Source organism: Urtica dioica, chromosome 12 (assembly GCF_054948205.1).
Source record: "Urtica dioica subsp. dioica isolate 48M chromosome 12, U.dioica_male_clone48M_v1_H2, whole genome shotgun sequence".
Taxonomy (NCBI): Eukaryota; Viridiplantae; Streptophyta; class Magnoliopsida; order Rosales; family Urticaceae; genus Urtica; species Urtica dioica.
The window spans coordinates 15607828-15678627 of NC_142767.1; the positions used below are offsets into that span (position 1 = coordinate 15607828).

The window sequence follows — 70800 nt, forward strand, 5'->3', positions numbered from 1 at the left end:
TTAACTAAACGATATTTTGTCGATATATCATCGATATTTTACCGATATTTATAAAACGATAACGATTACAACGGATATTTTACCGAGACCCTTCAAAAAACGATATATCGGCGATATATCACCGATATATCCCGATATTTTGAACATTGGGTGTACGTGTACGAGTTCAGAAACACTTAAACAAACAAAGTCCTTTTTGCTTTCTCTCAAATCCACTTTTTACTTTAGTTTGTTTTATTTTAATTAATACATATAATGTGAAATCAAATTAATAGGTGGTTATTCATAACTTATTTGACCAGACCCAATAGACTACTAGTAAGTTGATTCGGGTTTGACATTGACCAAGTACCTCTATTTTATTTTATTGATCACTTGAACGCCGAATTTTTTAATACTGAATTAAAATTTTGCGTAAATGTGATATTCTACTCGTCTAGGTATTTTGAAAACATCATGGAACAGAAATTTCGACTCGGAAGATTGAGTAAGAGATTCAAGAGCCTTATCCGCATCACGTAATTCTGAGAATGAAATTTCTTAAGGGAGATAGTATTGTAAAATCTTTTTTTTTTCTTTCTTTCTGAATAAATTTTCCTCTTGACTTTGACAGTGTGATGTGGAATTAATAATTACTAGTATTTTGGGCTCTATTTTATCATTTAATTCTTTTATTAAATATTATATTAAATGACCAAAAAAAAGTACAGATATTAAAAGATGAAAAATATAATAGATCATGTCACTTGAATCATTGATATTATTGTTATTTAGTCAACGTTTCAAATATAGTCACAAAATATCTGATGTGGTAAAATTAGTTTTTGTTAATTTATGTTATATTTTGAATATCTATATTATTAATTTTTGTTAGTTACTATTTTATAAAATTAACAAAATATTAATTATTTTTTAAAATTCAAGTTTGTACGTGACTAATTATCTATATAATCCTTAAAATACTATTCGATTTATCAAAGAAAAAAATAACTGTATCAACAGCCCAAATGAAAAAGGGGTACTAGACGACGTACGGGGGGGAATATATTCTCAATGGTTTGAATTTAGTAGGCCCTAGAATTTAGTGCTTACGTATGTACGTGAAAAAGTCGTCCAGTTCAAGTGTACGAGTGTTTGACTAAGAGTTTGTAACCTTATTTATAAGTCTACTGTATAAGCGTGTCCTTGTTCAGACTCAGAGTAAGAACTATTGGTCCCAAATACATATGCGACCTCTTCTTTAAAGGCCATGTGAGGTACGAGTTCAGAAACACTCCAACACAGACTTCTTTTCGCTCTCTCTCAATTCCACTTTTTCTCAAAAGAATAAGATAAAATCAGAGAGCTCAAAAGCGAGAGGTTATAGAAAAACATGTCGTCGATAGCATTCCTTCACTTGAACAAAATAGAGAGAAGCGATCTCAAAATGGGAGATCACATTTACAGCTACAGAAACCTCCATTTCTATTCCCACCATGGAATCTACGTCGGAGGTGAGAGAGTGATCCACTTCAACAGAACACACGACGAGAGTATATTACTTCTGAAACAAGAACGGGCTTGTAAAGAGTGTGGTTACGACGAAAGAAGAGACAAAGGAGCGATCAAGACGTGCCTTGAGTGCTTCAGCCGCGGCCACGGGCTGTACCTCTTCAAGTACGACGTTTCTTCGTCGCGTTTCTTCTTCGACGCTGCCGGGGCTTGCAGTACAATCGAGTGCGACGATCCCAACACGGTGGTTCAGCGAGCGGAGTCGATGCTCGCCGGAGACAATGGCGGGTTCGGAGAGTTTAGCCTTACTGAGAACAACTGCGAGTGCTTTGCGTTCCACTGCAAGACCGGCAAGCGGTTGGCTCACCAAATCATGTCCGGACTAGCCATCTTAGACGTTGCTTTCCATGAGCTCAGGCTGGGGAACATTGTGAATCCTTTCAGAGTTGTAAAATCAGTCGCCAAAATCCTCGTTGTGCCGAAGATGGAAGTTCTAGAGAGGGACAAAATGGCTCGTCACCAGCCGGAACGTACGCACTTAGGGCTTTGATATTTCCACAATTCGCAGTAATTACATCACATCTCATCTTCAATAATGTGCTTACAAACCCAAGTACTATAATTTGCTATTATACCGTGTGTTTTTATAATTTTTAGTTCTTTATGTAGTAGTGTGATAAATTGTGTAATCTGTACGTTATGTAATTCACCAGTTCATATTTTTTTAATTTACTAATTAATTTTAGTTACTGTTATGTAATATAAATTTTCCTTTTACGATACGTAAATTATATATATATAGTTGTTAAATATAAAATATACATTTAACAAAGCTATTTAGACTGTTATAGAAAATATAAATATTGTCAAAATAATTATGAACTAGAATGGTTGAAGACGAGAGGTCTTGAAACGAGTTCTAGCTTTTTAAGCTCGACTTATTACTTTTATAATATCTCACCTAATAAATACCGCGAGATTTCATAAAACGAAAATATATATTAATTAGGAAATCATATCGAGACAATTAAAGATCTAGATCTAGATCTAGCTATCCAAGCTAACTCCGACTATATTGTCCAAATAACACACCATTTTGGGCATTGTGGTAACATTACGGATTATTAACTCGCTGATTATCACGTTTTAGGAATTAATCTTGTTTTTTGAAACATCAGGCATTACTATTAGAATGTAAATGTTTAGACTGTTGAAGCATCGTACAAATTCGGAAGTCTCATATAAATTTGATATCTTTAAATTCACTGTATGTAATAGTTTATTGCAGGCATTATAACAGCTACCGATACATACCAAATATTGTAATTTTATGATCATAGGATCTAGCTAATGTATAGGAAGTAACACAAGTACCTTACTCTCTTATTCTCATACGTATTACATGGTATTTATTCATTAGTTTAGTTTAGTTTATTTTACCAAGAAAATCGGCATCAAGAGATCCAATTAGTACTGCAAGCCACGCTCTTGGAAGCTACCGACTGTGGTATTGTAGTAAAACCTACTAAGATCTACTGTATACAAAATTCGTCCATTTGCGTTGATTCGTATCGCTTTCGGGAGATTAATGCCATTAGGACTCATTTCGGTCACTGCCACCCAAAAATCTCCAATAACAGTCCTCTTAATTTTTTCAGGCCTACCTTGAAACGTAGTAATCACTTGTGATGTGGAAGCTCTCGGACCATTCAACCAATATTTTGTGATTCTCTTAGATACGAACTCGGTCACAAGAACATAAGAGCGGTCTGAACTCAATGCAATCCCAGCTGCGCCTCCAAGATTGTCTAGAAGTAGTGTCACTAGATTACTATTAGGATTTTATTTTAGTAACTGTCCTGTTGCGTCGTTGGACTGGACTATTGTCTGGACTTCGCAGGCTACAAAAACATATTAAAGGTACTTAATTACTTATAAATTAACCAAAGATATATTATTAGGCACGAAAATAATTATTAATTGACTTGTAAAATAATCTTATGGATGGATTCTTAATATTTTATAATTTCAATTCAATTTAAAAAAAGAGATTTGTAACTAATTAGACCACTTTAAACATGTGATTTTGGATCTAACTTACGTTTGACAATTTTTAGGGATATAACCAAATGACTTATGTGGAAATAAATAAGGTCTGATTTGTCCTTATTTATTAACAAATTCGTCACTTTCTCACTCCTATTTTTTCAAATAATTTTTTTTGCATCAAAACTTCAAAAATTCGTATCTTTCTCGTACGAACTCGAAATTGAGTAATTTCAGATTCTACAAATTCGTGGCGTCGAGATCTTCAAAAATAGACCCATTGTGTTTGATGAAAAAATTGTGTTTAATGCATCATATTTATGTTTTCATTTATTTTTTTGATAATTTCAAAAAATTTAAGTTATTTCCATATTTAAGGCAGTAACGTGATTTTTCTACATCTGTGATATTAAACATGATTTTTCATCAAACAAAATGGATCTATTTTTGAAGATTTCGGCGTCATGAATCCGTAGGATTTGGAATCACTCAATTTCGAGTTCATGTGATATAGATATAGTTTTTTGAAGTTTTTATGTAAAAAAGTGTAGGAAAAAAATAGGAGAGAGAAATTGCGAATTTGTTAATAAATAAGAAAAAATCAGACCTTAATTAAACGTAGACTAAAAACAAATTTCATAGTTTCATTTTGGTTATTTTGCTACACTGCCCTTAAAAGAATTGATCCTTTTATTTAAATTTTGTTAGAAAGCCTGATCAATAGCCTATTAGTTTAGTTTTACAACTATTAATGATAATGTAATTATTTACGTATATATGGTTAATAATTATTGTAGAGCCCATTATTGTATACTATTTTCAAGAGCAATATGCAAAGTTGTTTATTATGATTTCATTTCTTGAGTGTGTATCTTTGGCCCACTTAGCCTCTAAGCTTATGGGCTAGTTTATTTTTTAGTCATTATATCGTAGGGCGGTGCAAAAAAACCGTAAACCGGACCGGATCGGTGATTTTTAGACCGCCGGTCCGATTTAAAACGTTTTTTTTTCTTTTGGTCCGATCCGGTTTGATCTACTCATTACAAACGGTTCGGTCCGGTTTTTTTTTAAACCGTTAAACCCGACCGGACCGGTTTATTTATATATAAAAAAAAATTAATGTCCAATTAGTCAAATTAGGCATTTATGCATGTATTTACCTCCCGTACATGACTATATTTTTTTGGTAGAAAATTAATGGTTTTTTTTTTACTTATTTAAACGGTCTAACACTAGTACAAAAAACAGCATTGGGTGCGACTTTTTTCGCACCCAAAGGTCGAAAGTCGCACCCATTGATACCTTTAGGTGCGACTTTAGGTGCGACAAAGTCGCACCCGAAAGTTCGCACCTAAAGGTCATGGGTGCGACTAGTCGCACCCGAAGGTCATGATTTTTAGGTGCGACTTTTAGGTGCGGATATTCGCACCCATATTCGCACCCATAAGTCAGAAAAAATGTGCGAAAAAGTCCGCGCGAAAGCCATTGGGTGCGACTAGTCGCACCCATAAATTTGGCGGGTAGGCCAACGGGTGCGACTAGTCGCACCCAAATTCATTCGCGCCAAGTCTTTGGGTGCGACTAGTCGCACCCAAATTCATTCGCGCCAAGTCTTTGGGTGCGACTAGTCGCACCCGTTGGCCTACCCGCCAAATTTATGGGTGCGACTAGTCGCACCCGATAGCTATTTTTAAGTTTTTTTATTTATTATTTAATATTTATTAATTAGAAATTCATTAATTACGAATTCTATAATTGTAATCAAATAACTAAATAGTTTATTAATTAGAAAATTCATTAATTAATATTTATAATCATAATAAAAACTAACCATTTGTTGTTCGATTACAATAATTATATAATGTACGACAAATAATTAAAATAAATGTTCATTCTTTTCCCTTTCCTTTTCCTCGGTTTGTAAACCAATCCTTGAACATTTTACTCCCTCTTCCGCCAAATCTTCCTCCAGAACTGCTGTTACCTCCTCGTCCACTTCCGCTCGTACGCTCACTGCCGCTCGTACGCTCTCGCTGGTAATCTGCTGAACCTGGCGGCGTCGTCTGAGCATCTGCCATTGAAACTGATGGCGGCGTTGTCTGATGCATAGGATGCATCTGAGGCGGCGGCGTCGTCTGAGGCATCTGTGGCATCATGCCGGGCGACATCTGCGGCATCTGTGGCATCGTGCCGGACGACATCTGAGGCAAGGGCGAAAACTGCTGCGTGAACGCGAACATTTGTCGCTGCATCTCCTCCATCTGCTGTTGTTGTGCCGCCATAGCGAGTTGTTGTGCCGCCACCTGAGCTTGGAGCTCGCCAACCACTGGATCTGGAACGCGGCGCCGCGACGAGCCTGAGCCTGACGACGAGCTTTCGTCCTGAGCCTGAGCAATAGCCCAAGATGTTCTCGGGACCGTTGGACCTATTCCAACGTACCAATCTTGACGGTTCCCGAGAATTTCTAGCATCGCGTGCTCCTCTGCGGCGTCCTGGTCAAAGACTACGCCTTGCTCTTCTGCTTGTCGCTGAAGATCCGCCAGTAGAGTAACTATCCGCGCCTTTACACATAAAAAAATTATTAAAAATTAATTATTATGTAAGTAACGTACTCTTAATTATAACATATGACTTACATGTGCTCGTCTCGCCCAATCTGTCGTCCATTCACCTTTTCTATTATGGTGTTTTTGCTCCCACGTCGTTAACGCGGAGCCCAAAGTCCCATCATCCTTACTCTGTAATTGTTATGAAAATATAAGTACTGAATTTATTTCAACTTAAGTATTTCAAAATTAGAATAACTTACGTTCAAATGACGATGAGCCAAGAAAGAAAGAGATCCTTGAGTCGACCTCGTCTTCTTCTTCTTCGAATTCTCCTTGTTGCGAGTAGATTTTTTCTGCAAATAATTAATTTTGTCATTATTCAATCTGATAAAGATATTGTGATTTATTACAATCATACATTACGTACCTTCCAATCGTCAGTCGCGAACTCGTCTACCACCGCCTCCCAATCCTCTTTCTTATATCCCGGTGGTGTTTCCGCCTTAGCGTTTTCAGTGCTCCCACAAAACTCCAATCTGAACTTCTCTGATAGCTTGGACTTCTGGTTGCGTCGCCTGATCTTGGCATTCCGAATGATAGCCTGATCAATCGTATTCTGAAAGCAATCCGCAGGCAGATCCTCGCCGGTGTCAAGATCCGTGTACACAAATCTGAACTCGGAATGAAGTGCGCTCAAAATAGCAGCCAACATCTGTGGCGTCACTTCACTCCAATCACGAGTCGTAGGCGGGATATGTGCTTTCACCAAAGCACCGAGGCGGTTGTTAAATAGTCCAACTTTTTTATTTTCTTTCCTTATCTCTTGATAGAATGTTTGGTTTATTGGGTCCCACTTGACCACCTTCGCACCCGGTACCCCCTGTGTTGCTCGCGCCGACGTCGAGCCGGTTGTTGGTCCCCTTGATTTCTTAGGACCTTGGGACTCAGGTTCCTGTGGCGGACCTTGAGAATCCGGTCTCTGTGGCGAATCTCCACCAGAACCTGAAGCGGTCGACATCCTATAAAATGAAAACAACATTTGTAAATTGACATCGTATAAAATAAAACAACATTTGTGAACATACATCACAAAACAAAAGGAAACAACATCATACAAAAACGTGGGTGACACCACGGATATATTTTATTATAAAACCTCACATATGGCGGAGGAAAACCGTGGTTACATAGATAGTTCTCATTCATCGTCATCACTACCTATATCAACATCAACATCTTCTCCCTCAAAAACGATGCATTCCTCATGATCATCATCGTCTTCCTCACCATCGTCAACGATATTTACTAGCTCAGCATCTTCGATTTCATGTCGATGATTCAGACGATCGATGTTTGACAATTCTATTGTCAACGGAATCGAGGCTGAGGTGGTGGGGTCGACTTCAGGAACGTCCCAAATCCCTCGATGATTGCATTCCTGAACGATTTCCCAGTTACCACCTAAAACAAGATCTTTGATGTAAAAGACTTGTTTCGCTTGAATTGCGAGTATGTACGGCTCCTCTGTAAACCACTGTTTCGCGGTAAAAGCACTCGTTTCTCCAGTAGTCTTATCGTTGTGAACTAGTCGCCGAGCATCGTGCTTGTCACCGTACCATATACATTTGAATAATACAACACGACAGTCGTACCTATAATTCAGCACTATGACGTCTTCCATACGACCGTAGTAAGTGAAATCATCCACAGGCACACATACACCGCTATTTTGAGTGACTCGTTGATTATCGCGACGATGAGTAATGAACTTCACGCCGTTAACAAAGCAGCATGGATATTGATAAGCGACTTGAAGGGAACCGATAGAAAGCGAGTAGATCTCGTCAGACACGTCAGACCCACTAGCTTTCATTTCAAAAATCTGGTTATTACGAAACAAAGTATTGGTTAGCACTTATGTGTTTATAAAAAACCGGGTTATTGTGTTATTACCTTGTTCGCAAACCAATCTTTGAATCCCTTTCTATGCTCCGCTTCAATATCGCGAACTCCAGATTCGTTCAGGAAATCCAAATGCTCGCTGTTGCATGTTTAAAACATTGCGTAAAGAAAATACAACAATGAAATAAGTTAGAGAAGCAAGTGGATCGATTACTTACACCAAATACGGATCCACTTCAGGACAGTTGGTATAGATGTACCACTCCGCTTTTTCTCTTTGCTCATCGTCTAATACTATCGCGTTCATCATCCCATAAGGCACACACATCTCGGATCGAAAAACGGAGAGCTCTCGCACTTGAACTTCTTCAACTACCTTCTTATCTTCAATATACCTTGCATTGAACGTTAGAGCTTCTTCTACAACATAAGCTTCAGCAATAGAGCCTTCTGGTCTAGCTCTATTTTTGACAAAATGTTTTAACGTCCCAAGGTATCTCTCAAAAGGGTACATCCACCGCATATGCACCGGGCCGCCGTGCAACGCTTCCTCTGGTAGATGGATCGCCACGTGAACCATGATCGTGAAAAAAGCAGGTGGAAATATCATCTCAAGCTTACATAAGATCTCGACGATAGACTCTTGCGCTCTTTCGAGATCTTCAGCTCTTAATGTTCTCGAACTTATCAACTTGAAAAAGTTGCAAAGCTCAGTGATCGTATCATGTATTGGTTGTGGCACAAAAGGACGAATACCAACAGCCAACAATCTTTGCAAGATCACGTGGCAATCATGCGACTTCAAACCTGTGAGCTTTCCATCAGTTGTCACATTTTTTTTAAATTCCCAGCGAGACCATCGGGAAATTTGACAGATTTTAAGTACTCTGTAAATCGCTGTCTCTGCTCAAGGGTCAAAACGTACGACGCTCGCAGTTTGTAATACCCACTCCCATTTGGTTCCAAGTGCAAAGCGGTCTTGATGCCCAAGTCCATCAAGTCAAGCCTCGCCTTCTCGGTGTCATAGTTCTTCTTTTCCAAGCTGAGCATCGTCCCGAGAAGATTCTCACACACGTTCTTCTCTACGTGCATCACGTCCATGTTGTGTTTCAACTGCGACTCAGACCAGTACGGCAACTCGTCAAAGATGCTTTTCTTGGTCCAATTCAGTTCGCTCTCAGCTCGCTTTCGTTTTTTGCCTACAGAGGCAGCGTGTTTGCCAGTAGTCGTGCAAGAAACACCAGCCAACTGAGCGAGTATGTCTTGCGAAGTCAACTTCTCGGGTTTATTTCGTTTCTCGTGCTTATCTTTGTAGTGATCGTTGCTTTTCCTCAATCGGTGACGCCTTTTTAAGAACCGACGATGGTCGTAGTAGACGATCCTGTTTCTGATTTTTAGGGACGGCGTGTCAAAGTTGCACGTAGGGCAAGCGAGATACCCCTGGCCGCTCCATCCCGATAAATACGATCTAGCCGGAAAATCGTTTATCGTCCAAAGTAACGCGGCACGCAACCGAAACACTTCATCTCTGGCTCCATCACGAACGCGGACTCCATTCTCCCACAGTTCTTTCAACTCTTCAACCACAGGCTGCAAAAAAACGTCCATGTCTTTTCCTGGTGAATGGGGCCCCGGGATCAGAAACGTTAGCATCACGTACTCTTTCTTCATGCACAACCAAGGCGGCAAGTTGTACGTCGTAAATACTACAGGCCACATGCTGTATGATAGGCTCATATCCCCAAACGGGTTGAATCCATCCGTAGCTAGCCCAAGCCGCACGTTCCGAGGCTCTGCAGCAAAACCTGGGTATCTCTCGTCCAAATTCTTCCACGCGGTACCATCAGCAGGATGTCGTAGAACGCCAGCTTCCCTGACGCGATCTCTTTCGTGCCACTCCATATGAAGCGCCGTGTGTCGAGATGCGTACAGTCGCTTCAATCGATCTTTCAAGGGAAAATATCGCAATATCTTCTGCGGTATCTTCTTACCAGTTGGCTTCCATCTACTCTCGTTACATATCGGACACACGTCGACGTTCGCGAGATGTTTTCGGAATAGGACACAGTCATTAATGCACGCGTCGATCATCTCGTATCCCATGCCAAAACGCTTCAGCTTCGCTTTTGCCTCGTAGTGCTTCTCCGGTATTCGATTACCGGCTGGATGAGACTTCCTCAAAAGCTGCAACAGTTCTGTGAACGACTTGTTCGTCCAATGGTTCGTGACTTTAAGGTGCATCAACTGAACCAAGAATGACAACGACGAAAACTCCTTGCATCCTGGGTACAATTCCGCTTCCAACTCAGCGAACAAGTCTTCCACTTGCTCCTCCGCACGCACATCGCTCGGAGCCGGCTCCGTAACACCATCGAAATCCTCGTGATCTCTTATATCCTCCACAGCAGCATGTATTCCTCCTACTCCTCTCTGGGTTGTTTCTCCGATGGGGACTTCTTCAAGATGACCGACGGAACGCACGACCTCGCCATGATGATACCATTCTGTGTAACCCGGGGTAAACCCTTTGTTTAGCAGATGATGCCTTACAACCCCAATGTCGTGCCATCTCACGTTGTTGCAAGGCTTGCATGGACATCGATATTCGTAATTATCGTTCGGAAATCTTCTTGCAGCGCGGATAAATTCATTAACTCCGAGTTTATACTGCAAGGACAACCGATTGTTCTCGGTGATCCAATCTCTACTTGGATTGGACATTGATTTCGCTAAACGAAATGAAAAAAAGAATAATTATTAAGAGTTGTTGCTAAGTGACGAAGACGAATGAAGTCGATTACTTATTGCTACGGGACGAAGATCAATGAATGAAGATGAGATTATGAATTTTATGTTATCTAAGAATAATATGCTAGAAACTCAATCTAAAATTCGGCAGAGTTTCCCCTATAATACTAACAAACCAAAAACCTGCAAACTCATTTAAAAGCATATACAAATCATCTAAAACTATCATAATAATCAACTAAACCCTAAACAGAACCTCCGTGGCTCGTTTACAACAAACTAACTAATTATATCAACTTAAATTAATTCAAACATAACATATGTTAATTCAATCCAAACATATCATTTACTAAATCACAAACCTAAGCATGTTACTATACAATCTAAACATGTTATTAAATTAATTCAAATTATAACATTACTAAAATTAACATAACATTTGTTAATTCAATCCAAACATATCATTTACTAAATCACAAACCTAAGCATTTTATTATACAATCTATACATGTTATTAAATTAATTCAAATTAACATAACATTTGTTAATTCAATCCAAACATATAATTTACTAAATCACAAACCTAAGCATTTTACTATAAAATTTAAACATGTTATCAAATTAATTCAAATTAACATTACTAAAATTAACATAACATTTACAATATAACATTACTAACTAAACTAAAATGTCTAATTAACATTTCAAATTAAGTAAACTAATGATATCATTTACAATTTACTAATGTTATATATTAAGTAATAATTTCAAATTACAATTAACATATAAAACTAACCTAACTAAACTAAACTTGCTATCTAATTAACTTTCTAATTAATAAATGAACTAAACTTTAGTAAATTATTACTAAACTAAATGAACTAAACTAAACTTTCTAATTAATTAGAGTACATATAAGAATATAAATAAATGAACTAACCTCTTGAAGAGCCGACGAGCAAGGACGGTGGCTTGAGGTTGCGGTGAGGCGTGCTCGGACGAAGCGAAAGAGGCTGTCGGAGTGGGACTGTCTCGCAGCGAGAGGCACCGAGAGCCTGTTTTGGGCAGCGAGGCTCGGCAGCGGGACTAGGCTGAGACAACAAGAGACGGGACAAAGAGTTAAATTGAGAGGAAGAGAGAGAGAGAGAGATTGAGAGGTACACTAAGAGAGAGAGATTACCGGCTGGAACTGAGAGCAGCGTCGACGGAGAGAAGCGCGGAGCTGGGGTTCGAAGCTGTTACGATGAGGGTGGGTGCGCTCGAGACGGGGCTGGTCTGTTTGACACAAAATTAGTAACGCAATCGAAATTACGGATCATTCAGCACAAAAAGCAAAGGTTTTTTTTTAAAACGAATCCGATTCCAAACCGACTAAAACGGTTAATGTGATCCATGAATGCTGTAAATGCTCAGTTGCTATTATAGATTAAGAGAGACACAGAGATATAGATTGAGAGAGCTTACCCGAGCGAGAGAAGGCACAACCGAGCACGAGATAGCTCGGTGGTCGGAGTTCACGGTGGAGGCACGGCGGTGTGTAGCGGCTGAGAGAGAGAAATAACGTGAGACCGAGAAAGCTCTGCACCACACCGGAGCTGGTGGCTGCGACGGGGTGGCCGGAGAGAGAGAGGGCAGTGGCGGCGGTCCTCGTGACGGAGGCTGAGAGAGAGAGGGTCGTGCCGGTCGGAGGAGCGTAGTGGTGGCGGCGGCGACGGGGTGGCCGGAGAGAGAGAGGGCAGTGGCGGCGAGAGGTTGGAGGTTGAGAGAGAGAGGGTCGTGGCGGCGGTCGGAGGAGCGTCGTGGTGGCGGCGGCGACGGGGTGGTGGCGGCGACGGTGTGGGAGAGAAGGAGAGAGTCGGAGACAGATCGAGATAGAGGCGTTTGTTTTTTTGGGCGAATTTGGGTTTTCGAATGAAAACCCTTCGAGCATGCTTTATATATAAAGACTTTTAAATTTGGGTGCGACAAAGTCGCACCCAATGAAACCTTTGGGTGCGACATAGTCGCACCCAATGACCTGTGTCAGTGGTTTCGGGTGCGACTTTGTCGCACCCAATGACATTTTGTAAAAAAGGGGGAAGTTTTGGCCGCCGAAATTTTTTGGACATTTAGGTGCGACTTAGTCGCACCTATAACTTTGGGGACAGTATTGGGTGCGACTTAGTCGCACCCAATAGTAGTACCACACTATTAGGTGCGACTACTCGCACCCAAATTCAAAAATTTCCCGAAAAATTTTCAGCGCTTAATTGATTTTTGGGTCCGACTATTCGCACCTGAAAGTCTTTTTGGTGCGACTTTTAGGTGCGAATAGTCGCACCCAAAAGTCAACCGCACCGGAAAACTGTATTTGTAGTAGTGTAAAACGGTCTAGAACGGTCCGGTCAAACGGTTCAAAATGGTCCGGTCCGATTTAAAAGATTCAAAACGGTCCGGTCCGATCCGGTTTTTACAGTTTTTTGGTCCGGTCCGATTTGAATTTTTTTGGACCGTTTTAAACGGTCCAATCTGGTTTTTTGGCCGGTTTTGGACCGGATCCGACCGGACCGTACACAGACCTACACTTTAATAAAAAAAAATTTACTCAAAAGACACTCCAATACATGCCTTATATTAAGTAAAAAGCTCTTATTATAGTGTAAATACTACGTACAATTATTTATTACTATAACATTCAACTTTTTTTAATTACTATAAGCTTAATTATTATAATTGATTAACTTACGAATAAGTAATTACATATTAAAAACAGCTTGCAAATAAATAATAGCTAATATATATATATATATATATATATATATATATATATATATATAAATCACGTAATTCAAAGTTTTTTTGTTTATAAAAAAAGTATTATTTCAAAGTATTTTTTTTTATATAAAAAAAGTAGGTACAATTGTAACAGTTTGTTCATTTATTTGGTAATAAGTAGTTATTATTATTTGCTATTAATTTTTCTCTATGATAAAATATCGGTTTAACTGTTTCATTTATTCTTTATTTATATATATATTTTTAACTAATTTATGTATAATAAAAAAAATTAGTTTAACTGTTTAAATAAACAATGGAGTAATGGACTAACATTCTATTTTTTTTAATCTTTTTTTTAGTGATTTTATGGTCAAAATATATATATATATATATATATATATATATATATATATATATAGTTTTTCTCTATGAAATCATAAGATGTTTTAGTTTGAAAATATGTTTGAACTGTTTAGGTATTAAATAATGGCATATATAATAATTAAAAGGAGTAAATGCTATGAAATTAATAGATTATAGACCAAAATTATCATATATATATATAGATATATCGTTACCCAAATGCTACAATGATAGAAGGTTATGAACTATTTGCATTAAAACAAATTAAGGCTTACTTATTGATTTTCGCTTAAGGCCTCATTATGTCTAGGACCGGCCCTGGCAGCTACAGGAAGATCCATGCTTATTCCCACCATGGTTAGTGCGATAATTAACGTGTATCCTCTCTTAATCGTCAAAATCGAGCAAAAATATTACGTGAGAACATGGCCGGTCTAATACATTATATAGCCTTTGGCGAAAACAAAAAATTAGGTCTTTTAAACTATCCCGAAGCATATTTTCAAATTAGGAAATTAACACCAAAAAAAGGAAAAAAAAAAAAGAGAAAAGAATCAATCTAACTAAATCACGTGTCTAAAAAAAACCTTGAAAAATCAAACCATCTAACAAAAAATAAGGAAAGAAAGAATCTATTTTTTTTCTTCCAAATTTGTGATAGTCTAATAAATTACGCCGCTTATTTTATCTAACCAGCAAGCTTTTTTCTATTCAAATCATATGCTCTTTCTTTATATTTCTTCAGTTGCATTCACACGCAGAACAAGTCTAAAACAATTGGGTTAAATTGGCATGAAACGATGCTTTTTTCTTTCTAAATTTTGACTTTTCAACGTCAAATTTTGGCCTTTTTTTCCCCAAATATTATGAGGCCCAATGCAATTGCCCAAGTGGCCTAATGGTTGGACCGAGCCTGCCTGAGAATCTCACACTGACACGTGCGTTTGTTTATTTTTCCTTCTAAACACAACCATGCAGGAATTTACGTAGGGAACGATAGATGATCTACTTCGACAATTTACACGACAAAAAATTGTCATTTTTTTCGAAATCGAGATCGAAATCGATATGTGAAAACTGTGGTTTTGGCGGGACAAGAGAGCACGAGCTGATCAAGACGTGCGTGGATTGCTTCCTCCGTGGCCACTCGCTAAACCTGTTCAAGTACGACAAATCTATGTTGTGCTGCTTGTTTGACAGGGTCGGGGCTTGCAGCTACTTCCGCTGTGACGATCCCGACACGGTTGTCCAGCGAGCAGAGTCGCGTTCGCCAACAGAGACAAAGACAAAGCCAATGGAGGGTTCGGAAAGTACAATCTGCATCGGCTCCATCAGATCCATGTGTAAAAGTTCAAGAACACGAGAGGTAGTAAGATGTTGCACCATCTTGTGAGACGTCTTGACCTGTTTTCCTACTTGACAATCACCACAGATTTTTCCTTCAACAATCTTAAGATCAGGGAGCTCGACAATAGTCTTTTCAGAGATAATCTTGTGCATGATTCTGAGGTTTAGATGACCGAGTTTTTGGTGCCATAGCTTTGCTTCATCAGCTTTAGAGAGGAGACATTTGGTGAGCTGGGAATCTATGACAGGAGACCACATGTAGCAGTTGTCTTGGGATCTGGTTCCTTTCATAAGCTCATCATGTTTCTTGTTTATCATAACACACTCATCACGAGTAAAGTTAACACGTAAGTTTAAGTCACATAGTTGGCTAATACTAATGAGATTAGGAGTGAGACCTTCAACCAGCAGTGCTTCAGTGAAACAAGATAATCCAAGATAGTTAAGCTGACTTTTACCAATAATCTTGGCCTTGACTCCATTACCAAAAGTGACGGGTAAGAAAGCCTTGACACGTCATGTGACGAGAACAACCATTGTCAAAATACCAGTCATTACCACTGGAGGCACGATGGGAGGTATACGCAATGTTGGCGCGATAGGTCGTATTTTTCACTCTCCACTCCATACGAGGTGGGGTGGTGCATTGAGGTCGAGGTTGCCTGTGACAGGATTGATGCCGATGAAGATTCATCCCATACAGATGATAACAGAATGGCCGGATGTGACCCCTACGCCCATAGTGATGGCAGATCCACTGAGGTCTGTTGGTAAGAGACGTGGTTGGTCTATTGAATTGTCGTTGATGGTGATTCTGGAACTTGTCATGGACAGATGTCTGAGACATGTTGCGAGGCATCTGGGAAGTAGACTTCTGGGGAACGAAAGTAGTCATAGATGTGGAAGCACCATGAGTATAACCAAGCCCCTTCATATTCTTTGCAGGCTTTCCAGCAGTAAGAATTTTTTCATGACTGTCGGTGCTAGAGTTCAGCATTCTGACGGATTTAATCATCTGGTCAAGTTCGCCATTTAGGCGGCTCATTTCCCGCTTTAGTTCAACAATGGTTTCCAAGAGCCTCTCCTTGTCTTCAGTGAGCCAGGATAAGATCATTTTGCTTGTCCAAAACCTGAGACTCTTCAACCAATTTAGTATGCAATACACTATAAGCATCCTTAAGAGTATCATCAGACAGTTCATCCTCATCAACAGAGATATCATTAATATTTGAGGAACTAGCAGCATTAGTATGAGTTTCAGTGATCTGATTAGGAATAGTAGCAGTAAAAGCAACAAAATTCCTTATCTGGTCAGAATCACTCTCTTCCTCTTCTTCATCAGAAAGAGTGACATTGTAACCCCTCTTTTTGTTTTTTTCAGGAAGTTCGGGCATTATTTCTGAATGTGTCCATACCTTTCACATTCATGACATTGAATACCTTTCCCTTGTCCAGCAATGTTGTGAATGCGATCTCCACCTTTGCCATTTCTGTGAAAGTTCACACCCTCCTGGAATTTTTGCTGAAAGTTGTCTTTGACATCTTGAGGAGCATTCTTCCCGGTCATCTGATTAAATCTCTTCATAACCCTACTACAATTCTTGGCAAGCATGGCAATGGTTTCATCAATTTCATTATCCGAGTCAGAGTTTACGTGCTCTTTCTGATTAAGGATAGAGCTTTTAAGAGCCATTCATTTATGCTTCTTCTCAATCTTGGGGAGAGATAGCTCGAATGTCATGAGGGATCCCATGAGTTCATCAAACTTCAATGTCTTCAGGTCATGGACCTTCTCAATGGTGGTGATCTTCATCTTGAATCTTGGGCTTAGAGCCCTACGAGTTTTCTAGACCAAATCTTCATCCGTCATGGGTTTTCCGAGAGAGTAGGACTCATTAGCAAGATCCCGAATACGCACGTTGAAGTCGGAAACAGATTTATCTTCGAACATAGTGAGAGCTTCAAAGTTTGTGGTAATGTATTGAAGCTTCTGCTTATGCACTTTGGTGGTCCCTTCATAGGCCACAACAAGAATCTCCCATGCTTCTTTAGCGCTCATGCAGGTATTTATAATCCTGAAAACATTTTTTCCAACCCCATTAAAGATAGCATTGAGAGTATGAGAATTACCCAATGCTGCTTCATCTTCTGTAGGACTCCAGTCTTTCTCAGGTTTAAGGCCAGTTTCTGCGCCTTTATCGTCAATAGTGACAGGGGCTTCCCAACCGTGAATCACAGCTTTCCTAGTCTTGCTGTCGAGGGACTTCATAAAGGCACCCATACGAGATTTCCAGTAATCATAGTTGGTCCCATCAAGTACCGGAGGACGATTTACGGATCCTCCTTCTCTGAAACTATCCATCACAGACAAACAGAATAAAATAGCCAGGAAACCACCCTAAGATTTGGATGCCCGCTCTGATACCAATTGAAATTCTGTTTAACAAGGAAGACACGATGTCGTTCACAATGTTGAGTCAATGTGTCCGACAACTTGCTTCAACACAAATAATAATGAATTTATAACAAAGAGTACGAAAGAGTAAGAGATGCACAAATTGGTTACCCATTTCAGTGCAACGTCACCTACGTCTGGGGGCTCACAACCAGTGGAAATGATTTCATTATAATGTAGTCAATAGTACAAATAGGACTTATATGAATACAACAAATATCAATGTCCTAGAAACTATTACCACGAGTGATTACCAAGACCAGGGACTCCCCCTGAATTTTGAGACCCCTCACAATTCCACTCTTCAAGCACTCGTCTATGCTTGGTTGACTTCAATCTCAACGTACGTGAAAATTTCAATCACGTAAACACAAAACTCAAATCTCACAAACACTCAGTCTTCTGGATAGTGTTTGAAGAATAACACCGCTCTTAACCAAAAACAATTAGTTTCCCAATCTGCCGATCATGCACGTCTAGGAACCCTAACATTCTGCGCACGAGAAGAATGATGTCTCGACAAAAGCTGAAGCATGAAGACCGATATCTTTCCTCAATAACTTGCACTAAAAAATAATGCCAACTAGAACGTACAACAAACGGTAACCCCCACCAAGAACCATAATTTTTTAACAAAAAATTAGAAAAATAGCCAACTTAAACGTTTGATATTGCTAAATAATCAAGGTTTGGTAAATGTTAGGTAAATAATCATAAATGATGACGTGACTTAATATGGCAGTGGTTATTTACCTAATACTTACCAAACCTTGGCTATTTAACAATTCTCAACGTTTAAATTGGCTATTTTACTAAATTACCCAATTTTTAATAAATGCTCCTAATTAGCATTTTTCAGGCTCGTCCACAAAGAGTCACTATTAGTACAGATTCAAAAGCACATAAAGCATGTTCAGAAATCCGAAAGGCCTTGTAATAAAACTCTTTAATATAAATAAATAATGATAATAAACATGCCCGGTTATAGGGTGGGGCGAGTGGGGCAGTCGCCCCAGGCCCCCTTCAGAGCAAGGCCCGTATTTTGTTCTTCTATATATATAATAGGCCCATATTTTATGTACAACGGATATTTGTTTTAGGAGGCACATTTTTTCAAGTTGACTTGAAATAAAGCAACAGGTCTTCTTCAGAAATAAAGCCCATATTCAATAGTAAAAAAATAGGAGCTCACATACTTCAATAAAAAAAAATATAAAGAAAAAAGGCCCTCGGACTTTATATATAAATCGAAAAAGTAGAGTTAGGAAAATCTCACGTACTGCACTCATATAAAACTGAAATAGATGTGTGAAAATATACATAAACATACATTTATACATGCTATTATGAATTAATTCTTTTGAAAAAGTAATAAAAAATAAAACAAAAGCTTGCACTACTACAAATTCACATTTCTGGTGCGGAAGGGTATTAGGTGCGACATGTCGCACCTAAATGTCGCACCTAAGCCCATATTCGGTGCGACATGTCGCACCGGATACTCATCCGGATGACTAAAAATTTCGCTAATGTTTAGTGTTATTCGGTGCGACATTGTCGCACCTAATATGAAATTGTCGCACCTAATACCTTTAGGTGCGACAAATGTCGCACCTAATACCGTTAGGTGCGACAAATGTCGCACCCAATGGGTTTTAAATTTAAAGTTGTCCGCCAAATCCCTCCGAAATTTTTTGGATCTGGGATTTCATATTGGGTGCGACAATGTCGCACCTAATATGATTATTAGGTGCGACAATGTCGCACCCAATAGTCTTAGGGTTTTTAAACCCGAGCCTCTTCTTCTCTTTCACTCATTCACTCTTCTCTCAACCCGAGCTTCTCTGCAACTCGACCTCGACTCGTCTCTCTCAACCCCACGCCTCGTCTCTCGCGATCCGATTCTCTCTCTGGTACGTTCCCCTCTCTCTCTCTCACCGTCTCTCAATCTCACTCTGTCGCTCTCTCTCTCTCTCTCAGCCAGCCCCCCGCCCCGCCCGCGCCCCGCCGGCCGTGACCAGCCTGCCCCGTCCCGCCGCCTGGACCAGCCCCCCGCTCGCTCCGGTACGTCCCCCTCTCTCTCTCTGTCTCACCGTCTCTCAATCTCACTCTCTCTCTCTCTGTCTCTCTCTCTCTCTCTCTCTCTCTCTCTCTCTCTCTCTCTCTCTCTCTCAGCCAGCCCCGCGCCCCGCTGACCGTGACCAGCCTCCCCCGCCCCGCCGCCTGCACCAGCCCCCCGCCCCAACCGGCGCATACCCGACCCGAGCCGCGCGCCTCAGCTGAGCCCGACCCCCGCGACGAGGTATGGGTTCCCCTCGTTGATGTTTTGGTCTCGGAATTTGTTTTGTTGGCCATGTGGTTTAGGAATTTATTTTGGATTTGATTTTTTTTTTTTTGAAACGTGAGGTTCTTAATGCTTGGGTAAGGATTAAAAATCATGTTTTGATTAGATTGGTTAGAGATTTTGGATTGGTGAGATTTTGGATTGGTGAGGTTAATTCGTTAAGTTTATGTGAAGTTGAATTGGAATGTTTAATTTAGTTTAGTTTTAGATTATCGTAATTATTTGAATTGAAATATTTATGTGATTGTTACTTAGTAATTACGTTAGTTAAGTTGAATTGAAATGTTTAATTTAGTTTAGTTTTAGATTATCGTAATTATTTGAATTGAAATTGAAATTGAAATGTTTATGTGATTTAATTAGTTAACTTAATTGAAATTGAAATTTTTTAAATTGCACATCGAACACGCTTTGACATTTTGGAACGATTTGAGAAACGGTCCAAGCACGCGCGACTTTGAGGGGGCGCACCGGTTGACTCGAGCATTAGTTTTGCTATTGGCGCCATTCGTTTCGAAGCTACGGACGTTATCTACATGGAACGCTTTTCGAGTCTGTCGGCAACAATTTTTCGGCTCCTTAAAATGTCATTTACTGCACTTAATTCGCGTTTAATGTTTTGTGTTAATTATGTGCTTAATTTCGGTTGTTGTCTTTTGGTTTTCCCCAACTGTTGGCTTTCTTTTGTTGTGTATTTCAGGCTGCGTTTCAGACTTTGTAAGGCAAACTTGATTAAGAAATATTTCCAGAAATCCAATCTTCGTTATCCCTGTTTGGAATCGGATTTGTATTTTTAATAAAGAATTTTATTTTCATTTCTAATTTACACATGTTGTTAATTAATTTTTATTTAATTATAGATGAATTTTGATTTTATTTTCTAATTTATAATTTTGTGAATTTTTTTTAATTAAAATAACCTATTTGGTGCGACATGTCGCACCGAATATAATGACGGGAAGGGTATTAGGTGCGACATTGTCGCACCTGATATAAATATACCCGCCAATTTTAATAAATTTGGCAGGAAAATAGCTTAGGCATTAGGTGCGACATTGTCGCACCTGAAAGTGTCGCACCTAAAGGTGTACTTATTAGGTGCGACATGTCGCACCCAATGCCTTTTGCTACGGGTTATCCGGTGCGACGCCGTCGCACCTAATAAACTTTTAGGTGCGACATATGAAGTATTCGGTGCGACAATCGTCGCACCGGATGACGATTTTTGTCCTAGTGTTGTTCCAAGAAAATATAGAATCATGCCTTTTACAATTTTACAAATGACAAGCATCATTCCATATTTTTTAGGCCTAAGACGCTTATGTATATAAACTTTAAATTATGAATTTGTGTTTACAAAAAAAACATATTATATGTAAAAAATATATTACAATGATATAATTAAATTTAATTCTAGTATAGTTTGGTAATTACATTTTTAACTTTTAATAATTATAAATTGAAGTTTTCAATTTTATATTAACATAAATATTTTGATAAAAAAAGGGTATTTTTTTTATCCATCGCCCAAGGCCCTCTAAAAAAGGTTGAGCCGCCTCCGATAATAAAGTTAAGACATGAGTTTTCTGTGCCCATTTATGCTAGGAATTTTCCAAGCATGTTCAGACTTCCGAAAGGCCTTGCATAGAAAATTCCAAGCATAAATAAGTGGATATAACTTCTTAGGAAGGGCCGCAGAGATAATGTGAACTGAGTCGAACAAAAAAAAAAAAAGAAAGAAAAAAAGAAAAGAAAAGAAAATATAGCAAGTAGCATGGCCAGTGACCATAAAGACTTACGCGAAGACGAAGAAAAATACCATACTTGCAAAGAAGACCTAGATTTGATAATAATAAATATAATTAAAAAGAAGACCTAGCGACTTCTTATATATATCCAGGCGACTACTTACAATATCGCAAATCCAGAAAAGTATAATAAATAATAATTAAAAAGAAGACCTAGCGACTTCTTATATATATCCAGGCGACTACTTACAATATCGCAAATCCAGAAAAGTGAAATAGAAAAATATGTCGTCGATATTTTTCATTGGCGCTAACAAAATCAAGAAAAGGGAGCTCAAAGCCGGAGACCACATTTACAGCTACAGGAAGATCCATGTTTATTCCCACCATGGTTAGTGCGATAATTAACGTGTATCCTCTCTTAATCGTTAAAATCGAGCAAAAATATTCTTCAATCGTAATACCGGCCTGCCTAATACATTATAGACTTTGTGCGAAAATAAAAAATTAGGCCTTTTAAACTATCCCAAAGCATATTTTCAAATTATACTATGTGATTAGAAGGAAATTAACACAAAAAAAGGGGAAAAAAAAAAAGAATCAATCTAACTAAATCACAAGTGTCTAAAAAAAAACCTTGAAAAATCAAACCATCTAACAAAAAATAAGGAAAGAAAGAATCTATTTTTTTTTCTTCCAAATTTGTGATAGTCTAATAAATTACGCCGCTTATTTTATCTCACCAGCAAGCTTTTTTCAATTCAAATCATATGCTCTTTCTTTCTATTTCTTCAGTTGCATTCAGACGCAGAACAAGTCTAAAAGAATTAGGTTAAATTGGCATGAAATGATGCTTCTTTCTTTCTAAATTTTGACTTTTCAACGTCAAATTTTGGCCTTTTTTTCCCCAAATATTATGAGGCCCAAGCAATTGCCTAAGTGGCCTAATGGTTGGACCGGGCCTGCTTGAGAATCTCACACTGACACGTGCGTCTGTTTATTTTTCCTTCTAAACACAACCATGCAGGAATTTACGTAGGGAACGACAGAGTGATCCACTTCGACAGTTTACTCGACAAAAAACTGTCATTTTTTCCGAAATCGAGATCGAAATCGATATGTGAAAACTGTGGTTTTGGCGGGACAAGAGAGCACGAGCTGATCAAGACGTGCGTGGATTGCTTCCTCCGTGGCCACTCGCTAAACCTCTTCAAGTACGACAAATCTATGATGCGCTGCTTGTTTGACAGGGCCGGGGCTTGCAGCTACTTCCCCTGCGACGATCCCGACAAGGTCGTCCAGCGAGCAGAGTCGCTGTTCGCCAACAGAGACAAAGACGAAGCCAATGGAGGGTTCGGAAAGTACAATCTCAAAACCAACAACTGCGAGTGCTTCGCCATCTTCTGCAAGACTGGCAGGAAGTATTCCATCCAGATCAAGTACTTGGAATACCTAATGAAACCCCATAAGCTCATCTCACGAGTCGGCCACCTGCTGTTGGGGGCCAAGTATAAAGCGTTGACCGATGTGGCTCGTTACTGAACCAACAGTGGCTAGGTTTTTTTTATTTATTTATCATGATTTTCTCATAATTTTATAAATGTTTTTAGTTTCTACGTTTACGTTTATAATTATGTCGCAATATATGTCTTGTTAATGTTATTGCTGTTGTTGTTTTTATCCATATTTATATTGTTATTACTGTTCTTCATGTTTTTTTTTTTAAATCAGTTTTTTCATCTGTACCACCCCACCAAACCAAGTGTTACGAGCGTTGACTAAGAGTTTGTAAGCTGTATTTATGAGTGTACGCGTGTGCTTGTTCAGAGTAGAATTGTATTCCCAAATACGTATGTGACCTCGTATTTATTGACCATGTGAGGTACGAGTTCAGAAACACTCCAACACAGACTCCTTTTTGCTTTCTCTCATATCCACTCTCTATCTCTCTCTAAAAAAACAAAAACAAAAAATCAAATCAAATCGCTAAAAAGCGAGAGCTTAGAAAAACATGTCGTCGATAGTATTCCTTTACTTCAACAAAATAGAGAGACACGATCTCAAAATGGGAGATCACATTTACAGCTACAGAAACCACCATTTCTATTCCCACCATGGAATCTACGTAGGAGAGGAGAGAGTGATCCACTTCAACAGAACACACGACGAGAGTCTATTATTACCGAAACAAGAGCGGGCTTGTAAAGAGTGTGGTTACGACGAGAAAAGAGACAAAGGAGCGACCAAGACGTGCCAAGGGCTGTATTGTTTCAAGTACGGCGTTTCTTCGTCGCGTTTCTTCTTCGACGCCGGCGGGGCTTGCAGTACAAACGAGTGCGACGATCCAAGCTCGGTGGTCCAACGAGCGGAGTCGATGCTTGCCAGAGAGAATGGCGGGTTCGGAGAGTTCAGCGTTACTGAAAACAATTGCGAGTGCTTTGCGTTCTACTGCAAGACCGGGAAGCGGTTGGCACACCAAATGGTGTATGGGCTAGCCTTCTTAGACGTTGCTTTCCATGAGCTCAGGCTGAGGAACATTGTGAATCCATTTAGGTTTGTAAAATCAGTCTCCAAAATCCTCGTCGTGCCGAAGATGAACATTGTGAACATTGTGATCTATCTACTGTTAGAAAAGCCATATAATTAAAAGATTTTTCTTTTAATAAATGGTGGTTATTTATTTTTATTTATTGTTCACTAAAAGACAAAATAGTGTGTTGTGGACGAGAGAATGTGTGTGTGTGAGAAAGAGTCACATGGAACAAATATTAAGGATTTGAGCTCCTTATATATGTTGTAATCAATAACTATTATTAAATGCTATGGAGCCTATAGAGTGCCACTTGTCACTCTCTCGCACGTTGCTTGCACAAGCGCGGCGTCGGGCTCGGACTCATTCGTTTGCGACCATAACTGTCGTTCAAACGAACAGGTACGGCTGTTCGTCGTTTTCGCAAACAGGTACGATTTCCTATATAGACCCCGTTGGGTATCTGGAATTCGTCACTTTGTTTTCGTACCTTTATATATCTCTCTCTAACATGTTTTTTTTCAGAAATCGTTCTTGCCTACCTTCAGAATTCTCAGCGTCTTGGTGCAGTCCGAATTCAGGCTTGTCGTATTCTGCGGTATTCTTGTATGAGACCTTAAGACATTTTCAAAGTGCAAGAGATACTAAAGAAAGCGCATCTTATACGTGATTCAAGTCCAGACGTCTACAACTTCGAAGCGTTTCATAACAATATTATAGTATCTTATGCGACGGCAACTGAGGAGCCTGAAAGTGATGAACCAGGACTTCGTTAAGTTTGACCGCTTCGACGGAACCAACTTCACCCACTGGAAAGACAAGATGCGGTTCTTCCTCACTGCCATGAAGATCTTCTACGTGCTGGACCCGACGTTGGAGCCCATCCCGGATCCGACGGAGAAAGATTATGAAGAACTCAAGGCGGACCGGAATAAGCGTCAAGAGGACGAGTTGATGTGCTGTGGCAACATCCTGAACACCCTCTCCGACCGGCTCTATGATATCTACACCTATAATCCATCGGCGACAAAGATTTGGAAGGCGCTCGGGTAAAGTTCAAAGCGGAGAAAATAGGGTATCAAAAAGTTCATTGTCTCGAGTTATTTTGATTTCAAGATGTTTGATGATAAGCCTATACATGCTCAAGTGCATGAATTGCAAGTTATTGTCAACAAATTGAGAGCCGTGAAGATAGATATTCCTGAGACTTTCTAGGTTGGCGCAATTATTGCGAAGTTGCCCAATTCGTGGAAAGGCTATCGAAAGAATTTTTTTCACAACACTAAGAACTTCTATTTGGAGAAAATCCAAAAACATCTTCGTCTCGAGGATAAATCAAGGATGAGAGAGAGGACGACGGATACCTGAACTTTCTAAGTCAACGTGATGAGTGCGAAAGGCAAGAGGAAGTGGAATGACAAAGGAAGTTCTTCGGGTTCCAAAAGAAGACTCGAAGAAGTTCATGCATTCCAGCAAGTCCGCGTTCGGAAACAAGTCCGCGTCCAAGAGGGTCAATGGGGGATGCTATGTGTGTGGAAAACTCGGTCATTATACTCGAGATTGTCTACACCGCAAGTGATGAATGCGTTTTATACGTACAAATTGCTCGTTTCCGAACTTGAATCGAAGTGAATCCTTAGGTGTTTCTAATACCTTTTTTGTGTTTTTCTTTGTTGTTAGAGGTTTATCATGATATAAAAGTGTTTTGAGATAAATTGAGTAACTTTGGGATGATTTGAAGATTTTTCAGACGAGTTAGAGCTAATCAAGAAACATGGAGTCTTCTTCTGCATGATTTGAGATCCTGAAGTGATGATTCTGGATAAATTTTTTCCACCATTTGATAGAGCTATCTCTTAGCTTTTAAACGCATATTTACTTGCGAAAATCAGACATCGGAGCAAGAAGATACGGCCGATACAAAGACAACGCGCGCGTCTGGAAGCACCGCGCGGACCTCCCGACTACCAGTGCGCGCCGCGAGCCCTCGACACGTGCGCCGTGCGTTCCTTCGGGTTTTGACGGATTTTCTTTCCGTTTTTTTATGTTTTAGGCCATTTGAACCATTCCAAAGACCCAATATGCTCCGAAAATCACCCATTGACCTATACATTCGACTTTAAGCTCTCAAAAACACATCTTCCCTTTTGTTTAAGTTTTTCTTTTATTGTTTGGTTGTTCTTGAGAGTCTTTGGAAGAGGAAAAATGCGTTCTTCAACGGAATTGACAACCCGACGAGTTCCCCTTGTCTGAATTCATTCGTTCTTCTTTCTTCTCTTCTTTTATTTATTTCATTGCTCTAAATTATTGTTGAACATCAATTTTATTTAATATGAATTCTCTCTTGCTTTCAATATTTATTTTATTGCTTTTAATTATTCTGTTATGTTAAGCGTTGATTATGAACACAATTAGAGGCTAAGTTTCTTATGGGATTGCGATGTAGCCGAGATTGATAATAGTAGGGCTTCTTTAGGGTTTGATAATTATTGTTTGCTTCATTATTATGGATTGCTTGATATGAATTGTTCTTAATGCTTTCTAGTGCTTGATATTCTTGCCTACGTTCGGATTTCATTGCGACTTTGTGTAGTCCAAATTCAGGCTTCTCATATCTTGCGGTATTTTTGTTTGAGACCTTAAGACATTTTCAAGGTGCAAGAGATACTATAAAAAAAAGCGCATCTCATGCGTGATTCACGCTCAAACATCTACAATTTCGAAAAGTTTCATAACATCTACTGTATAGGAAGTAACACAAGTACCTTATATTCTCTTATTCTCATACGTATTTCATGGTATTTATCCATTAATTTGTTTTGTTTATTTTACCAAGAAAATCGGCATCAAGAGATCCGATATAGTACTGCAAATCAGGCTCTTGGAAGCTATCGATTGTGGTATTGTAGTAAAACCTGATACGGTCTATTGTATTCAATATTTGTATATTGAGAAATGAATCCGGAAACTCAGGATTATTGCAGTGCTCATTTACATATCTCACGGGCCACCGTATTCGAATTCCTACGAACCCAAACAAAAGAACAGTCAAGAAATACAAATAAAGATGTAGAATAATCTGATACAAAGGAAATAGTTGCCACACAGGACAAAGGTAAACCATCTTTCAAGGTCCTACACAGTGTCTAATTATCACTTTCAACCAAAAGAAGATGCTGAGCAATTCTGAGAGCCTTCCTTGACGAGTCTCTGGCCACCACTCCAGCAGACGTACTCTAAATGAGTTGAAGGGTATAATAAATCAACATAGTATTGACTATTCTTTCTAACTATTTTTTTGGAAGAGAAATTTCTTCACCTTCAATATAATAGGAGTTGACTAATAAATAAATAAATAAAAATTAACAAAATATGGTTGTATATATAAAGAAAAAAATTAAAAACAAATAATTAGATATATACTTAATAAAGTATACTCGGGAAGTAAATTCAAATGGATCTTAGGAGTTAGGACTAACAAAAACAAACAAACTTAATGAAGTCCCTACATCGGTTTTACAAAGTCAACATTGTGAAACTTTTCAAACCTGTATATGATTTGAACTTTTCAAAAAATCAATGAACACGTTTCCCAAGTTATGAGTCCTAGTTTAGACAAGAAAGACTTACATATAGTCCATGAGAGCCGAATTCACAACTCCACCAAACCAATTTTGCTTTCTCTCAAATTGATTTTTCCCTCTCCCCTAAAAAATAAGCTGAAGAAGAAGAACAAAGAAAGAACTACATGTCGTCATTATTATTCCTTCACTCCAACAAAGTAAAGAAAAGCGATCTCAAAATGGGGGATCACATTTACAGCTACAGAAACCTCCATTTCTATTCCCACCACGGAATCTACGTCGGAGACGAGAGAGTCATCCACTTCAACAGAACGCACGACGAAAGCGTATTACTATCGGAACAGAAACGAGCTTGTAAAGAGTGTGGTTACGACGAGAGAAGAGACAAAGGAGCGATCAAGACGTGCCTTGAGTGCTTCAGCCGCGGCCACGGGCTATATCGCTTCAAGTACGGCGTTTCTTCGTCTCATTTCTTCTTCGACGCTGCCGGGGCTTGCAGTACAAACGAGTGCGACGATCCCAACGCGGTGGTCCAACGAGCAGAGTCTATGTTTTCCAGGGACAATGGTGGGTTTGGAGAGTTCAGCATTACTGAAAACAATTGCGAGTGCTTTGCGTTCTTCTGCAAGACCGGGAAGCGTTTGAGCCTCCAAATGGAGTCCCTCAGTGCCCTCGGAGACGCAGCTTCCAACGTGGCCAGTCTGAAGAACGTTGTGAATCCTGTAAGGTTGGCAAAATCGGTCGTCAAATTTGCCGTTGGGCCAAAGTTGGAAGCTCTCCGGAAGGACAAAATGGTCCATCACGAATCGTCAGACAGTGACTAGGTTTTGATTTTGCAGTTGTAGGAGAATATATCAAATGTTGTGTGTATTGTTCAATAGGCTCATCGGGACTAATTTTTTTTTGTAGGAATTCATGACAATTCGTGTACGTGTCGAAACCATGTTGTTTTACTCATCCTATTTTTAAAAATAATTGTGGGAATCAAATTAGACTATTTAATAATTGTTTTTGAAATTATCCAAATTTGGCCGTTTTTATTTTTACAGATTTATATCCGTTTATGTTAAATTATTAAATAATTTATGTAATCATTTTAAGTATTTTAACTCAATTAATAATGATTAAAATATGAAAAATTTAGTAGTCCTCATAGAAAATAACAAATATAATCTTAATTATATAAAAATATAATTAAAAAAAAAGTAGTCTTAAGAAAATAAAAATCGAAATTACAATTATCAATCACATTAACAAACAAAAAATATCTAGTTAATTTTAGTCAACACAAAAACTTAAACATTCAGATTCATTCAACTTAAATTTCAAAACCATTGTATGAAATCATCTTTCTTTATCACTCGTCGTCATGCATCCACAGTACATGAACTAGAGAAGGCTTGGAAGAACGATACTTCGCTAGCTTGATGGGTCATAACAGGTTGACACCTGGCACATATAGCTTCTCTTTATACAATTTGGAGTTGATGTTGAATTTAGACTCTTTAAGTCCCCGAACTTGGTTGAGAGTCGCGCATCAATCATATAAGGATAAGCAATTGGGGCTAATATATAGCATGATGACAAAGGACTTGGTCAAAGATAAACTTTTCAAAACTAAAGATTGCACATGTAACAACGTCCAACGAAAAATCGATCACAAGAGTAGAGCACCATTCATAACACCAATCATGTGGAAGATGGTGTACTTGACTAAGGTCAACGGTTGGTAGCCCCCAGTAATATCTCATCAACAATGTAGCCAATAAGAGAAATCTTATCAATATAAATAACATTAGATCTCTAAAAAATAATTATTGATTGACGAGGATAAGAATTCTAATCAGTGGCGTGGAATATAAATTACGTAACAATATTTTGGATTTTCGGGATCATAAATACCAACAACGAGATTGACAATAAATTTATGTATTAGTTTTTTTTTTTAGGGAAGAAGCTCCTCTCTCCCCCTACCTTTTCCTCATGTGTGCGGATGGGCTATCCGCGCTCATTCGTGGCCAAGAGAGATTGGGTCTCTTGAAGGGGTTTGCTTGTAGGCCGCGGCGCCTTCGGTGACACACCTCTTATTTGCGGACGATAGCCTCCTCTTTTGCGACGCAAGCGAAGCTTCGTGCCAAGCGATTCGGGATCTTTTGGTAACTTACGAGAGGGGATCGGGGCAAATGGTGAACTTGGACAAATCGATAATGTGTTGCTCCCGTAATACATCGGTGGTCGAGGCTGCCCTACTCTCCAATATTATCGGTGTTTCCTTGGTGGAGGAGCTTGAAAGCTACCTCGGGCTTCCGACTCACGTGGGAAGGAACAAGATGGCGGTGTTTAGCACTCTTACAAACCGTGTGCACAAGCAGCTCCGGGCGTGGCGTGCTAGGATCTTTTCGGCGGGAGGCCGTGAGGTCCTTGTGAAGGCGGTAGTCCAAGCGATCCCCACGTATATGATGAGCCTCTTCAAAATTCCATCCACCGTCATCAATGACCTCCATGGTCTTATAGCCCGGTTTTGGTGGGGAGGCTCGGAGGATAAGCGGAAGATTTTTTGGAAACGATGGGAGCTCATCGCTAGGCCTAAAGGAGAGAGAGGTTTGGGTTTCAAGGATCTTGGTGACTTCAACCGAGCGCTCATCGGTCGCCTCACGTGGCGCATAATCCAACACCCGGAATGCTTGATGGCCCGGATTCTCAAAGCTAAATACTTCCCTTTTGGATCGGTGATTGATTTCGCTTGTCAAAGTCACTTCTCCTTCTTGTGCAAGAGCTTGTGTCGGGGGCGTGACCTTGTCCGACAAGGAATCCGATGGCAAGTCGGGGAAGGTAATTTCAGAGCCTTTTCGCAGCCTTGGATCCCGAGAGCGGGGGCCCTCTTAGTGATCTCGGAGGAGCCGGATGACGGGTTTCCTTGGCGAGTGGCTGATCTGATGAAGGAAGGCCGGTGGAACCATGATATTATTGAGGCTATCTTCCTCCCCTATGACGCCAAGCAAATAGTGAAGATTCCGCTTGGAGAAGAGTGCTCTCGAGATAGGCTTGTTTGGCACTTTGAAGAAGATGGAAACTATTCAGTGCGCTCCGGCTATCATCTTGCGAGATCTGGGCGCTGTGCCGGGAGCCATCTTGTTCGGCCAGTGAGGAGCCCCGATGGTGGAAGAGGATGTGGGGCTTCCAAATCCCGCCGAAGGTGAAACATGTGGTTTGGAGAGCGTGGTTTGAAGCTCTCCCGACCCCTACGGCTGTCTGAGGAGAAGAGGGGTTGATTGCCTCCCTTTTTATGCTTTTTGTGGAGCGCTCCCGGAGAACGCTCTCCACGCGATTTGGGAGTGTGAACGCGCATATGCCATTTGGAGGAGCTCGCTGCTCCAAAAATGGGTCGAGAAAGCGGGGGCGATGCCATTCCGAGATATTTGTTTGCATGCGATGGGGAGCTTGTCGTAGAGTGACCTCGAACTCTTTTGCGGGTTGGTTTGGGCTGCGTGGTCCGACCGGAATCTCAGGCTGTTCGAGAATATGGTTAAGGCGCCGGAAGCATGGGTCGATGACGTGGCTAACTGGTTCGCGAGCTTTCAGAAGGGGGTGGTGAGCTTGGAGGCGCCCGGGGCTGTAAGGCCGTCGCAGCAGAAGACGTGGATTGGCCCGAGCCCAGGAGATCTCAAACTCATCGACGCGGCGTGGGATGCGCGCTCCGGCGCTGCTGCAGTGGGCGGGGTTGTTCGGAACCATGAAGGCGAGGTGATTGGTGGGGCGGCCTCCTCGATTGGCTACGTCGACTCAGCCTTGACAGCTGAGTGTGTGGCACTCCGGTGGGGGCTTGGCCTAGCCCTTGCCAAGGGGTGGCGAGTGTCCTCCGTCGAGACCGATTGTTTGCGTGCGTCTCAGCTGGTGTCGGGAGAGCTAGTCAACGGGCTGCAGGGGCCGATTATTCATGACATTATTGAGCTCTCTAAGAGGTTCGGAACGCCGGGGCTGTGCAAGTGGATCCCGAGAGGCTGCAACGGGGCTGCTAACTGTGTGGCCAAGACTCGTTTAAATTGTTTCTCCGATTTTCAGTTTGATGAATGCCCTGCGTGGCTTTATCCTTGTATCCAAAAATTTATGTATTAGTTTGAATCTAGATCTTCATTTTTTTTTATTTTTTTTGTATCTAATTTGGTGTTCCTGCAATCAAAATAAGCTAATTTTTTTATTTTCATTTATTTTTAAATAAATGTAAATTATTAATTAAATAAAATAACAATAATATGTTTTATTTTTTATTGGAGGGACATCCAAAGAAACACTAAAAAAGACTAAAAATGCGATCGATCTCTTTGAGAATATCCACTTTCCATCAGTGTACTTCAAGCAAGCATGAAGCCAGTATAAGCCTGGGAGAGCTATAGCCTCTCCTCGATTTTTTACCCTTAAAATTTTCGAATCATCTCTTCTAATTTTTTTTTTTTTTTGCATATTAGTCTCCTCTAATTTAAATTCTTGGCTTCGTACCTAACTGTAACTAACTTTCATCGCCCGACATTGACCTCTATATATGTGCAAGGGAATCCATCAAGATGGAGTTGAAGGATCATATTTTCCCTTTTAACTTTAGTCTCTCAAGGGCGTGCGCAAAAATCTTTGAGCATTTAGTTTTAGGCTCATCAACATCTTCATGAAACTTAATATTGATAACCATTACTTTATATATAGATCATTACAGTTAGTAATATTAATTACTACGATTAGCAATAGTAACCACAACCATAATGAGAGAGACAAATGCTTTTCTCTGGATTCGAAAATCTGAAGGCAATTTGAAGATTGGTGACCTTGTGAATGTTTTTATAGGTTTTTGTTTAATTTTGGTTAGATTATGTTTGGATAATTTAGTTTAGGTTTTAGTTTTAGATCATGGGTATTTTGGGAATACTAAAATATTATGGTTTAAAGTTAGCTCTTCTCCTAAATAAAACCATATTAAAGCTAATTTTTTACATAAAATAAGTTAATTAGACTATACATTTAGTTCACCCTTTAAAAATTTAAAATCGATGATTAAAAAACTAATAAAAATTAAAGTTTCAGTGAAGTTACGTCTCTTGCTAACAGTACTTGTGTAGTTGTGTTTTGGATGGATGAACGAATAAATCCTGGCCACAAGTACTTCTCAAACCAACCAAATCAAACCATGCAAATTTCACCTTGTACCTGAACCACTAAATAAAACTACATAAATAAATATAAATAAAAATAAAAAAATAACTCAAAAACACATTTATTAGAGTGGCAATACAATGTTGGGTGGTTGGGAAAAGTCAATCTACGAGGACGACGGTGACTGAATAAAGTCCTTGATCTGAAGAAGCAGTTGTTTCGACTGAGGAATCTCCGGGAAGATATAAAACGCGTGAATCGCGTCGGGATATTCAAGCAGCACAGCCTCTTTCCCGGCGGAGATAAGCCACGTGTAATATCGCCGCTGCCAATCCTGGAGCGGGTCTTTCCCGCCAACCACAACCATCGTCTTCGGATAATCCCGAATTCCCGAAATATCCTCGCCCTGGGGCCCACACACGTTCGCGGCCGCGTGGTCCCTACTCGCGCCCTCCGGCAAGAAAGCCCGCCACATCCAGTCCGTGCGCTCCACGTTCACAACCGGCGCGTGGCTCAGCCGAATCTCCGCCTCTGTACGCTCTTCGCCGCCGAAGAACGGCTGAATCGCAACTACTCCTTTTACTCTCACGCGCTCGAGCCGATTCCAGCCTTCCTCGCCGCACGCGCGGACCGCCACGTGGTGCGCGAGGTTCGCTCCGGCGCTGTCTCCGGCGAGGAAGCACCGGGAGAGATCGGCGTTGGATCCGAGGAGGCCGTTCTCGAGGAAAGCGAGGGCGTCGAAACCGTCGTCGTACTGGCTCGGGAATTTGTGCTCCGGCGAGAGGCGGTAGTTCACGGAGGCGACGATCGCCGGAACCGTGGCGGCGAATTTTCGGCACACGGCGTCGTAGGCGAAGGAGTCGGCGCTGAGGAAGGCGAATCCGCCGCCGTGGAAGAAGAGAATCACCGGAAGCTTTTCCGCCGGAGATTCGTTGGGAGTGAAGACTCTGATCCAGAGGTTTCGGGATTCGTCGACGATGTGGTCGGCGGAGGAGACGACTTTTCCGGCGCGGGCAGGGGATCGGATTTCAAAGAGGCGGAGGAAGCGGCGATTCATCGTTCCGTCGCGGCGGCGACATGAGTCGGTGGCGATCGAGAGGAAGGTGAGGACTATGCGAGTCCTCCATGGGAATGATTTTAGGGCTTCAGTGTTCTTTTGATCGCTTGGTGATGACGTCATCGTTGTTACGATGATTTTTTTGCAGACTACGGCGGCGATAGACGCCACGGCCAGGCTACTGAGCATGTACACCCACATATTTATGGATATCAATGTTGTCTCTATGTATTTAGAGTGATTTATAAGATTTTTTGGAATAAAATATAAAAAAGTTATATTTCTCACTAATAAAGGTAAGCTTGACTGCTTGAATATATATTTTGTAAATATATTATATGACTATTGAATTTGAAAGTTGAAACAAACAGACTGATAAAATCCCCCCAATAGATATTATATTTTAATAATAAAAAAGATTTTGAACATAGTAATTGATTAGCACACGGAAAACAATTGGTTGGGTAGTTGAATTTATAAAAGAGGAAATTAAGTTAATGATCGTTTGGCTCATATGTTTTTTGTTTTTTGTTTTTTGTTTTTTGTTTTTTTTTTTTTTTTTTTTTTTTTTTTTTTTTTTTTTTTTTTTGTATGAGCATTGTGAGTTTTAAATGGTTTGATTAGTTTTATGGTTTTTTGGGTTATTTTATTTCAGGGAATTCAACACTAAAAAATTTGTAAGGGCAATTAGTCTATCAGCACAATAGCTCATGTTTCTTTTTAAAAAGTATCTCAATTCTTATTTTATTGGAAAATAGTTATTTTTTAGTTAATTTAATTTATTGAATATTGATGGACTATTTTTTAATAAAATAAAATTTAGGCTAAAATCTTCAAAAAAGCCAGTGAAATGATTAGTTGCAATAAATTCTTAAAACGTAAACATATTTATAGACCTGAACTTCATGTTAAAAAAAATTAGGGACTAAAATATTACAATTATAAAATTGTTAAGGTATTATTTCGCTAATTGGTTTTACAATATATAATTATATCAAAAAATTAGAAAAATAGCCAACTTAAACGTTTGATATTGCTAAATAGCCAAGATTTGTTAAATATTAAGTAAATAGCTATAAATGATGACGTGTCTTAATATGATAGTGGTTATTTACTTAGTATTTACGTTTGTAAATATATAAAATTGGTTATTTACTTAATATTTATCAAACTTTGGCTATTTAGCAATTCCCAAAGTTTAAGTTGGCTATTTTGCTAAATTACCATAATTATATTGTTGAAGAGCAATTTTTTAGATAATTATTTCTTTTTCTTTTTTCTTCTTTTTTGAGAAAAGAGAATTTTTTTTCTTTCTTTTGTTTTCAAATTCAATGAAGGATGCAATGGTTCGATTAATATTCGGAAAATATTAACTACAAGCTCAGAAGTCAATGATACAGTGATCCCTGAGTCTTAGGTCCTACTTCTTCTATCATAAATTCATGGCCGACATATTTTTTATGACTTCTTTCTATGTAGTCATAACTTGTTAAACATTTTTCTAAAGTATTTTAATTCATATTTGAAGATTTTCTCATCTACGAACATTATAAAATAAATTATGACAGTTTTATGTTAATTAATATCGTAAAAGATTATTTGATTTTATTAGGAAGAAGTGAGCAAAGGGTATCTTGGTATTTCATAGTAAACACGGGTAAAAATTCAAGTTAGGGGGGAAATTTGAAAAAATTACATAAATTTGGGCTCAAAATATAAAAAATACTAAAATTTTTAGGGTTGACGCGTATAAATGTATAATGTATAAATTTTAAAATAATAATGTATAAACATGTTAAATTTATCATTAATTTAGGGTTGACTTGCGAAAATATATGTGATATGGTGTCTAACTAAATGAGTGATTGTATTCTCGGCAAAATTAAAAAAAAAATAATAATAATTGTCTTACTATCGGGTCGGCATAATGGGCATAAGTTTAATATTTAGTCTACATTCACTCATTTTTTTAAAAAACTTATGAATGATTGTCTTACTATTAAAATTGTCTAACTAAATATTTTAAAGAATTACAATGAATTACTAAATAGTTTCAACCCCAGAAAAATATTTTTTTTTTTTGTAAGATTATAGACTATTTTTTTAATTTGTATAATAGAACTTGAAATTAAAAAATTAATTACTATACCTAATGTTGCATGAGCTTTTTCATTTATCCGGTATTTTTTTTCTAGTACTTTAGTTAGGTCACTTCTTTTACTGATGATGATCGTTAAAATTTATGCATCACGCTCTAGTGTAGTCCCTCTATTGCAAAAGCTCTATGTGTAACGTGGATATCATCACACACATATTTATATTATGTAATTCGTAGAAACTAAGTTGGTCGATTGATCGTTTCACTAGACAAAACACAAGGTTCTATTTCTTTTAAAATCGATCTACAAAAGAAAAGTTAGTTAAAAATTTAATAGATTAACTTGTTTATTTCTAACTATCAATGGATCTTTTCTCCTCAAAAGCTCATTATTTAACCATCAAATAACCAATGAACTCGTGAATAGTATTGTTGAGTCCTAGCAGGGGCAGTCCTTGCCCTTGACGAGACTCACGTTTAAGGCCTCAAAATTTTAAAAATAAAAAACTAAAAAATACTCTTTTCGTAATATCAAAAGTGCATAATTTGATCGGACATGTAATATTGATCAATTTTTTTATAAATATAATTTTTTTAAGAGGTCTAATTTTTAATTTTGCTTATAACCCTCAATTGCGTTGGACCGGCTCTGGAGATTAGTAAAACTCATTAAGAACTTTTAATATTGGGCTAGAATCATTAACAAAAGTTCTATGAAAAATATTCATTAAATGTGTGAAATCTTTTGTTAAATAAAATAATTAGTTGCTGTTTGATGAGGATTTATAGCTTAATTATAAGTGTGAAGAATCTTACACATGATGTATTGATAACTGTCACTGTCCTCATATGTAGTAATAAAAATAAAATCGGATTTTGAATTAAATATGTAATAATGAAGAAATATTAGAGATCTAATCAAGTGATGGGACTTCATGCCTACGTGATTAAGCTTTAAGCCCATATCTAGCTTCCCAACGCCATTGCCTACATTATTTGTGGTTATTCAACAACCTAACCAGCAATTAGATAGAAGCTTCCCAACGAATTTGATATAATTTTTTTCTTCTTATCACTCACCCACCACCCACCTAAAAGGCACTTTTTCAAAAAAAAAAAAAAACCCACCTAAAAGGCTACAAATATTAAGATAGTGGGACGCTGCGCAACGCATGTTTTTAACCATTTCGCTTAAAATGTCAAATATCTCTTACTTTAGTGCAAGTTATAAGTTTTTAACAAGGTCTCGAAACACTCATCATATGAGCTACACTCTTTTTTCTTCTTCTTCAATATGGGGGATATCCGGACATAATATTGGCATTTTATTATTGAACGCATGGCTCATGCACATGCACATTTACATACACTGATATGCATGAGTTACGCTTGATGCTAAACCAAATATCACTCAACATGGTGTCATTTTAATTAGCTCCCAAATATCCTTCGAATGTATCTGGATTATCATGATCATTGATTCATTATATTACGTTGACATCATGGATGATTAACCGTTGAAAATCGACTGCTCCCACTTCCATAAAAAAAAAAATTAAAAAAAAGGTATCCTAAGTGTAATGAGAGATAAGTTGCAAACTCTAGATTCCATTATGCTTGTAGTTTAGCTCATTGATTCTGTCTTTGAAACCTAGTTCATCATAATTATGATATGCATATGCATTGACCAAAGCAATATTGTTTTTAATCTTTTCAGTTTGTACATGTTGTCAGAATTCAAAAATATGCCAATGGTTCTTGTGGCTCCACATTTATCAATCTTCAAGCATATAGCTAGACGAAATCTATAAAATTTTGCTAGTTGCATATGTGACCATGTGAACCATTTGCGATCATTTTGATCATAACTGTTTAATCCATATGAAAATTGATAATTTTTTTTTTTTGGTAAATTTAAATAAATGATCTTGAGATATTATTAGCAAATTACAAAAAATATAATTATGAATAAATCATCAGATTCCAGTGGCATAAATGCAATGCTAAAAACGTCCAAATAATTTTACATCACATTATTTACTTAAAATTTACAAAAATTGATTATTTAGTAAATTTTCAAATTTTGATGGCTTTAATTATTTAATATTTTGAATAATATAACTAGTGTACCTCGTATTTTGTGCCTTTGATTGTTTTTAATATGTTCTTAACTTTTTGTAATGTGTGCTAGTAGATATTGTTACATGGTAGTTGCTGCAGAAAGATAGATTAAAATATGGGCTCAAACCAAATGGACAGCTACGATTGTCAGTGCTTGAAAACAATTGAAGCAGAATTCTCATGATTTGAGTACGCTCAATGTTATCATACATCAAGCTAGCGTTTAGTTAAGCTTTTGAAAATCCTTGGAATTTCATTCCGGCTTTTGAGCCGGAATTTTAGTTCCAAAGACAAGAATGTTCCAGCTCGAACAGTACTTTAATTCTGGCTAAATTACAACCTTTCCATTAATTCCAATACCTTTTGTATATTAAAAAAATAAATAAAAAATAAAATATGATCTAAAATATCCGGAAAAAAAATTCATGAACAATAGCGTAATAATACCAAAAATTGTGTTTGATATAGTTTGTTTTATAAATTTGTTGTAATTATGTATAAGAATAATTTGTAAGCATAATTAAATAAAATAAACTTTTAATTATCTCATAGGATAAACTATTTAATTTTATTTTCAAATTATAAATTTGAGTTTCGCAACTCCAGTCTCAACAAATTAAGAGGATGTAAAAATTCAGACACTCGGCCATGATTAATTTTTAGGCAATATGTGACATCATCATAAAATTTATAAATAATATTCTCCGAAATGTATGAGGACTTATGAGACATTAAGAAATTTTGCATTAAAAATTTGATGACAAAAACTTTAACTAAATGGTGATGTATTTTTGGAGAAATTATATGGCATATAGAATTTTCAAATTTAATCTTTTGAAATAGTGACTATCATAATTCGTTAATGTTATGAATTTTAAATTATATAAGCTCTTTTTTAAACCGTATAAAAATTTATTTAATTCGTATATGCTCATGGTTTTTTATTTTATGTTTACATATTAATTTAACTTTATCCTAATGTTTATAATTTTATTTAGAATAAAAGTTATTTTATGAATTCAGTAGTAAGTAGTAACCATGGTCCAATTCTCTCGGACGATCCAGCCCGTTTATTAATTATGAGAGCCCAACTTGGCCCAAATTAGCAAAGCTCTATCCCATTGCTTCCAATCTGCCACGTCACTCCACCAACAAACAAACAGAGAAGCGATGAACAAAGGCGGGATCGGCGGCGGAGGTCCGACGGCGGCGGCGGCGGCATCGGCGGCGCAGAAGCAGAAGGTTCTGATGCAGAGAGTCGAATCGGACATCGGAAACATCGTGGACAACTTCAGCCACCTGGTGAGCGCGTCTAGGGTTAACGAGCCTCCCGTGAGGAACTCTCAGGAGTCCTTCATGATGGAGATGCGCGCCGCGAGGATGGCTCAGGCGGCCGATTCGCTCCTCAACCTCGTCTCCGAGCTCAAACACACCGCCATCTTCGCCGGATTCGCCTCCCTCAACGACCACGTCGACCACCGCTCCGCCGAGCTCGATCGCCACCAGGAGAGCTCCGATCGCATCCTCGCTCGCCTCGGCGATGAAGCCGCCGCGGGGCTCAAGGAGCTCGAGGCACATTACTACTCCTCGCCGCACAAGGAGATCGGATTCTGATGCTCTGCTTCTCTGTACTGTACGTAATTTGAGATTTCATTGTTTCTCGAATTTCTTTAGGTTAAGAGTGTTGTTGATCAAACTGTGTTAGTCTTGTGCTTGTTTGTTTTAAAAGTACTGCAGAAATTGAAACGAAGTAAATACTTGGATAAAATCATTTTGGCTATTTTAGACACTCATTTATAATCTTAATCATCAATCCAAACCGGTTTTCATTCACGCCTTCGATAATGTGTCCCCGGAACTTTAGATCTCTCTACTTCCTGGAATGAGCTAGCCTCTATGAGACCTCACTACTAGTCACACTTGTATTATCATTATGTCCTTAGATACCGTAACAAACTATATTCACAAACCGGCTAGAGGAATCCTGAGCAGCAATTATAATTTTTTTTTTTTTGGAATTGAAGAACTGTATGGGGTTTTGCTCTAGTTCGATCAAGTACTGCAACACTGTCAAAAGAAATGAAGGTTCCGAGTCTACATTAGGAAGAAAGGAAACCGTTGTTTTGTTGGTAGAAGTGTGGTTGATTTTGATCGTTTTGAGTTTTTCACATGAGAGCCGAGAAGAATCTTAAATTCTTGATCGGCCGTGAGATAGTGAAATGAATTAGTTGTGAATGTGGATATTCAAATGGCCTTGTGAGGTAAATGAGCCTTCTGATACGTGAAGTGAATGAGCTACAGTGCATAGTTTGTCATTTATTGATGCACAAGTAAGAACATATTACTAATTTCTCAGTTTTTGTTTCTAAATAGGAGAAAAAGGGAAAATATGTAAAATACCGGTTGACTATAAGAACATGAATTTTCAAGAGTCCAGATCTGTTGGTCACGAGTTTTATATGTCAATAATAAAAATAAAATAACAACCAAGAGGTTTTTTTTTTTTTTTTTTTCAGGTGAAAATAGCGCAAACCTTTTAACATCCTTTACAAATTACACAACTGAAAAGCTCTCACCATTAGTTTCTGTTTCACACAGCCATTAGAGCTGTTTATTATTCCAATTGTTGTCCAAAATATATGCAAATGGAACACAGGGTTATTGTGCATTGAATGAGTCAGATTCTTTCTCCGAGCAAGGTCAACAAGAAGTCTTTATAATCTCCGGACGTGTCACCGATCACATCGGCCTCGACGCTAGTTTTGTAGAGTAGTTGATATTGCTCTTTAATTTTCACTGTATCTATTTCAGCTCTGGTGACGATTGCCCTGGATAGAGCATTTTCGTCTGTTCCTAGCCCAACAATGGACTCCCTAATCACCTGGTGATGATGATACAAGAAACAAGTCAGTTTCAGGTTAACCGCAATATTCCAACTTAGAACGATAATTATGACATTTGGGTCCTATTGGAGATACGTCAAAATTGAATTTTTTTTTTTTTGTTGTTGGTATTATTATGAATAATGTTGTGTTAATTCATCATTCTAATTTCCAAGGTAATATGTAGACTTCCTGAATGCAAAGTCTTCAGTTTTTGGATTGCCGAATCAAAGTTGGCTGAAGAAGATATAGGCTCAGTAATATGAAATTCAACAAACGAGGCAAGATAAATTTTTTTTTTCAATTGTTCTCTCAAATGGAAATTAATAATCAGGCCGAAGATGGGTTTGGTTTGGCAACAAGAAAGATGCAATTTGAGAACATGCTCTAAAATCTAACCGCAAAAAAAAAAATCCATATAGTCTAATAAAAGGAAAAGAAGTACTTGAGTTCTAATTTCGTTTAGCATGGTCGGAAGTTACCTTGGCAAAATGTTTCTCAGGCGTTTCCAAACAACAAACAACCGCTCTCAATAGAGAGCTCAATTCGCCGCTCCCATGGCTCTTAATATCCTGTCCACGTACACTTCCAAATTAATTAATTTTTCGGGCCAACGAAAAATAAATAGAAGGTATATATCTATTTTATACCTTGTCGATCGAGTTCCCAAAGTTTTTCGTGTAATGTTCAAAAGTGGCTCGAAGCTGATACACATTCCTTGTGGCGAGTATCCACACAACATGGTCATGGTCCAAATGCTTCGCTCCATTGATGGCTTCGTGTAGCAGCGCGGCCTCGGATTCTGCAAGCCCTGCATCGACCACCTCTCTGTCGTACCTGTAAGAGCTCACAAGACCTACTAGCAGCTGCCAAATAATAAACATTTCACGAGCCAACACGGTATCAAATCTTAAATTTCCAACATCTTCGAAAGTATTTTTGGAACTCGAAAAATACGAGGGGAGAAAATGAGAATCCATAGTATTTCCGCTGCCGTGTTCAGATTGAGGAAAAATGGAACTTAATGAAAATTTGAGGGAAAATGTATATCGAAAAATTGAGATTTCATTTTCCTTTTAAAAACGAGTCAAAATCATAATCCAAATAAATTTGTACGTGTTCCTACTTTCTTTTTCTCTCAAAATCATAATCCAAATAAATTTGTACGTGTTCCTCCTTCAAATAATCATTATCCTTGGAATTTTCATTTTCTATCATATAACTTCAATTCGAAACGTAACTATCATTCCAAATGTACCAAATCTTCCAAATTCAAGATGGTTTTGCATGGATGAGCCCGAAGTTCATCGACAAATAATTCAACAAGCTCAAGTTTTTATACCTTTCTTGAGGAAGAAGAAACGTTGGAGATTACGTCTTCTTCTAGGGAACGATCGTAAAGTGAGCAATAAGCTTTTCTAACCGCAATCAAATGGTGCGGAGACGATGCACAAGCAATCTCGACGATGATTTTGAGGTACTTGATGCCATTCTTGCCCATCTTCACGGCTTCGTGAACCATCTTCACGTCTCTCTCCACCGGATCGATCGTCCACCAGATTATCGCATTCTATTGCATATCGAAAATACAACAAGATAATTACCAAAGTTTCATCGTGTTTACATATCACAATTAATAAAATAAAAAAAAATCTTTATTCCTAGTTTGTTTATTATTTATGAACTTGAAATTTTAAGTATTTTTTTAGCCAATATAAAAGTTGGAGGTGCATTATATCATGCGGTTTAGAAACCACCTTTATTTTCGATTGCGTTGAACTAAAATTTAACCAAACAAAGCTTGAAGAGATCAAATCTCCCAGTTCTAAATCATCTACTATAGCTACGTCATGTCTATTACTAACTTTGAAGACAAAGATAGAAATAAATTTTTTTCCTCAAACAAAAAAATATAAATCCAGTTCTAAATCATCTATTATAGCAGTATAGCTACGTCATGTCTATTACTAACTTTCATGACAAAGATAGAAATAAATTTTTTTTCCTCAAATAAAAAAATATAAATAAATAAGTATTCATTGCTTATAATTTATTAGTATAATCCAAAATGACACCATAATATTTGTTCGTCTCTTTTTCAATTCCTAATAATTGAGCCAAAGGGTAGTGTAGTGTCATCCGAATAAAATAATCTTCAAAGCAACCAGCAAAACGGCCCTACTTGACTTATTACATGATGATCTACAATATTGTAAAACTTCTCTGAATTTCATTCACGAGATCATAATAATGAACTGTTTCTTTAGTACGAATAAACTCATTCGGAAAATGAGACAAATAAGGACATACTCGAAAATCACCGGAGAGTTCGGAGAAAAGACGGTCGATGAGGGACTCGTTATAAAGCTTGTGATAGGTTTCTCTGATTTTTCTTCTCTGCCTTTCGTTTCTGTGTCCTAATATCATCATCACCTCTTTCTCGTCCGTTCCCAATCCTATCACCATAACAATAATAATTTAAAATATAAAAAAAAAAAAAACACACACACACGCTGACACACACACAAATCATTATATATATAGAGAGAGAGAGAGAGAGAGAGAGAGAGAGACCGTCAAATGATTTTTTGAGGCGATCGCAATCCTCGGTCGGAGAAGGAGCGAACTCAGGGACTTTGAGAGAAGCCATTCCGTGGTTGACCTCTGAAAACGAGAGACTCTCAGCCAAGCCACCACTTCCATGTTTCCTCTGCGATTTACTGCTGCTAGAGCTACCACTGCTAAGCCTTCCTAAGAAATTGTACATTTTTCCTCTCTCTCTCTCTCTCCTTGTCACTCTGTTCTGCTCTGTTTCTTGTTTCTCTTTTCCTCTCTGGTCTGGCCTCGATCGAACGTCGATGGTCGCTCGTTGAGTGAAACAGTTTGTTTATAAATTTATGTTTCTGGTTTTACGAAAATGGCGCTAAAGTTCTGTTGACTGACGAAAATACCCTTCTTCGTGTTTCACGTGCTGTGTCTGTGTGGGTATGGTGTCCCTGACTCTGACTGATCGAGTAAATGATTGAATCATAACGGACAAACATTTTGAAATTCCTATATCACCCCTCTGTCTTTATTATTATATTTTTATGTGGTGTTTTTAACTTATTATTTTTTGAATTTCCATTGTCATGTCTTGTCAATATAACTTCTAATAAAGGAGTTATAAAACAAGGTAACAATCTGATTTAATGGCTTTAAAGTTGCATCTTCAGTTCTAAATTTAATCAATTTAAGCTGGAATAAAACCATAATGCGTAAATGTAACAAACTATGAAAGGTAACGCCAACACGTTACACTAATTAAAATATACTAACATCCTTTAACGGTTAATTTCTTTTTTAATAACTAGATTTATGATATTATATGTTCTTAGTAACACATGTAATATTTAATGTAGCTCGAGTCGTGGCTAACTTAAGAAGGAAGAAAGAAATCAAAGCAAAAGATTTCCAACTCATCAATCACCATTACTGTGCGCTGGTTGGTAGGTTTATATATTGCTCCAAAATGAATGAGAACATTAGCTCAAATCAACAACAACGCAGAAGAACATGATCCTACTATAAATAAAAATTCATTAAATCGTTCATCCGCTTATAATTAAATAGATAGCATAATCTAATAATTAATAAGTGGTTGATTTTTTTTTTTTAAGTTTTATTCAGATTTTTATATTATTTTTTAGATATCCATATTTTGTATTAAATTCCTTATTTATTATATATTTACAGATTTTAACTATTAAATCATTCAAATTAAATATGCAAATAAAAAACAAACAAATTCCATCAAATTGTTTTGAATATATTATTAGAAAAGTATTCATTTTTCTTTTATTTTTATTTTTATAAATTACAGTAAACACACTATTTTCCATAGCCCAAGAAACATCAATAATGATGATTAAGAACGGTATCAGCGCCATCAATGATGACATGATAGTTTCGACTATGAAAAATGCGAGATTCACTATCTATGGCACACCACTGATGCGCTGACATCTGTTTATTATCAGTGCTCAAGAAACATTCAACGTCCATTTATGAGACGATCAAATTTGTGACGTACGGAATTGAATATTCCATTCCGTCTGTTTTCTTAGATCTACACCTGGCTTGTTATATTAATTTAATTCTATAGTGTGCATAGTTGTTTAATCTAACATAGTCTAATATATAATTTGACATTCGCATAATGTACATGTCCTTAGAAACGAGATCATATTAAGATAGGTGGTTTAGTATATATCTATTATTATAGTGGAAAATTATCGTTTTATATACCCAACAACTATTCAACTTTGCTACACACTAATTTTTACTGTGGCATCTGTTAAATGTAAAGTTTTTTTTTTTGGTTTTTATTATGATTCGAACTCATCTGATGACCACTTATTAATACTACGTTAAAACATGAAGATTTCGTGGTAGCTTTCTTGTATATTCTAAATGCAATTTAGTCATTGTTTTATCTACGCCGCGTTAATAAATAGCAAATAATCATAAACATATTTAGTTTTGTATAATATGAAAAAATTATGCATGATAATCTTTCGAAACTAATAATTAGTTAGGAGAACACTCAAATTCTCAAATTAAAAAAAAAAAATCCAAATTTTAAAGTTTTTTTTTCTTTTTTTTTTTAGTAATAATATAAAATAATAAACCTACTTTTCAATATCCATCTTTCCACAAAGAAAGAGACACGTGAAACATGCAAAGATATGTAAGTCTGAACATATAAGTGTGAATATTGTATATATATTACATATATCACTTTGCACATGGCCAACTGATTTTGTTATAAAGTTTGCAATCATATTCGATGCCAATGCCTATGCCAATGCCATACAAACGCAACTGTATCCTCATTATAATAACAAAGATTGAAAAGAAAGATTATGACTAGATTTGTAGGGTTTCATTATAATAAGAGTAAGAACTGCCATATGGTATGGGAGTAATAGACACGTCCAAATTCTGCCACTTCATGTCCTCATATAATAAGCATATATTCATATAAAAATTTCTTCTGACTATTTGAATAATGAAAAGGATAACGAGTGATTCACGTTGAGCTGTACCAAATAAACAAAAAGATTTTTTACGTCAATAATAATTATGGTGATATTTTGCGGGCATTTATTTATGACTTAAACAAAAAAAAATAAAAATAAAGGGAAGGAGGGCCATACTTTAATTATTCAAGTCACGGTCGGGTCATTACAATTATTCATCTATATTCACGATGGAAAAGAAATAAAGATGATCAATGTATATCAGAATAATTATTATCTATTAAAACACGGTAATTATAATTTGACTGAATAATCTGTAAAAGTGAAATGCTTAGCTTGTATATATATATGGAAGTTTTAAATTTTTTACGTCATTCAAAATCATGGAATTAATGCTTGGATAAAAAAAAAGGTTTGTAGACTTCATACATACATATATATGTATATATATATATATATATATATATATATATATATATATATGTATGCATATGTATGCTGTTACCTATGCATGTATCCAAACAATGCATGATATATTAAATACCAATGATAAGTGTAAAAAGTTAAGATTTACCAATAGTTTTGACTATGCCCTTGCCATTAAAAAGATTGATAAAGTTTTAGGCTGGCATGTCTAAGTTTTTTAATCTAAAAATATATTCTAAAACGTTTATTATTTAACCTTAAAAAATATTTATTTAGATATTACTTGGTCATCTATTTGGTTTTATATTGGTAATAATTAGTCTAGCTAAGGTCCTATTGTGATTAGCATTGTTAAGTATCTTGAACAGGTGGCACGATATACGAATGAGGACATAAACAATATGATTATTATTGTGAGCTATGATACTACCATATATATATATATATATATATATATATATATATATATATATATATATATATATATTAACATTCTTCTTTCTCTGTCGTTGACATTTATTACACATCTGGATCAGCATGTTTACAGAATAGAACTGACGAAAATAATATGTTTAGCACGTATATAAGCTATAAGCTCCTAATTACATTTGGCTTTTGAGCTAGTTTAACAGATAAAAATATTTTTTTTACTAATCTTATATTGTTTTAATTTATTCCTATTCATAGGTTCAAAACAATCTTAAACTTTTTAAATGCAATCTATCCCCAAGTCAATTTAAAAATATTTAGGAGACTTTAACTAATCAAATTTATAAGTAACTCAAGTCACTAAAATTCAAAGACTTGCTAATAACTAATTTTTTAAAATTTTAAGTAAATAGTCATTATGATGATGTGGTATTATTTGAATTTTTTAGCATTTCATCTAATGCCCTTTGAGTCTGATGGTTTATTTACAATTATTAACGATTATTTACAACTAATAACGTTTTTTGTTTTGTTAATAACATATCGTAGCTATTCATTTAAAATTTACCAAAGATTGGTTATATGAAAAAAATTGAGTTTTTATATGACTATATATCTAGAGAGCCCTTAATTGATTTGGTAAGAAAAACTAAATACCAAACAATAAAATATTAATAAAAGTTAAATAGCTTGCGCTTTAGCTTACTAACCTTTTCAAAACTTAGAATTGTGAAATAGCCAACATTTTAGTAAGACATAATTACCCTTATTTTTTTCCCTAATTTTTTGCCAAAAATAAATTAGATGAAAATAATTTATCTATACCTAAATACTCTCTCTCTCTCTCTCTCTCTCTCTCTCTCTCTCTCTCTCTCTCTCTCTCTCTCTCTCTCTCTCTTCGTTACATTTTTAGCCATAACGAAGGTTAAAAAAAACAGCAACTCGCAGTTAATAGTTAGTAATAACTATTAATAGGTTTCTACCAAAAACTATTAACAATTATTACCGACTATTAGTTAAAGTGTAAACCTATTAACAGTTATTGATGATTATTAACTGCATTTTTTTATGTTTTTGACATTTGTCCATGGCTAAAAAAATGTGACGAGAGAGAGAGAGATAGAGAGAGAGAGAGGGTGAACGTAAAAATAGAGAGAGAGATAACTGAGATCCTAATAATTAGGGATTTTGAATAATAAATTAGAATTTATTAATTTCGAAAATAAATTATATTAACTAATTAGTAAGAGTAAAAATGATATAAACAATGTGCTACATAAGCAGAATGACTATAAATCAAAAAAATCTAAAACGTATGATAGAATGAAAATCTTAGATTTGAATAAACTTAGTCAGTCTTAAAATTATTTTCGGGTAATAATATTATTTAATTCCAAATTTTCTAACTGTATAAAGTTATTTAATAGTAATCACCGCGTAATAAACTACAGTACTCGCATCAAACTATTGAATTCCGATATAGAGAACCTTTATTTATATATGTTAATATATAGATTTTTAATATTAAAATCCAGTCTAATACCACTACAAGAAGACAGAAAAACCTTACAAAAAATTATAATTTAAGATGTATTAAAGATCTAAATTCAACTTAGCAAATAATTTACAGACGGATTATGCTAAAAGTATTTTAAAATAAATAAAATATATTAATTTCAGCCATTAATTAGCACCCTTCTATGTGCATATATATATATATATATATATAAGTATTTTAAAATAAATAAAATATATTAATTTCAGCCATATTAATTAGCACCCTTATTTATATATATATATATATATATATATATATATATATATATATATATATATATATATATAGGACCGGCCAAACATAATGAGATCTTAAGAAAAAATAAATAATTAAGCTTTATTTATTTTAATGCAAATAATCCATAATCTATTTATTGTAGCATTTTAGTCATCACTATTTTTGTTATCATTTTGGTCTATAATCTAATGATTTCGTAGCATTTTGATTCTTTTTTATTATTATTTTGGTCTATAATTTGTTTTTATCACTTTTGTCTATAATACGGGAGAACGAATTTTTTTCAGGACATATTGACTTAATGGAGGCTGTTACTTGAGAGAGAGAGAAAAAAAAGCATTAAATATGAGGCCCCACATGTGAAAATAGAAGATAAAACTATAAAATGGGGCCTATTATTTATCAAAATATCATAGGCCTTGAGCAAGCGCTTATGTGGCTAAGTAAGGCCGACCCCCTGTATATATATACATATGGAAAGATTATATATAATAATTATTTAAAATTAATTGATTAGTAAAATAGCAAAAGTTTTAATTTTTCAATAAAATAGTCAAAATTACGTTATCAAATTTATTTTGACACTATGATTAAAATTTTTGAAAATTATTTATAAGTAATTTACCACTTAAAAAAATAATATTAAGGTCAAATGAGTTTTTAAAACCAAATTATTACATATTTTAATTATTGAACTCATTTTAGATAAATTGTGGTTATTTTGCAAATTCATTACTTTATTTATTTACCTAACTCAAACACCTCGCGTGATTGGTAATATCAATTATCAAGTACTTATCGTAACAAATTCATATTCCTAACTTGCAAAAAGAGACAGAAATATTCTTTAATTTTCATCTAGAAATTAATAAAGAAACGTATACTAAAGTAAATAAATTTGGTTGCATAATGTGAAAAGGTAGCTTTTTTGTAACGAATGACCTTTTTGAACATAATTTCCAGTTCGCAAAAAACAGTAACGCAATAAAATCGGGGAAATGACTCTGCTGCCATTAAATTTGGCCTACCGTTTCTAAAAAGCGCTATTATTCTAAAACCGCCCCAGTCAAATTTAACATGTCAGTTACCAAAATACCCATAAACAAACATAATGACGGAAATAACCTCGGGAAGCCATATAAATCTACGTCTGTCTTCTCTTCTCTTTTCCCAGCTCTAATAACTCAACAACAACAACCTCTCTCACTAGTCTGAATCCAAACACAAACACAGACGAAATGGCTGACTCTGATCAAGTTCAACGTGTCACCAGAGCTCTAACACTAACAGGTAATGATTTCATTTCAACTTAAATCCTCATGATGTTTATGTTATGTGTATGTTGTATATATACAGATCGTGATATATGTATATATATATATATATATGTAGGACTTGGAGTGGACGAGAAATCGTTGGTAGAAGGGGTGGAAAAATGGAAACAAGAGGAAATAAAATCATTCAGGAAAGGAGCTCACAATTTCTTTGTGCATGATGTGCGTAGCTTTGAGCTTGTTAAGTCTGACTGGCTCAAAAGCCTCAAAAAGGAGTTCTCGCGTTTCCAGGTTTTTATTTATTTAATTCAATTTGATTAATAATACATTTATAGATATCCGTATGATTGTCTTTTTTTTTTTTTTTTTGCGTAATACAGTAAAATAATTGATCATATTTTCTTATAGAAATGATATATTTATTTTACAGTAAAATGTAATTCCCAATTTACCTATTTTGATTATTTTTTTAAGAATCTTTTAGCTGTACTACAAAGTTAATTTATTTACTTAAATTTGCGTTCTCTTCAACTTAACATCAATTATTGAATAAAATTTAGTCGATACATGTCAATTACTGATTGGTCAATTTGCAGTCAAATGTAAATTCCAATTTACCTATTTTAATTATTTTCTAAAAGTGTCTTAGCTGTACTACCAAGTTAATTATTTATTTATTTAAATTTGTGCTATCTTCAACCTAGCTAAGTTCAATTATTGAATGAAAATTTGGTGGCCACATGTCGAATACTGATTGGCAAACTTTGACAGAGCGCGTATGCGATGTGGACATTGCACCCTTTTGAGAGGGATGCGAAGTTGGCGAAGAAGGCGATTAAGGTGACGAAGAAGTGTACTCCGGAGAAGTACAACTTATTGATCGAGATCGCGTGCACCCGATCCTCGGACGAGCTCTTGGGGATGAGACAGGCCTACCACTCCCTCTACGAACACTCCATCGAGGAAGATGTCGCTCACGATGTCAAGGGCCCCCAACGCAAGGTTATATATACTCATTTATTTAACAAAAAATTAGAAAAATAGCCAACTTAAACGTTTGATATTGCTAAATAGCCAAGGTTTGGTAAATATTAGGTAAATAGCCATAAATGATGACGTGACTTAATATGGCAGTGGGTATTTACTTGATATTTACGTTTGTAAATATATAAAATTGGCTATTTACTTAATATTTAACAAACCTTGGCTATTTACCAATTTCCAACGTTTAAATTGGCTATTTTGCTAAATTACCATTTATTTAATATTATTATTTGACACCACTGATATCCGAGGGACCGAAAACTTGTTAAATTTTATAGATTTTACATAATCACGCAAGAAATAATTTATTGGGGTAGTTTAAAGGTGAAAATTTGGTATAAAATTTAATATTCTATTTTTCTTTTCTTTTTATCATTGGGTTGGTTTTTAATCCGATAACTTTTGATCAAGCAAAATGAATCAGGGAAAAAAAAAATTAAAATTACACTTTCAGACAAATTTTAGAGGAAAAAGAATGGCTAACCAAAGATTTATACCTTCAATATTTCATTTTTTTTTTACCTAAACTGACAAGTGATGCTACGTGTTGAAACAGCTCTTGGTTGGGCTTGTGAGCGCGTATAGATACGAGGGGACGGCAGCGAAGGCAGACGCAGCGAAGGCAGCCGCAGCGAAGGAGGCCGATATTCTGGCCGATATCATCAAGAGCGCTGGCAACAAGAGCCTCATGGAAAATGATGAAGTCGTTAGGATTCTATCAACCCGAAGCAAGCCTCATCTCAAGGAACTCTATGATCAATACAAGACGAAGACTGGCAAGTACCTAGATGAGGTATAATAATGAGCACATAATGTCAATTTTTTTTTTTTTTTTTTTTTTTTTTTTTTTTTTTTTTTTTTTTTTTTTTCTTCAAACGGGGTTATAATACTTATATTTCATTGATTAGGAATGTTGTGTTGATTTGAGGCTGAGGGAGACAGTCCAATGCCTATGTGTTCCACATAAATATTTTGCAAAGGTTTGCTTGCGTAACAAGTTACTTGTAATTTGTTTGATTTGATTATGTCGGCCTTGAAAATGAAATGTTTTTTTCTTTTATTTTCCTAGTTGTTGGACTCGGCTTTGAAGAGCAATGATAACAACTTGAAGAAGGCGATGGGTAGAGTGATCGTTACCCGATCCGAAGTGGATATGAAGCACATTAGAGACGAGTTTAAGAGTCAATACGGCGGAGTTGAATTGTCGAAGAAGATTGAAGAGTCCACGAAGGGGAATTTCAAGGAGCTTTTACTTGCCTTGGTTTCTAAGTGACAGTAGTCATATTACAAGGCTCAACAAGAAGATTATGTGTTGTGGACCGTTGGGGTGTTTGGTATAACCGGCTTTTCAAAATTTCATGCTTTGTTTTTCTTTATTAATAATAATTACTTGTTTGTTTAGATTTGAGGAAGTCATTATGTCCCCTCTCTTCTTCTTGTGATTTGTTTACCAAAAAAGAAGTACATGTCAAATAAATCAACCTATGTAACTTTTCAAGTTGGATTTTCTTCCTTGTTGTAACCTTGAGAATAAAATATATATATTGAACGATTATTTAAGGTTTGGGATTTTCAGAAGGAAAAGAAATGGATATTGAATAGCTAGCACACTTTCTACAAACATTTAGAAGGAATGCATACATACATGATACAACACCTGCAGCAAGTATATTATGATGAACAACACACTGCCCACCCAGTTGCCACTAAAATGCAACCCAGCTCAATACATATGGTGGCCTTAGACAAAATATGATAATGAAGCTATGATTTTTTTTATTATTATTTAATAAGGCTTTTTTCAGAAAAGTTAGAGCTTAAAAAAAATTATCAAAATTAGGCTTGAATATAATTAAAATTAAAGAGGTTTCTGAATTTTGAAGCCTAATTTTATGAACAAATTAAAGATTATTTCACAATAGTTATAGCTTTAAGGCCTGCAAGGTATTGGAAAGTATGGAAATATATCACATTTGTTGGGCATGATATTTCAAAAAATAAATATGGCAACCTATCAAAATGCGCTTGTATATATTAAAAATAAAGTGGGTATTTATATGTCATAAGTCATAACCACACTTGGGCCTTAAAAAAATGGCAAAATAAGGCTTAAAAATAAGTTGATTAGGCTTTACTTTTAATATTTGAATAATCATATTATAATTTTAATACTGAGAATAATTATTAAACTATATCAAATTGTATTTTCTAAAAAATAATAAATAATAGTGTAAAAGTGGTAATGATAACTGTTAATGGCGTTTTCTGGATCAACGAAACGCATGTGACGACGCAAATAACGGACCCGAGTGTCACGTGCACTAAAGAGGTCTTTTTTTTTTTTTTTTTTGTTTCTCCGCCGGGCACGCGAGGGTTGTGACTAGGTATGACAATATTACCCTAAACCCCCTAATCCACTTGTTACCCGGTCTAAACAGGTCGGACAATACCTATTAAAAACGGGTTAACGGGTATCACCAGTTAGTTATTTAGCAGGTTCGGGTAGCGAATATCTCATTCCGCCGCGTTAACCCATTAGCACGACCCGTTAAGATTTAAAATCTAAAAATAATACTAAAAAAATTTCAATTAAACATAAAAACCTAATAACCTAGCTATACCAGTGTACATGTGATGTGAATAAACATTATCTATATATATATATATATATATATATATATATATATATATTTATATGTATATATTGTACTGTTGGGTTATAAAACTGGTATAATTAAGTTAAATGGCCTCCCGAAAATAAGCAATTGTTTTTTAGTCCACATTATGTTAATTTATGATTAATAGCCAATTGGATTTATTAACAGTCAAAAGTAGACAGAATTGCCCTTTGCTATTCCAGCTCATTTTGTGATCACGGGTTTAGAAAATCAGCTGCAATATTCGGTCATTGATTCATTAATTTATGGTCATCATAACTGTCGCGTTATTTCTGGAAGCAAATTAAAATTCATTAATTTGTTGCTCCTCACTCTGTCCACAACCCACCCTATCCTCCGAAGCCACCACACCACTCCACCAACACCCTCCTCCTCTCTCCGCCTCCTCGCCACCGCCATCCTCGCCGACGACGATGACGAAGACGACGGAGAAGAACAAATCTCCAGCGGCGGAGAGAGTTGCGCGTACTCGCAGCCGATCGTGGTCCTGGACGTTATCTGGAACCTCGCTTTCGTCATCGTCTCGTTCTTCGTCCTCTTCTCGACGTTCCACGAGAAACCCTCGACGCCTCTCGGGCTTGGGTCTCTGGGTACGCCTTTCAGTGCGTTTTGCATGTGGGTTTTGTGTACTTTGATGATTGGAGGACCAGGAAATTCTCAGATCTCCTTGGATTCCCACCACCTGGGACTGATCTCGATCGATCGTCCCGTCCGTCGTCCACGCTGAGAGGCAGATCTGCCACGAAGAACAGCCTCGTCGTCGGGAAAAACTCCGGCGCCTCACACTTCGTCCTCCTCTCTGCGATCTGCCACGAAGAACAGCCTCGTCGCCGGGAAAAACTCCGGCTCCTGTCACTTCGTCCTCCTCTCCGCGATCTGCGTCCAAAGGTCCCGATCGGAATCATGGACTCCGCGAAGAACAGTTTTTTTGTTGTTGTTGTTTCTCACATTAATAGTATGTTCGTGTAAATAGAAAACATATTTACAGTATATTCGTGTAAATACGAAGCATATTTACAGTATATTCATTGTAAATACACAGCATATTTACAGTATATTCACTGTAAATACAAAGCATATTTACAGTATATTCGTGTAAATAAACTGAAAAAATTCTGGAAATATTTTGGGCACGCAAATTCTGGAAATTATGAATATATGGAAGACAAAATAATATCAATAAATGAAGAATATATTTACAGATTTTATCCATAATGAATTACCACGAAAATATAAACTAATTACCTAAAGTCAACGCTAAAAACTTCCAAATGCATAACAATAAATGGGCTGAAAACTTTCAAAATCTGCAGGAAATATCAAATTTCAAATTTGAAAACTTCTCTATTCGGTTTCATTATTTAATTCGAAATTTGAAAAAAAAACTGCCTAATTAATAAAATCTGCCGAATTAAATAAGGGCAAAAGTATAAACCTAATTTAATTAATAAGCTGCCACGTAAGCAATATGGCTATTTACAGGAAATTAACGAAAAGTTGGCTAAAAAAAATTGCTAATGTTTAAGATGGCTACGCAGCCAATTATTTGTATATAATATATATATATATATATATATATATATATATATATTCGTTATATAGTATGTTTAGTTGATATACCTTTGATGATATGTTATTTTAGCAATTTAATCTGTCACATTTTTTTTTTAAATTTTTTATAATTTACATTTTTCTTTTCTTCTCAATGATTTTATAACGGGTTAAGTTATACATTAAAAAAAAAAACAAAACATTGGTGTAACGGGCTAATGGGTAACGGGTGTACACTTTTGGCACCCGTTAGCCGTTAGCCCTTTAGATCAATTTTTTTTCAAAAATGTCTAAGTTAACCTGTTTTGGCACCTGTTACCCGCCCCGTTAGAAAAAACGGGTTAACGGATATTTTTTGAAATGGGTACGGATAGCGGAATAAGTGCACTTGTTAATACCCATCCCGTTGTCATTCCTAGTTGTGCCTATAAAAGGGCGGACTCAATATGCTATGAACTCTAAAGAGCTTTAGGATAGACAATAAAAATAAGGATGGTGGTTGTCGGTCTTAATATTTTCCTTACGGAAAGTCGATTTTCCGGTCTCTGTCACCTTAGATAGACGAGAAAGTGAACTAAGAAGGTGCAAATGGATCTCCCCCGACACACGCTCCTACGCTTAACACATTATTTTGGTGAGATAAGTTAGGCGAGGGCTTCCATCTCGTCTCTACATTGTAGAGAGAGAAATGGATAAGTGAAAGATAGAGCATTTTGTATAGTTTCTAAAAAATTTGTGGGTTTGAATGATTCTTTATAGTTATTTTTTTCGTCTGATTTCCTCTTGTATGAATGAGATATATATATAGGGTACTGATTTTGGAAACCTTGGTGCACACTTGAACAGATGCTTCATTGGCGGATGGGCCATGAGGCCCAGCGGATGACTGCATGAGGTGTGGTGGATGGGATATGAGGCTAGGAGATGGGCTCGTCCCATGGACGTCCATGAGGCACGGAAGATAGGTCATGAGGCATGACCGATGGTCTTGATCCAACGAATAGGCCATGAGGCTCGGTGCATGGGACATGAGGCATGGCGGATGGGCCATGAGGCTTGGCGAATGGCTCATGAGGTGCAAAGGATAAGTCATCAGGTCTTGCGGCTTGTTCATGAGACATGGCGGATGGTCTTCATACGACAGATGGGCCACGAGGCTCGTGTGCTTGGCGAGGTGTCTTGGGCCCATATGGTCGTTGGGGTTTCGTTTTTCTCATAAGAAATATGGCGGCATAACAGTAAAAGTACACAATAACGAGAAATGTGAAATAACAAACTGAATCACATAAATCAAATTGGGAGAAAATTTTAATGTCTCTATGAATGATGCGAAACCTTATAAACTTGGACAGACTCTAGTGAGTAAGCACATTGTGATGGAGAGGGTGGCGTGAGATTTGGGGCTCTGCCTGATATTAATGGTGGCGTGGAATGTGAGATGAGAAAGAGCGAAAGGTGAAATGTATTGTGTTTTAGGTACTCTCACAACGAAACTTTAGTAAATTAGACAAAAATTATGAAATTTTTTTTCTCAAAAATATCTCATGTATCTTACACGTGCAATTCTGTTTAATAACTTCACAGAAAGAAAGATTGATTTTGCCGAAATAAAAATTTTGTTAGTAATGATTTTGTGTCCAAAAAAAGTTTAGCACTAAAATACTACTTCAGATTCAAATATTAAGGGATCATATGAGCCAAAACATCTAATAATATGTTAAGGTCGCTAAACTAAGATTCACTCACTGTCCAAAATTCCCCGCTGCTGCCAGTAAGCTTAAAGAGATAAGGGTCATAAGCACAACCGGCCGGAACTAATCAGAAGCCCTAGGCGAATTAATGCTGGGAATATTGCCCACTTGAAGATAATAAATAAATGATTACTAAATTCGATAATAAAGATTACTTTATTAGCATTATATGATTAGTGGGTTGAGTTCTAAACAATTAGAATCAATAACAACTATCTTCCATAGCGCCTCCGTATTAAACTGAGTCACGTGCTGGGCACCTGAGTTCGGGCGGTGAGCTAAAACGAGGTCGATGACTGATATACGCCTGGAAAGCTATATCTAAAGTCATATATGTGGAACACATAGGTGAAGGCTGATCACTATGTGAGAGCATTCTACACTTGTGGTAAGTGTACGACTTGGACAGGTCTTGGTTGTAGATGTGTCGTTTAAGGACCGTTACGACACACTAACCGAGGCCGCTATGATGGTCACAGTGAGACTTGATCTGAATCCTGAAGTGATCATGGACACTGGGTCATGTTACTGAGCTCTTTGACTCATTCGCTAAAAGGCTATCCATGCTAATCACAGCTTATGTCTTGGGAGTCTCTCAGAGCATGATTCGAGTGGGAAGTGATTTACAGATACGGAATCCAGCCTTCCTGAAAGAAGGTTAATGTTCACTCACCTAAGGGTTGATTCCAGAACCGATAGATTGCTAGCACTTTCGAAGTAAGTAACGTTCGAAAGAATCTTTCGCTGGGGAAGCAACAATGCTTAGGGCTGATATGTATCAAGAGAAGTATAACGGAAAAATTGACTTCTCTTGACACGGGTTGAAATTGGAGGATCTTGATCACGAACTGACTATATCAGTGGACACTCGTCACGATGAGTAAATATAATTCTAGTATTAAAGGAGAGTTCAGTCTTGGCTTACAAAGTGGAGTATTTAACCAAGATTAGACGAATCGATGGAAAAATGGAAATGACTATTTCGTCTTTTTCATCGGATTTGTTAAGCTTCTATTAGTAGGTCCATAGTTCCCGATTCGGCTCTGATAAAGGCGGATAAGAACTTTCGTATAATAATGTTTATCATTATTAATCTCACTTGCTGTAATTGTGATTGACAGCATTAATTCTGGAAAATGGGTATTCGCAGAATTAAATAAATATTTATGGTAGAATTGTTTATTTATTGTTGGATCAAGTAAATAATCAATTATTAATTATTTGTTTGTTGTTGGACTAAGTAAATAAATAATTAATTGGGTTTTAAGCAATTGAGTCTTGCACAAAATATGAAAATCGAATTTGAGAATTTTGACATGGGAGTTGCGCAAATTTTTCTTGGCCGTGTGCCTAAAATCCGACTTTTATGATATTGGTATTTACCAATATTTTCTCTTTAGTTGTTTAAATAAAGGAGAGAGAATAATATGATATATTGTTTTTTATTATCTCCTTATTTAAAAGAAAGTATTTAGGAAAATATATGAGAATATATTTAAAGAGAAATAATATATTCTCCTTTATTATCTCACTAAATAAAATATTCTCTATTTAAATAGAGAATAATATCTCATAGATATTGATCTGATGGATGAGAGAAAAAGTAGGATTCACTTTTTGAGATCCAATGACCTAGATTAAATCATCTAGTGTGAACACAATAAAAAGAAATAATATATTCTGGAAGGTCTCATGAATATCTCATTTTACTAATATAAATAGGGGTTCATGATAAGACAAAAATTAAGGATTTTTTGACCTAATAATTTCGTGGCTCTCCCTCTTGGCCGTGCGAAATTTTATGTCTCTCCCCCTCGGAAATTCGTTTCCATTCTTAGTAAAATAAGAGCGAGATTTGAAACACCACGTTTCTCATCAAGTGAGATAAAGACTGTGCCCACTCATCTTTCTTATTCGTCTCGGAGATTACGTTTCGGAAGACTAAGGTGTCATCCTCGAGTCCTTCATCAAGACGACGCAAGGAGTACGCGATTGGTTTATGAGCGTTCTGTAGCTGAACCGAAAATCAATGTAAGTATTCGTTTTTCGCTCAAATCGGTTGCTTGATAAATATGCTCTCGAGAATTAAATTAATTAAACATAACTAGATCTTGTTAATTATAACCATATCATCTCCATCAAGTGGTATCAGAGCGATTGTTCGTGTCTGATACGCGCTTGATTCACCAACAATTAATATTTTTGGTTCCAACAATAATAATAAAAACTTAAATATAAAAGAAAATTCGGCTGAAAATTCGAAATTTTGGAGCTCATTTTTTTTTAACTATATTTAAAATTTGGGTTCATTAGGAAAATAACCAGCTTAAACGTTTGATATTGCTAAATAGCCAACGTTTGGTAAATATTAAATAAATAGCCAATTTCATATATTTACAAACGTAAATCTTAAGTAAATAGTTACTGTCATATATTAAGTCACGTCAACATTTATGACTATTCACCTAAGATTTACTAAACGTTGACTACTTAGCAATATCAAACGCTTAAGTTGGTTATTTTCCTAATTTTTTGTTAAAATTTTGGGGTGCAATCAAGACAGTGCCTTGCTTGCCTATAATTAGGGCCGACATTGGCCATAAAGCTGACAAAACCACGTTACGAAATTAATGAACGTTTCAATTATTGATAAGACTGCTGAGACCATCACATATACAGTTCATGCTATCTAAATAATTTTACTCTGCAAGTTTGATGACCAAAAATTTTAGCTTCAAGGGACGACGGAGCTTGAAGAGTTGTTTTGTGTATTTATTTTAATTTCATTTTAAAATATCTAGCTTGAAGAGTTTCTTAAAAGGAGCTAGTTGTCACGCCCCGCCATGCCGTGACCAATCTGACCCAATGAAGCTCTCATTTTCCATAGAGGTTTTGTCCCAAGACCCATTTTGGCCCAACATGCTACAAGGCCCAAGGAGGATTTCGCCCAAACACATTCTATAAGGCTCCACAAGTCTCTCAGACTCAAGAACCATTTAGAACGTGTCTAGGTTCAATGTATTTCCTAGGGAACATGCTAGAAAAAACCATTTTTGTAATTTTCCTTAGGATTTTAGAGAATTCTTTACTTGTAACTCTCCTATAAATAGGGGAGCCATTTCATTTCGTAGGACATCATAAATCATCTTAAAAGTCCTTGTATTCAAAGTATAATACAAAATTTTCACTTTCAAACACTTTCGTTCTTGTTTCCCGACCATCTTTTTCATTCCTCGCCTAATTTTTCAAGCTGACTTAGCCCGCCAATCGAGCTAAGGCCACACGGTTTAATCAAGCAAACTAAGCCCGTGACATAGTGCTATGAAAATGTCTTATAGCACACCTATAATATTAATTTTTTACGTTACACAACTGTAAATAAAATTTAAAAAATAACATTTTAGGGGACCATGTCCAGCAACATCGATATGGATATATGTGTGGTATGCTTTCTCACAAATCAAGTCGGACATTTAAATATAGGATTATTGATATCTGATTGTTGAAGGTTCAGCTCCAACGTTGCCTTGCAGTACACATCATCCAGATCAGCGGCGTCTACAGCGTCCAGGTGTATCTCTAGGCTGAAGACCAAGTACGAGTCTCTTGCTGACGTGGTCCAACGTGTGACCAGGATTAAGAGAGCATCAATGGCTGAGATGCGTGCTGGGAGATCTAGGCAGTTATTTCTGTTTTTTATGTATCTACCCGGGTTTATGTACTTAAGCTGATGTTTTATATAGAGATATCGAGTGTGTGAAGAGATCATCGAAAAATTCACTGTAAGAAAAAGACATTGAGTGAGATTCTCTGGAAAAGCCAAGTTCTTGAGAGATTGTGAGATTTTCGTTGTTGTGCTCGGTGTAGAGTTGTAATCGGATTGATTGTTTGTTGCTTGAAGATTAGTGCAAATCGAACGTCCTTGATCTGAAGGAGTTCGCGGGGATGTAGGCTCGTTAACGCCGAACCTTGATAACAATCCGGTGTTCTTCACTCTTTTAATTTCTTGTTGATTTGTGTGTGTTGTGTGATTGCGTGTTATTCAAGTTACCGCGAATTTGTATCTGAGTAGTGTTCCATCGTTATAACAGTGGTATCAAAGCCTGGTTCCTCTCAGACAACTTGTTTTGACGATCTTCGTGGACTCGAAGATCACCTTGAATCGCAACACTAGAAGACACGCAGGCATCGAATCAAGAACAGGCGGAACAAGGCATACCTCTATCGCCATCAGATTCGAGAATCGATCTCGCAAATCCCTTGGCGTCAACGCACACATCAAGAACATCAGAGAACCTTGTGCAGTGGAATCCACTCGCAGCAATGAGGGTTGACATCGACAAATTCGACGGCACCGGTGATTTCCGCATCTGGAGGCGCAAGATCTCTGCGTTGCTCGCGCAACAAAGATTGCTCCGAGTGATTACAGATCCGGTGACGTGGCCTTCTGATTTCCCTGAAGATCAGAAGAATGAGATGCTAGAGACAGCAATTGGCACCATCATCTTCCACCTCTTAGACTCAGTCATTAGACTAGTTGACAAGGAAGACACTCCACTCAAGATATGGAAGAAACTGGACGAGCTGTTCCAGATAAAGTCCCTCTCAAACAAGATCTACTTGAAGGAAAGGCTTTTTGGTTTCAAGATGGACTCAGCTAAGTCTCTTGAGCAGAATCTTGATGAGTTCTTGAAGATGAACGTTGAGCTGGCCAATTCTGTTGAGAAAGAAGAACTAAGTGATGAGAATCAAGCCATCATCATCCTGAATTCTCTGCCAGACATCTAAAGGGAAGTCAAGCTTGCAATCAAGTATGGAAGATCAGCCATCACCCTTGAAGAAGTGATCTCTGCTCTCAAGTCAAGAGCCTTGGAGATAAAGTCAGACAAACAAGGTGAAGGTGAGAATCACCTTGCCAGAGGAATGAGTCAGATCAGGGCTTCAAATAAGGAGAATGGCAAGAACAAGTCCAGATCAAAGTCAGCCAACCCCATCAAGGCCCCAAACCCCAATGCTGACAAGAAATGCTATCACTGCAACAAGATTGGACATATAAAGAAGGAATGTTATTCCTGGATAAAGAAGAATCAGAACTCCTCCAAGCCCAGCACATCCACTCAGGAAATCACTGATTTCGCCAATCTTGGAGAAGGCTACAGAAGTGATGGAGAAATACTTTCAGTCACTAATGGTGATAGAGAATCAGGATGGATCCTTGACTCTGGTTGTACTTTCCACATGACCAACAATCAGGACTGGCTGAGTGAGTTCAAGAGTCTTGAGGGTGGTAAGGTGGTAATGGGAAACAATGAAACATGCCAAGTGACTGGCATGAGAGTTGTCAGCTTCAAAATGCATGATGGAGCTATAAGGATCCTCAGAGATGTGAGGCTTGTGCCTAAATTATCAAGAAACCTAATTTCCCTGGGTGTACTTGATGACTTAGGCTACACCAACAGCATCAAGAATGGTTCTATGAAGATCTGCAAAGGCTCACTGGTGGCAATTAGAGGTCAGAAAATTGATGTCCTCTATCACATGATAGGTGAAACTCTCACTGGCCAGGCTGCTATGGCCACAAGCTCTGAAGATCAGAATGCCAAGCTGTGACACAATAGACTTGGACATATAAGTGTCAGGGGTCTTCAAATCATGTGTGATCAACATCAGATGGGCAAGGATAAGATTAGCAAAGTGGATTTCTGTGAGCACTGCATCCTGGGAAAGCAACACAGGGTTAAGTTCAGCATTGGTAAGCATCAATCAAAGCATCCTCTTGATTACATCCACTCAGACCTATGGGGCCCAGCAAAGGTATCAACACATAGAGGTAACTTCTACTTTCTTTCCATCATTGATAATTTTTCAAGAAAAGTTTGGATTTATCTGTTGAAACATAAGAGTCAAGCCTTTGCTAAGTTTAGGGAGTGGCATACACTCTTAGAAAACCAGCTAGACAGAAAAGTCAAAACCCTTAGAACTGATAATGGTCTTGAGTTTTGTAGTGAGGAGTTCAATAGTTTATGTGCCAAACTAGGAATCCAAAGACATAAGACTGTTAGGTTGACTCCTCAACAGAATGGGGTAGCTGAAAGGATGAACAGAACTCTTCTAGACAAAGCTAGGTGCATGTTGTTTAACTCAGGTCTTTCTAAAGCCTTTTGGGGAGAAACCATAGTCACAACTGCTTACCTAATGAATAGGTGTCCCTCTAGTGCTTTAGAGTTCAAAACCCCAGAAGAAATTTGGTACAACAAACCCCCTGACCTTAGTAACCTTAAGCCTTTTGGCTGTGCTGCTTATGCACACCAAAGCATAGGCAAGCTTGAACCTAGATCCCTTAAGTGTATCTTCTTAGGCTATCCTCAAGGGGTAAAGGGATATAGGCTTTGGGTGAAGGATGGCTCTGGGTTCAAGACCATTATCAGTAAGGATATGGTATTTAATGAACTTGAGTTTCCTTGTTTCAGACAAAATATTGAGACAGGTTCAGCAGCTTCAGACAACAATACCACAAGGACCAGGGAAACTGTCATTGAGTTTCAGACAGGAACTGATGTTCCTAGCCAGGTGGAGCCTAGTGAAGATGATGTGGATCAGGTGGAGTAGCAGGACAACTCAAGCACCTCAACTCCAGATCCCAGTCAAGAACACCATGACAGAGAATCTGAAGATCATGATCAGAGAAGTCAAGACCTGGATTGTCATGCAGATGATCATGCCTCAGCACACTCCTATCAACAAGTGTGTTCCCAAGCCTACTCAGAGATATGGATACCATGCCTACTCAGAGCTTCTTGCCTATGCTTTCACCTCAGCCCTTGAAATTGAGTTGAAGGAACCATTGTACTATAAAGAAGTTGTGAGTGGTACTGAGTCAAAGCTTTGGATTAAAGCCATGAAAGAGGAAATGGAGTCCCTATACAAGAATCACACATGGGTTACTGTTGACAGACCTAAGCATCAGAAACCAGTTTCTTGCAGATGGCTCTATAAAATCAAGGAAGGAACCAGCCCTAGTGAACCTGTGAGATACAAGGCTAGACTGGTTGCAAAGGGTTTCACTCAGGTGGAGGACATTGACTACACATAGATTTTTTCTCCTGTAGTCAAGTACAAGACCATCAGAATCATGCTTGCAGTGGTGGCTCAGTTCAACCTAGAACTCCATCAGATGGATGTAAAGACAGCTTTCTTACATGGAGACTTGGAAGAAGTTATCTACATGGAGCAGCCAGAGGGGTTTGAAGTCCATGCATAAAGATAAGGATCAGGTGTGTTTACTGAAGAAATCCTTATATGGGCTCAAACAGTCACCCAGGCAGTGGTACAAACGCTTTGACACCTTCATGTTGAAGCAAGGGTTCAATCGTAGCTCCTATGATCCTTGCTTGTATTTTAAGGGTCATGATGTCCTCAACTGTGTGTTTCTGCTGCTATATGTAGATGACATGCTGATCATCAGCAAATCCATGAGCAAGATCTTAGCCTTGAAACAACTCTTAAGTACAGAGTTTGATATGAAGGATCTTGGTGAAGCTAAGAAGATACTTGGGATAAGCATCATCCGAGATAGGGTAAATGAGAGCCTAGTCATGTCACAGCAAGGCTACTTGGAAAAACTCATTGACAGGTTCTCTATGAGGGGCTCAAAACCTGTTAGACAACCTCTTGGTTCACACTTTCAGCTGTCTAGTGCTCAGTGTCCCAGTACCTTATCTGACAAGGAATACATGAGCAAAGTGCCCTACTCAAGTGCAGTGGGATCAGTGATGTATTCTATGATCTGCACAAGACCTGATCTTGCTCATGCAATCAATACCTTAAGCCGTTTTATGTCAAATCCAGGCAAAGAACATTGACTGGCCATGAAGTGGTTGCTGAGGTATATTGCAACCACAAGCAATGTTGGACTGAGGTATTTGAAGACAGGTACACTTTTGAAGGTGGAAGGCTACGTGGATTCAGATTATGCTGGTGACAGAGACATAAGAAAGTCCACTACTTCTTATTTCTTCTTGCTATGTGGAAATTGCATCAGCTAGAAGTCTCAGTTACAACCTGTGGTGACTTTATCTACTGCTGAGGCTGAATATATAGTTGCTACTGAGGCAGTGAAAGAAGGAATCTGGCTGAAGGGAATGCTCAGGGAATTGAAGCTGTATGATGGCTATGTGAATATATATTCTGACAGTCAGAGTGCCTTGCATCTGTGTAAAAATCATGTGTTTCATGACAGGACAAAGCATGCGGATATCAAATACCACTTCATCAGGGAAAAGATATATGATGGAGAGGTTGTCATGAACAAGGTGAGCACATATGACAACCCTGCTGATGTTGGCACGAAGGTGGTAACTCTAGGCAAGTTTAAGCATTGTCTTAAACTGCTGAGAGTCCTTGCCATGTGATCCAGGGGTTGTGTTCGAACGATGATTTCAGAAATGAAAGGGAAAGGTTTGTACTAAGTTTTTTTGAGCAAGGCTGATGTCTGAAGCTGAAGGTGAAGATTGTTGAAGGTTCAGCTCCAACATTGCCTTGCAGTACATGTCATCAAGATCAGCGGCGTCTACAACGTCCAGGTGTATCTCCAGGCTGAAGACCAAGTACGAGTCTCTTACTGACGTGGTCCAACGTGTGACCAGGATTAAGAGAGCATCAACGGCTGAGATGTGTGCTGGGAGATCTAGGCAGTTATTTCTGTTTTTTATGTATCTACCCGGGTTTATGTACTTATGCTGATGTTTTATATAGAGATATCGAGTGTGTGAAGAGATCATCGAAAAATTCACTGTAAGAAAAATGCATTGAGTGAGATTCTCTGGAAAAGCCAAGTTCTTGAGAGATCGTGAGATTTTCGTTGTTGTGCTCGGTGTAGAGTTGTAATCGGATTGATTGTTTGTTGCTTGAAGATTAGTGCAAATCGAACGTCCTTGATCTGAAGGAGTTCGCGGGGATGTAGGCTCGTTAACGTCGAACCTCGATAACAATCCGGTGTTCTTCGCTCTTTTATTTTTCTTTTAATTTCCTGTTGATTTGTGTGTGTTGGGTGATTGCGTGTTATTCAAATTACCGCGAATTTGTATCTGAGTAGTGTTCCATCGTTATAACACTGATCGATTAAATGTATAAAAATGCGCTCATAATTTAATGAAGAAAAGACAGTCTATTGAACCAGTAGATCAATAGGGAAAAAGTGTGAGCAAACAAATTATATTTGACAAATCGCTCCGATTTCTCTGAAGAAACTACAATAATAGTAAGCATATACATGGCCACACATCTTCTCTTCATACTATACTCACCATTATTTCTCATGGTCATAGCTAAATAATTAAACCAGTCTAGAGTAAAATTATTGCTCTTCTCTAACCAAATAAAATTTTGAAAACCTTTTTACCTGCATTAGAAGAAAATTTAGTAATAACTCTTTTTTCAATATATTAACCATTAAAAAAATATTTCTGGCTGCATCCTGCTTGTAACCAATTTTTTATTTTACGGAGTCCTACTACTTAAAAAAAATGATAATATAATAAAACACCAAATAACACAGAGTCACTTATAATAATAGAGAAAATAGAATAAGAAAACTCTCATGTCTGAATATAGTTTACGGATGAAAAAGAAAGCTCAACAGAATTGACCACAGATAACATGTAACAAATCAAATTCCAACACCTAACACATGTAAATTCCTTCTCAACAGCTCATGAATTGAATAAATTAGTCTTCCTTTCCAAGGATAGTGAGAAGGAAGGCCTTGTAATCCCCGGAAGTCTCTTTGGCCAAAGCATCATCAAGGGAAACACTGTTCTTTTTGAAATAAACATCCTTGATTTGCTTCAAGTCCTTCTCTGCCCTCGTCACTATCACACGAGTCACCAATTCCTCGTCCGTCCCAAAGCTCTTTATCCCGTCTCGCAGCACCTACAAATCCCGCCCCCGAAATCCATTTTAGTAAGTCTTCAATTTTTTAACAAATTTATATTTAATAAGGTTTTCTAATTGGTCATGTAATTGTAAAAAAAAAAAAAAATCGACTATTAGTTTTTATTTATTTATTTACCTTGGCATAGTACTTGTGAGGATCATTGATGCATCGGACCGCAGTGTGCAGTGCCTTCTGAAAATCACTCCCGGATTCGCCCAAAAAACTCTGGAATAAATTATACAAATAAATATTTATATATTAATATATTCAGCAATGGAAAAAAAAAAAAAAAAAAAAAAGTTACTTACCCTTTCACGTTTATATTCAAATCACAAATAACATAAGAAAAAAATTAATTTTTTTCAACGTGAGATGCTTTTACATTATTCTGCTAACCATATAATTGACATTATATAAGACTTTTGTGTCCATTTTAGTGTCTTTTCGTTGTTTACTAAGAATCGGTTGACCAGGGTCAATCTAACCAAAAAACAACTGTTGATGACATTATACAAAAAAAAAATTTGAATTTTTACTAGCATGTATCACCGCTATTGTTGATGAGTTGCCAGTTTTAATTTATTTATTTATTAAACTCTTAATTAATTTTGGCTAAGTAGATAGGTTATTAATTTTAAACAATTTGCGATTAATTCAACCGATGCAAATTATCAAAAAAAAAAAAAGAATAAAAATCCTTTAACCGAATGTTTGAATAAAATTCTTGGTGAATTAATTAATATTATTTATTTTCTATTAAATAAATAAAATTCTTGATGACCTTAATTACAATGTGCCATCAAAGATGTGTGTACCTTGGCAAGGGAGGCCTTGGTGTCATCTCTAAAGCGATTGAATGTAGCATTAAGCTGAGACTTGCTTCTTGTGCTCAAGATCCTGATCACTTCCTCGCTGTTGAACGCTTTTTCTTTGATCGCCTCCTCGAGAATATCAGCCTCCGATTTCGCCAACCTTTGATTCACTTCTTCCCCGTAATAGCGGTATGTCCCAACCAATGCCACCAACAGCTGAGAGACAATCAAAGCATTCCAATTCAATTATTGTTAAAATACTGAGACAAATTAATAGCTTGGAATTGTTGGTATCAATATATATACAGTGGCAGAGACAGGAATCGTAATCAGGGGCGAATTTGAATAAACAAATTTAAGATGGGCAAAATATAAAAACAAAAAATCATATAACTTTGGGCTTTTAGAGTAAAAATTGATAAAATTACAATTTTCAATATTATATATATACACACATAGGGAGTAGTTAAGGACTAGGGGTATTGTCTCTAAAATTTTAAATTATTGATCTATTTTTACATTTTTGGCCAAAAAAATTATGTAATATTTTCATATATAGACCTGAATAATACTTTTTCTTAAATACCCCTATAAAAATTTTGAATACGTTTTTATAATCAAATCTAGCTCCTTTAAATCTTAGCTTTGCCACTATATAAATTATATATATATATATATATATAGCATGCCTTGCGGAGATCGCCGGAGGTTGAAGCAGCCAAGTCCTCCTCCAAAGAGCGCTTGTAGCGAGTCTGGTAAGCTCTTTTCACGCCCAACAGCTCTTCTGGGGAGTTAATGCACGAGATTTCGATTATCACTCTGTAGTCGATCTCAGATTTCCTTATTGCTACGTGGGCCAGGACTGCCTCTCGATCCAACGGCTCCAGAATCCAACGGTACACAGCTCTCTGCTCTCCTCATCAAGTCAACACATACTTTTATTACAATCCGAAAATAATTAGAAGAAAATTGTCCGAAGTTTTTTTCTAAAAAAAATGTGCCATAGCTTAAGAAAATTAGAAGAAATTATTTTTTCCTTTCTATTATTACTTTATCAAATAAATAACTTGTGAAAATAGACTAAGCAAAGTATAAATATGACAATTATTATTTATAGAATATATCAAACAAGAGCTTTACTGAAAATTTGTAGTTTAAAATTTCTCTCCAAAAATCTAATATAATAATAGTTTAAACCGATCAATTTATATTATAACCAATCTAAAATGTAAACCAGCCAGAATTAAACCTGACTTATATATACTAATAAAGAGCATTAACTAAATTTTAGTACAAGTCAACGTTGTCAATCTAGATAATCAACAAAACGTATATCAATATCAAAGGTTTCATTTTTATCGCAAAACTGATCGAATTAAACTAATTTTTTGTATAAAAAAGAAATCCATAACCGGACATACGAGCAAAGCAATAAAATGTATCTATATAAAAAATAAAATAAAATAAAAAGTGAAAGAAGAAGAGAGAGAGAGAAGAACGTAATATGAGACCTCGAAATCTCCGGAGAGTTCAGACTCAAGACGCTTGATAAGATCCTCTTCAAAGAGCTGTTCATAAGCATCTCTGATTTGCCTCCTTTGAATTGCATTTCTATGTCCCAACACACTTATTATCGCCTTCTCATCAGTTCCCCATCCTAAACACATGTACACACGCACACACCCAATAATTACTCACACACATATATGCATAGCTTATGTGAGATCCATATGAGAAAATTACAAACCAAGTACACATTTTGTGTGTGTATGTGAAGAAAAAGAAGAAGAAGAAAAAAAAGCAAACAAAAAAAGACCTTTCGTAGCTTTGCGAAGAGTTTCTGCGTCTTCAACCGGAGAAAAGTTGGGTGGAGTAATTAGTGTAGCCATATTTGATATCTAGGTTTTTTTTTTTTTTTTTTGTATTTGGAAAAATTTCTGGTTTGATGTGCTGTTTTATATAAACACAGTTGAATCCTTTGTGTGTATTGTATATATAGCAGTGCGTGGGATAATAATTCTATACAGAACCCTTTTGTTTTTATTTCTTAATTAGCCAGCTGGGATTTTATATCATTATTATTAAAGTACTACTAATTACATCAGTAAAGTATATTCTGAAAAAATCAGCGTCTCGATTACCAAAACAAGGACATATGGTATACATAGGTGATAGGTGTGGACTGTGGACAATGGATCGGTTGGTATAATTTAAATTCATAAGGAAAAATAAAATATATATTAAAAAAATTAATTTAAGGGTTAGGTGCCTTTAATTTTATGAATGGCACTCCGTGATAGGGTATAAATATAGATGATGTTTTCTTGCTTTAATTTAATTTCTATTTAAACCTACTACTAAGTGGTGATTTCGTCGTCATATATCCTTAAATATTTTATTTATTTGCAATAATTGCGGTTTCTGATTATATCCCTTCAGTCAAGGTTGTTTGGCGAGAAATTAACTCAAGAAGCCAATCAAAAAGAAAAAAATTGAAGACAAAAAAGTGTTGATGGACAAAGAATAAAAAAAAAATATGGAAATGTCTTTAATGTGATAATAATAATACGATGATAATAGATGGATAGTATAGAATAGAGCAACTACTACTAAGATTCAAAGTTCAAACCAAAAATAGTTTTATTAAAAAGAAAAAAAAAACAACCAAAAAATACAAAAAACTAAAATGATTTTGTAATATACATCTGACCTTTCACCTAATATTTTGTATTTTCTAAGATAGAGCGTCATCCTTGTAATCCATCTTCTTATCGTAGTTAATATATTATGGAGAGTTAGAAATACGACTTATTTAGATTTTAAATTTTCTGTATAATGATTAATAATAAAAAAAAAATAGTTTAAATTAAGACAAGAAAGACACTATACTATAAGAGAGAATAAATTAGGCTATATTTTTA

The 70800-nt window shown here is 36.9% G+C and overlaps 10 protein-coding genes across 11 annotated transcripts; 5 read left to right on the top strand and 5 right to left on the bottom strand.

Moving 5' to 3' along the window:
* Positions 1 to 1372: 1372 nt before the first annotated feature.
* On the top strand, positions 1373 to 2067 carry LOC149379528 (protein LEAD-SENSITIVE 1-like). The gene has a single exon (XM_089604027.1). The coding sequence runs from the start codon at positions 1373 to 1375 to the stop codon at positions 2039 to 2041; it is 669 nt and encodes a 222-aa protein (XP_089460153.1). The 3' UTR covers positions 2042 to 2067.
* Positions 2068 to 2958: 891 nt separating this feature from the next.
* LOC149379529 (uncharacterized) lies at positions 2959 to 6832 on the bottom strand. The gene is made up of 5 exons (XM_089604028.1): positions 6514 to 6832; positions 6347 to 6439; positions 6174 to 6275; positions 5522 to 6098; positions 2959 to 3104 (listed from the first exon to the last, which is right to left on the bottom strand). The coding sequence occupies exons 1-5, from the start codon at positions 6796 to 6798 to the stop codon at positions 2959 to 2961; spliced, it is 1203 nt and encodes a 400-aa protein (XP_089460154.1). The 5' UTR covers positions 6799 to 6832.
* A 10217-nt stretch (positions 6833 to 17049) lies between these two features.
* Positions 17050 to 17565, bottom strand: LOC149379530 (uncharacterized). The gene has a single exon (XM_089604029.1). It carries the CDS (start codon positions 17563 to 17565, stop codon positions 17050 to 17052), a length of 516 nt encoding a protein of 171 aa, XP_089460155.1.
* Positions 17566 to 21876: 4311 nt separating this feature from the next.
* On the top strand, positions 21877 to 23608 carry LOC149379531 (protein LEAD-SENSITIVE 1-like). Its single transcript, XM_089603483.1, has 2 exons — positions 21877 to 22141; positions 22778 to 23608. Exons 1-2 carry the CDS (start codon positions 22036 to 22038, stop codon positions 23290 to 23292), a joined length of 621 nt encoding a protein of 206 aa, XP_089459609.1. The 5' UTR covers positions 21877 to 22035; the 3' UTR covers positions 23293 to 23608.
* A 4361-nt stretch (positions 23609 to 27969) lies between these two features.
* On the top strand, positions 27970 to 28853 carry LOC149379532 (protein LEAD-SENSITIVE 1-like). The gene has a single exon (XM_089604412.1). It carries the CDS (start codon positions 28029 to 28031, stop codon positions 28686 to 28688), a length of 660 nt encoding a protein of 219 aa, XP_089460538.1. The 5' UTR covers positions 27970 to 28028; the 3' UTR covers positions 28689 to 28853.
* A 4216-nt stretch (positions 28854 to 33069) lies between these two features.
* CXE18 (carboxyesterase 18) lies at positions 33070 to 34359 on the bottom strand. The gene has a single exon (XM_089602224.1). The coding sequence runs from the start codon at positions 34262 to 34264 to the stop codon at positions 33173 to 33175; it is 1092 nt and encodes a 363-aa protein (XP_089458350.1). The 5' UTR covers positions 34265 to 34359; the 3' UTR covers positions 33070 to 33172.
* Positions 34360 to 39377: 5018 nt separating this feature from the next.
* LOC149379534 (mediator of RNA polymerase II transcription subunit 22b-like) lies at positions 39378 to 41226 on the top strand. 2 transcript variants are annotated; one of them, XM_089603304.1, is made up of 2 exons: positions 39378 to 39915; positions 41094 to 41226. In XM_089603304.1, the coding sequence occupies exon 1, from the start codon at positions 39453 to 39455 to the stop codon at positions 39894 to 39896; it is 444 nt and encodes a 147-aa protein (XP_089459430.1). In that variant the 5' UTR covers positions 39378 to 39452; the 3' UTR covers positions 39897 to 39915; positions 41094 to 41226. The 2 variants fall into 2 exon arrangements, with proteins under 2 accessions (XP_089459430.1, XP_089459431.1); XM_089603305.1 differs by lacking the exon at positions 41094 to 41226 and adding an exon at positions 40799 to 40892.
* Positions 40673 to 44063, bottom strand: LOC149379535 (annexin D3-like). Its single transcript, XM_089603303.1, has 6 exons — positions 43739 to 44063; positions 43475 to 43620; positions 42507 to 42734; positions 41815 to 42030; positions 41647 to 41736; positions 40673 to 41163 (listed from the first exon to the last, which is right to left on the bottom strand). The coding sequence occupies exons 1-6, from the start codon at positions 43929 to 43931 to the stop codon at positions 40960 to 40962; spliced, it is 1077 nt and encodes a 358-aa protein (XP_089459429.1). The 5' UTR covers positions 43932 to 44063; the 3' UTR covers positions 40673 to 40959.
* A 5904-nt stretch (positions 44064 to 49967) lies between these two features.
* LOC149379536 (annexin D4-like) lies at positions 49968 to 52713 on the top strand. Its single transcript, XM_089602251.1, has 6 exons — positions 49968 to 50125; positions 50228 to 50400; positions 50881 to 51111; positions 51710 to 51946; positions 52062 to 52133; positions 52223 to 52713. Exons 1-6 carry the CDS (start codon positions 50074 to 50076, stop codon positions 52424 to 52426), a joined length of 969 nt encoding a protein of 322 aa, XP_089458377.1. The 5' UTR covers positions 49968 to 50073; the 3' UTR covers positions 52427 to 52713.
* Positions 52714 to 66681: 13968 nt separating this feature from the next.
* On the bottom strand, positions 66682 to 69894 carry ANNAT8 (annexin 8). Its single transcript, XM_089603820.1, has 6 exons — positions 69696 to 69894; positions 69391 to 69536; positions 68569 to 68787; positions 67883 to 68095; positions 67203 to 67292; positions 66682 to 67063 (listed from the first exon to the last, which is right to left on the bottom strand). The coding sequence occupies exons 1-6, from the start codon at positions 69766 to 69768 to the stop codon at positions 66860 to 66862; spliced, it is 945 nt and encodes a 314-aa protein (XP_089459946.1). The 5' UTR covers positions 69769 to 69894; the 3' UTR covers positions 66682 to 66859.
* Positions 69895 to 70800: the final 906 nt, after the last annotated feature.

Coding starts and splice junctions, on each gene's coding strand:
- LOC149379528 (XM_089604027.1), top strand. CDS start 1,373: ATGTCGTCGATAGCATTCCTTCACTTGAACAAAATAGAGAGAAGCGAT.
- LOC149379529 (XM_089604028.1), bottom strand. CDS start 6,798: ATGTTGGCTGCTATTTTGAGCGCACTTCATTCCGAGTTCAGATTTGTG. Junction 6,276..6,346: donor TGGCTCATCGTCATTTGAAC/GTAAGTTATTCT, acceptor TAACAATTACAG/AGTAAGGATGATGGGACTTT. Junction 6,099..6,173: donor ATTGGGCGAGACGAGCACAT/GTAAGTCATATG, acceptor TTATGTGTAAAG/GCGCGGATAGTTACTCTACT.
- LOC149379530 (XM_089604029.1), bottom strand. CDS start 17,565: ATGGATAGTTTCAGAGAAGGAGGATCCGTAAATCGTCCTCCGGTACTT.
- LOC149379531 (XM_089603483.1), top strand. CDS start 22,036: ATGTCGTCGATATTTTTCATTGGCGCTAACAAAATCAAGAAAAGGGAG. Junction 22,142..22,777: donor CCATGTTTATTCCCACCATG/GTTAGTGCGATA, acceptor ACAACCATGCAG/GAATTTACGTAGGGAACGAC.
- LOC149379532 (XM_089604412.1), top strand. CDS start 28,029: ATGTCGTCATTATTATTCCTTCACTCCAACAAAGTAAAGAAAAGCGAT.
- CXE18 (XM_089602224.1), bottom strand. CDS start 34,264: ATGTGGGTGTACATGCTCAGTAGCCTGGCCGTGGCGTCTATCGCCGCC.
- LOC149379534 (XM_089603304.1), top strand. CDS start 39,453: ATGAACAAAGGCGGGATCGGCGGCGGAGGTCCGACGGCGGCGGCGGCG.
- LOC149379535 (XM_089603303.1), bottom strand. CDS start 43,931: ATGTACAATTTCTTAGGAAGGCTTAGCAGTGGTAGCTCTAGCAGCAGT. Junction 43,621..43,738: donor CCTCAAAAAATCATTTGACG/GTCTCTCTCTCT, acceptor TTATGGTGATAG/GATTGGGAACGGACGAGAAA. Junction 41,737..41,814: donor TTGGGAACTCGATCGACAAG/GTATAAAATAGA, acceptor GTACGTGGACAG/GATATTAAGAGCCATGGGAG.
- LOC149379536 (XM_089602251.1), top strand. CDS start 50,074: ATGGCTGACTCTGATCAAGTTCAACGTGTCACCAGAGCTCTAACACTA. Junction 50,401..50,880: donor AGGAGTTCTCGCGTTTCCAG/GTTTTTATTTAT, acceptor AAACTTTGACAG/AGCGCGTATGCGATGTGGAC. Junction 51,947..52,061: donor CTGGCAAGTACCTAGATGAG/GTATAATAATGA, acceptor TTCATTGATTAG/GAATGTTGTGTTGATTTGAG.
- ANNAT8 (XM_089603820.1), bottom strand. CDS start 69,768: ATGGCTACACTAATTACTCCACCCAACTTTTCTCCGGTTGAAGACGCA. Junction 67,293..67,882: donor CCAAGGCCTCCCTTGCCAAG/GTACACACATCT, acceptor AATTTATTCCAG/AGTTTTTTGGGCGAATCCGG. Junction 67,064..67,202: donor CTCACAAGTACTATGCCAAG/GTAAATAAATAA, acceptor CGGGATTTGTAG/GTGCTGCGAGACGGGATAAA.